Genomic DNA, 72089 nt, shown 5'->3' with positions numbered 1-72089 from the left:
ACTTTCAAAGAAGTGGGTATAAGAACAATAAATGCATATTTCTATTTAGTTGAGGAAGTTGGGGGGTTTGAAAATGTTGGGTTTATAAAAAAAGATTGCTATAATGTGGTGAACAAGCAAAAGTTAATCAATGTTAAGGTTGGAGACGCTCAAAGTTTAGTAGACCACTTTAAACAAAAGCAAGCAGAAGATCCTATGTTTTTTTATGCAATTCAAGTTAATCAAGAAAATCGAATGAAATTTTTTTTGGAGAGATGGCAGATCAAGGATTGATTATAACTCTTTTGGGGATGTTATATGTTTTGACACTACATATCGAACTAACAAGTATAATATGATATGTGCCCCATTTGTAGGTGTCAACAAGTATAATTGGAAGAATGTACTTTTTTGTTGTGCATTTTTATTGGATGAAACAAGTTTCTTTTACTTGGTTATTTGAAACATTCTTAGAATCAATGGGAAATCAAAAACCAAAGACAATTTTTACTGACCAATGTCAAGCAATGAAGAATGCCATAAGAGTTGTGTTTCCTAATACATGTCATCGCTTGTGCTTATGGCATATCTAAAAAAATGTTGCAGGAAATTTACCAATGCATTATGGGATTCCTAAATTCAAGAGTAGATTTAATAAGATTCTTTATAATTGTGAAACTAAATCAGAGTTTGAGTCTTCTTGGGATGTCTTGTCATGCTCCAAACCCCAAAGGGTCCAAAGCATTAGAAAGACGTCTCAAAGTACTATAGATTTTTCTTTTTTGATAATTTAATCCACATAAATCATATCAAGTACCAACATCAAGAATTATCAAAATAATTCTATTGAATATACTTTCAAAGTAAGCCAGAGCTCTAAGCATTAATTACAAGGACCATTAGCCACAAAAGAATAAAGGTTTGAATAAACAATTACATATCAATAGCTTGTCCAATCGGTGGGAATAAAGTCACAACTACTATAACATACAATAGAATGAGTCAAGTCTATTCTAAAGTGTACATCATCTAATGTCTACATTACAAAAGTTCAACCTCCATCAATAGTTAGTCTAACTACTGTTAGCCACCAAAAAGCTATCTCAAAATATTGTTGTCTACTCTGAAAAGTTTATAAAATGATGGAATGAGATAGAGCTCAGTAAGTAACATAATTAATGGGGGTGGAGAAAATGCAAGTTTCATCTTCAATAATAATAATATGATAAGAATGATTAAATAATGAAACACAAAGTTTCTCAAAGTAAATAACTTGAAACTATATACTATAATCTATGAGCACCAACAATATAATTTCCAAAGCCATAATATCTAATATAAGGTAAATTGTCATAAACATGCCTCACTACCACATAGACCGGTCAGAGGATCCACCCATTCACAACTGGCATGATATTGTCATCTCTGGTATGCAGACTCTTGGCCCTATGGACAGCAGCCTTACCCATACCCTCAAGGTTTTTCTCTCCCCCCATGGGCAGCAGAGAGAGCACGTCAAATAGGACCTCTCTTGCATGTGGTCTCTTAGCCCCATGGGCAGCAGCCACACCCACACACAATCAAAGAACCTCTTTCCCCCATAGGCAGCAAGGAAGAACGCATCATCCAAAGTGAAAGGGCACTGACCTAGATCTGATTTCATTGTCACAAAGACTATGGAAACCAAATCGAGCAATCACTGGGAAATCACACATGGCATAGGGTTAAAACAACATAAAGCTCAAAGTTTCATATACTTTTTTGAAACACAAAGTTTATACCCAGGTAGTTTCAGAAAACCTTAAATAATCCAACTTCCACAAAGTTTGTAAGGTTTTCAATTTCATTCTTGTCAAAAAGATTTTCTATATTTTTCTCAAATAACAAGACAAGATAAGCATCTTTAAAATTTTCAATATACCATAAAATCAATAAATTTCTTATCAAAGATTAAATCAAAGATGCTCATATTTTCCATATCAATAATTCATGCATTTCCCCAAATGCAATACCAAAATGATGCACTTTTCATATAAAATAATATATAATAGGGTCACAACACAATACTTTTAAGAAAACATATATCCATATATAATTTTCCAAAATGTGTTTGACCCAAAAAAAAACATTTATGAAATATAGTTATTTTCCAAGAATCTCATTAAAAAGCTATTTACCTCGTAACCACAAAAGCCTAATTCTCCAAGTTTCAAGGAGATTAGCTAGAACCTAAACAATATCAAGTAAACTTTTCACAATAAGTATAAAGTTTGAAATTATATCTAGCTACAATTTAGGAATTGCCAAATAAGCACTTAATTAGACAAGCCTAGTATTTAACCTCATCAATAATAATGTATTCCACTTCTAAAGTTTCTCAACAAATTGATTCACAAGGTATCAACTCCAATTTATAAAGTTAACCCATTTAATATCATCTCCAACATTATGACTAGCTTCTATAAAATTTACACTACATTATTAAGAGATCCATGAAAGCAAAATCAAAATATCCTCCAAGACAAGAAATTTAGAACTTCAACTAACTCCAAATAAACCCAATGGCAATGGAAAAATTAGATTTACCAACCATCACATGTTATAACTCAAAACCCCTAAATTTTCCACCATACATAAACCTTAAGTAGTCATCATTAGCACAAATTATATACCCATTCATCAAATAATTCCACCAATGCAAAACCCATACATAAAAACACATAAATATCACTTAATGCTCATAAATCACATGGGTATCATTATTAAAACTTATATAAAAATAACTTCAAGCAAAAGTGTAAAACTCACAAAAAAAAATTAGAAATTTTTACCTCAAAAAAAGGATGTAAAGGTGCTTATGAGTTCTCAAGAATTTTCTAGTGATCTTGCCGTAAAATGATGGTGAGATGGTGGTTTGGAGTGGAGTCCGGTGGGTGAGTGTGGGAGTGAGTGTGTGTGTTTAGGTAAAGAGAAAAGAAAGAAAATGAAAGGAAGAAAAGAGATGACCGGATATGAGAGGGTGAGATAGATTGAAATGAGTGGTGGGGAGTGGTGTTAGGTGGGGGGGCACGTGGGAACTAAAAAAAAATCTGACTTCCTCTTCTTCTTCTTTTTTGGGGGAAGGGAGGGGGGGTCTGACTGGGACATTACATGCCTTACTTAGAGATTACAATTTGGTGGGCAATAAGTGGCTTAACACTTTATATGAAAATCGGGACAAGTGGTGTTCAGTTTTTAGTCATAACATTTTTTCTGCAAGAATGAAAGCTTCATCAAGGAGTGAGAGTGTAAATAATGTTTTTCAACATATGGCGTGCAAAACAATGAGGCTAACAGAATTTGTACACGTGTATGAGAAAGCTTCAAAAAATATGTTGGTGGAAGAGTTAGAAGAAGATTTTCGTTGCAAACAAGGTACATCTTCTCAAATAGTTAAGAATTGTGGACTTTTGGAACATGCATTATCTGCTTATACTCGTACATTTTTCAAAAGATTTGAGTTAGAAATTGCTTCTACCTTAAGGGTCACACACCAAGATGTGTATTTCGATGGAGTGTCTTTTACCTATGAAGTTATCGAAGGAGGTGGTCGGAGGGTTCGTGTTGTCCAATTTAACTCCTCGAATAATGTTGTTACATGTAGTTGTAAAATGTTGAAACATTGGGGTTACTATGTTATCATGCTTTGCGAATACTTATTGTTAAAAATGTCACAGAGCTGCTCGTTCAGTATATTTTGAAAAAATGGACAACAGATGCAAAAAAAGATAGTGTTTTATGTGATCATGTAAAACCAGCAAGTGCAAATAATGAGTTGTCGATGACTTCACGACGTAACGAATTAATGCACTTGATTTATAAAATTTTCACAAAAAGTGCAGCAACAACTCGACATACTGAAATGTGCAAAAGAAAAGTAAGAGAGATGATAGAATTAGTTGAAAACTATATGAAGTAGTTAAATGTGGCTAGAGATTGTGATGAAAAAGAAAATAGGATTGTTGCTAATAATGTCTTTGATGATGTTGAGAAGACAGATTGCTCTCTCAATAGTTTGCCAATATTAGATCCCCCCTATGTGCGACTGAAAGGAGTCACAAATGCAAGACTCAGAAGCAAGATGGAGAAGTGTAAAAGGAAGTCATTAAAAGATGTTACAAGATCAAGTAAATCTTTCTTCTTTTATTTAAATTTTATATTGAATAAAAAATATGTTAGTAGTGTGATTCAAATATTGGTTTGTTGTGAATAATGCCCATGATTTCCTCTCCTTTTTTTAAGAAAAAATTGTCAACAAGAGGACTTCCAACAGGCTCTAGCCATGCCCCTAAAGGTATTGATTCTTTTTCTAAACAATTTTATATGGAGGACTTTCAAGTATTTTGATTTAAAAATGTGCTTACTCTTTATAAATGATGCACTATATTATACACATTATAAAGTAAATCTTCACTGTGCAAAGCTACAGGAATATAAAATTTTTTTATTGCCCTTTATTGTATGCATTTATCAATTTTTCTAATATGTTACCTTATCTATATTACCTTTGGAATATTTGTCATTCATGTACCATATGCAGCACACAAGTCCAATGAAAATAACAATATTACTAGCTTTATCAATAATAATTGTCCTATAAAACTATATGCCTTTAGAACAATTGTCATTAATTCACAAAACTTAACCTATGCTCCACAATGTACAAGTCTTTGCCAGCCAATGCACCCATCTAGTGTACCCATGGATGAGAATTATAATAATCAAGTATGATCTAAGCCCCTTGCATCCTCTTTTTTTTTTATTTTATGATGCCATATTAATCTCTTATAATATTTGATAGGTATTCATTCCCCCAGGCATGCCAACAACCATTAGTCCAAGTCATTTTCAACATCCAAATCAAGTAGAAGTAAATAAAATAAATAAATAATTGATTTGTAAAATTGAATGTTCATTTAAAAAAATATCTAACATTTAAGCTTGAGTTAATTTGAATGTAGAACCCCTTATCCGATTGGAGCAGTGCTTCTCCAAATTTCAGCTTCACAAGTATGCTTCAAAGTAAAAATTTCTTTTTTTCTTTTTTTTTTAGAATGTTTCAACCTATGACGTCTGCTCTTAATAATAAAGAGTTATCATCAGACCAAGACATCAATTAGTTTTTTGTGTAGACAGGGAGTGAACTCCAAATCTCTTATACAACTATCAGAGATTTTACCAGTTGAGCTAACTGGAACCCACGAAGTAACGATTTCTTGAATCATTTAAATTAGGTTATATTTGCTGTTTCTATTTTTTTATTCTTCATTAGTTATGTTTATTTATTTGCATCAATAGTTATTACCTTGTTATTAATAACTGAAAAATGTTCATCTCTATTTGTGCAGAATTCTTTCTCAAGTGGTTTTACACAACTAAATCAGACAAAAATGATTTGACTAAGAAGTTATCTTATGAGTATGCAACTTGGAAGATTTTGGACAAGTTCTCAAGTTGGAAGATTAATCAAGTAATTATTGATTAGAGGAGTGAAAGCTGCAGTAGTTATTTTTGAATTTTGAAGGCAATTAAAATATGCCTATATATAGGAAACGTTAGATTACATTCCTTTTTGTATATTTTCTTTTGTTATGCCTTCTCATCCTCTAGTAAAAAATTGTATAGTTCAACTTGTTATTTATCCAATTGAATATAAACAATAGCAATGAAAAGTATTTTCAATTCAAATGTTGATTATAAGCAATTTTTGTGAACTTGTGGTGTGGACAATTAGAATATAACCATTGTAAAACAAAAGACTTGATTTATTGAGTAATATCTTTCAGTACAATGGCTAACAAAAAGAAAGAACATTCCTCTAATTCCCTACCAAAGGCTCTTCCTTTTCCTGAGAAAATTTTAAAACTCACTAGCAACATAGTTACAAGTTTTTTTACACTACATGAAAGGAAATTGATTCAAAGTTTAACATGAGTCGCCTAATATCAACCAAAATTAATCCCGCCTCAGCAAAGTAGTTTTTTTCCATTTGTCAATGCATTCACTGATTCAGCATCTTGACAGTTCACACATCTGATACAAACATCTCTACCCTATCGCTTAGTAAATAGTAGCCCAAAAACATGCAAGCTTGAACCCGAATAACATACTCTCTCAGACAAAGCAGCAAACTAAGACACTCTGCATCTCTACCAACAATAACACCAGCAACAAATGTCTCATCTCCAAGATTGTCATTTAGTGTATCCTCATTGGTCCAATTTGTATGCTCCTAAATACAATTTCAAATGTTAGTAATCAAATACAATAAAGCCTCTTTTAGAAACATATTACAGTTTCAAGCAGAAAACAAAAAATGAAACACTAAAGAACAAAATGTAGAAGCACGATAATACTCCAACACATTCTTCCAATTAGTAATACCTTGATATTACAATAACAAAACTTTCTAACATATTAGAATTTAGCATTGTGCATATTTTTTTAAGATGAAGGAGCACCTTACTTTTTTGAAGAGTCAATCCATCAAAACAAGACTTAAACTTCAATAAGAAATTGCCCTCTAATATCATTACCAACAAACTGCCCTGCTATTCAACAAGTAAGTGTCACTTCTCTAAAACAGTTCATGTACTTAGGAACAACAAGCTACCCAACATTACCAAACTGTCTACCAAATGAAATTTTATTATCAAAATGATTAAAATTTACAATGAGATCTAAACAATACAACTATCATTCACAAATACAATAACTAACAACTAACACAATTTCTCACACAAACAAGCTATGTAAGTACCACGGAGCTTCTAAAGCATTTACAACTCCAAATCAAAACATCTATTCCAAAAAACCACACAAGCAATCTAGAGATAAAAACAAGGGCTTATAGTCAGGAAAACTAAATGGAAAGAAAAAAAACATTCATTCTTTCAATACTTTTTTATCTTGGGCTTTTTATCAAACATGTAGAAGGCACTATATTATAAACTACATAGAGACGGAACAGAGCAAGAAAATAATGCTTTGAAGAGTGAAATGAGGCTTTGTAACATACTTTGATCAGTCATGGTTAGTTGCAATGGTGAGCATTGGATTCTGGCAAGCACTCCAGTCATAGGAGAAAAGAGGGAAACAAGCTAGAATAAGTTAGACCCAAGAACAAAGTTAGTTCAAAATCTCATAAAGCTTGTTCATGCAAAGAAAAATTTCTTCAATGATACGAGGGAGAGAGAAGAGAGCTGGGCGGTTTGGAAATTTTTGGGTTTTAGAATTTTTAGTGAAGCGGCTAAAGTAGGATTAGAAGTGAAAGTGTATTTCAATATTTGTTTTTAAAAGGTTGAAGTATTGCAGCAAGCGTGGTCACTAACTCAGTTTTTCATTTAATACATGGATGCTTTCTATTGGTACATATCACCAGGAGGACCACGTCACTCCTCCACCCGGGAGGAGCAAATAATTTCTCCGCTAGTGGCCTCGAGGCGAGTCTATTGTCATCTGGCAGCTCCAACTCCAACTTTGCCTAACTCTCTCTCTCTCTCTCTCCTAAAGAGTATAGCACCGATACAGATTTGTATTATTTTTATTTTAATAGGGTGATGTACAGCTGTATTGCTGTAAAGCTTTGGCTGAGCTTCAATTTGTGGCTGACATGGCTGTCTGCAATTTTCATTAAACAAATAAAAAAAATTGTGGCTGTAAGTTTCCTTACAATTTAAAATTTATTGTGTAACAAATTGAATGAAACTAGAAAGTGAATGTCATATATAGCACAACTTTGTTAAGTTAAAGTTAATTTATAAAAGAATTTGTTTAATCATAATTTTTTTATGCTTAAATTTTTTTTTTTACATTTAGCTGGGCCCCAAGGAACTTGTTAAATTTGTGAGATGTGGTTAGAACGTATCAAATGCAACCAAACTATTACCCTAAGCATAGGTTAATTACTTCAAATTTTGTGACAAATACAACAGACTAGATCAGTGTTTTATTTTTGTGTATGTGACCAGCACATGAGCTTGTTCATGGGCCTTCAACTTTTACAAATGTTCCGACCTCACTCTGTAAAGCCGAAATGCAGATTCATGAATAAGTCCAAATAGGGTCATTCTTTACACTCAAAAAAAAAAAAAAAATCTCCCTCCTTTTCCTCAAAAAAAAAAAAAAAAAATCTCCCTCCTTCAAATGCCCAATTAAATGCATTGGCTTGGGCCATACAAAAATGATTATGAGTTGAAAATAACGGGCACACCAAGAACTTGGGTTTCTCTTCACGTGGGCTTGTTGGGCCTTTAGCAGAAGTGGGCATCAACAACTTCTCACTTAAATTGTGACTTACACTTTTTAAAGCAAGGTTTTGTTAAGGTGTACACAAACACATCTAGACTTTCCAGTTACAAACTCTGAAATCCATACCATCTTCAGCCTTTTCTTCTTCCTTTTTCTCGATGGGTAGATTAGATATCATTCCGTCTTCGTTTAATTAATCTTCATATCCACTTCATTAAGGATGGGTACAAGTGCAAGTTATTGACTTTCACTATAAATGTCATCTCTGATCAATGACACATAAAATTAACACTAGCTTGCTACCTTTGAACTAAAAATAAAGGCCATATAATATAAGTCATTGATGTTGTATTTTGAAGATTACAATTATACGTAATAAATAAAAAGCATAGACGTCAGGATATTTTGGCCTAATAATATATGAGAAATACTAACGAATACACTTAAAGCAAAGGTTAACAATCTATTTAAAAAAAAAATTTATAGGAAAAAAATTAATGTTTTGATAGCCTTTTTCATTTCCCATAAAAGTGGTGTCAAAATTTTCCTAAAATGAATTGTTAACTATTGCCCTAAGGGCACTCATTAGCATGACCCATAATATATTTCGTTGAGAACACACTGGCTTAAATTTTTTTTGCTCTCCTCCTCCTCTTGCAAAAGATCGTGAGAGAGAGATAAAGAAAATAAAATCACACCCTAAACACAAGAATAGTTCCACGTATCTTTACTGTCAAGCAGGTATCTAGTACATAGATTACATGTAAAAATATCTCACAACATATTGGATCTACAAATGTATACAGTCTCCACTGTTTTTTTTTTTTTTAATGGAAACAGGAGATATTATTTATATAAGATAAAGTGTATACATTACTAACACCCGACCGTTGGGCACATAGTCTATTAACCCCAACGCCGGTCATATTAACCCCAACGCCGGTCATATCTCTTACATAGCACAAATATACAAAATTGGGACAAATACTATATACAGACAAAAGGTTCTGTTGGTGAGCTTCCTGCTTCGCCAGAGCATCCACACATTCATTAGTTTTACGGTAAATGTGCTGCACTTGCACCTTCAAATCCTAATCCCTAAGGCTGCTGCAATCACAGATTAAAGGCAACATATTAGATGGGTAATTCACTTTGTTATTTGTTAACCATGTTAGCACCACACTAGAGTCAAGTTCAAGCTGTATAAACTTAAAACCCATATTCCATGCCATTTCCAAACCCTGCCGAATAGCAGCCAACTCAGCCATATTATTTTATGCTAATCCCAAATTAAATTTTCCTATCTTTGAGGAAGAAACCTCAAACATCACCAAAAAAAAAAAAATTTTGAACATTTCACATTCATTGAGAAAGAGATGTACCTACTTGTGGTGGTGTACACAATAAATTGATGACATATTATGACCCATCACCGACTACATCACGGTGACATTCACTACTAGCCACTAGGACATCCCATATCTAATGTTCTGAAAATGAAAGCACTTTCTCCCAACCAATATTTAATCAAGTCATGCACGGCAATATCTTTCTGGGGTCTAATCTACCTAGCTACACAACCAGTCAACCACTAATTTGAGAGGCCTAAATTTTTTTTTTTCGTAGGTATCTAGAACTCCTTAAACACTTGATTATTCTTAGAGTAGACTATGTAGTAGAGTTAGGATTGTAAATAAACTATGTTGTTCATGAACAGCTCAAGTTAGGCTTGGAAAAAAAAGCTTGTATATGTTTGTCTCCATAGTAAACAAAGCTAAGTTCAAGCCCAACTTTAGGCTTGATTATTAAACAAGCCAACTCAAACATAATAATATATTCATAAAAAAACTTATGAACATTAGGGCTCGAATTAACTATATATATGTGTGTGTGTGTGTGTGTGTGTGTGTGTGTGTGTGTGTACACTTGAAATTAGATTATATAAATATTGTAATTATATAGACTTGAAATTTAAATTATATAAGTATGTAAATTGGTTCATATGATAGAAAATTAGTATTTGTAGTTTATTCATAACATATATAATCTATTTGAAGTAAAAATTTATAGATTTGTGAAGGGATAAAACATTTTAGTTATGGTTTTACTATATATAGGAAAACAATAAGTTAATCAAGCAGCAAGTGAACAACCTTGAGCTTGCTGGACAAGTATATGAACCAAACTTGAATATTTAATTTTGTTTGATGATGAGCTCGAGCTCGGCTTGTGTTCAAAATAGAACTATATAAACAAGCTTGAACTTTTATTATTTGGTTCAACTTGACTTGTTTACATCCCTATGTAAAGTTTCCAGTGGCGGCGCCACATGGTGTTTGAACCCCCTGAATTGTGATTTTTTTTTTTTTTTTACATATAACATTTTAAAACATTTTTGTTCTGAGGAAAAAAATAGCAAGTCCAACAACAAAAATTAGTAATTTATTGATCTTAAATCTCAGAAAAAGACAATTAAATGAGTTGTAAAGTGTAAATACTAAAAGAAAATTAAGTATGAGGCAGTGGAAGTGAGGCGTGAGACAATGGAGAATGAAGACATTTTTTTTAATGATTGTATTGTTGTGTTGAATTCTTAATAGAGTAATGTAAAAAAACACAACAAAATTCTTCTTAATGAATTATAAAAACCTGTAAGTTGTCAGAATTGAGTTGAATTGTTAAATAAAAGAATTGAAAAGAGTAAAAACAAAAACTAATAAATAATGAATTAGAGTATTCTAAGTAATAATAATTAAAATTCACTTAACAACAATAATTAATAACTTTATTATAGTAATAGATAATAGATAATTTACAAGATTTAATCTTAGCAATAATAATTAATATCTTCATTATACTAAGAAAACATATGCCCAATGAACTTATAATTTATCTTTAATTCTCTTGCTAATACTGTGAATAAATTTTTAATAAGGAAGTCACATATACCACAAGATTTATCACCTACCTAAGATTTATTATCTAAAAGAACTTGTGTTGACTTAAAAAAATCTTTCTTTGGATCATGGGTTATGAAAGATCTGATCAATATTATCATAATGATCAAAATGAAAAAAAAAAATATATATATATATATATATATATTATTTACAAAGAGGTCCTTATTAACTAGTTCAACACTAATTTGAATGACCCCACTAAAAAACATTCTTGGAGACGCCACTAAGAGTTTCCCATCTTAAACATATCATATAATCAATTACAAGGAGTAATTCCTTATGAATGATCTCAAGATGCTAGTTAGAAGTTTTAAATTAAAAAAACTAGATCTCATAAGATCTTAGGAATCATGAAACCGAATCTTGAGATTGAGAGGTCTAATATCGACTTCCACAACCACAAACTTGAATACATATCTTGCCTTCCACCTAGCATTGTGTAAATCCTCTCCTTATGTTGATAATTCCATTGAAAGATCTCATAATGATCTCATCATAGGTTATGAAAGATCTCATCAATATTATCATAATGATCAAAATGAAAAAAAAAAAATATATATATATATATATATATTATTTACAAAGAGGTCCTTATTAACTAGTTCAACACTAATTTGAATGACCCCACTAAAAAACATTCTTGGAGACGCCACTAAGAGTTTCCCATCTTAAACATATCATATAATCAATTACAAGGAGTAATTCCTTATGAATGATCTCAAGATGCTAGTTAGAAGTTTTAAATTAAAAAAACTAGATCTCATAAGATCTTAGGAATCATGAAACCGAATCTTGAGATTGAGAGGTCTAATATCGAGCTCCACAACCACAAACTTGAATACATATCTTGCCTTCCACCTAGCATTGTGTAAATCCTCTCCTTATATTGATAATTCCATTGAATTTGAGATTGGAAAATGTTAATAAATGCCCTAAGAGTACTTGTTTAAAAAATATTTTTAGAAATTTTTTATGAGAAAAGAGAAAAGTAATTGATTTTTTTGACAACTTTTTATATTTCTCATAAAAGTAGTATTAAAACTTTCATAAAATGTTCTATTAACATTATCCCAAATACACACATAAACACGAGCTTTAAAGGAGTATAAAAAATTTCACAATTCCACCGAAATTTTCACATTATCTCTCACATAGCAATTACGACTCACCTCAATTAAGCCCACCACAACATAAAGACCGGAAGGGTTTGAAAAATTGGTAAAAGTTTCGGTGTCAGTAGATTTATTGTTTAAGATTATAGTGTCCTAGAACTCAAATATTTAGGGGGTGTTTGAGAGAGGAGTTTGAGTTATGTTGTTTGAGTGTTTTTGATATATGTGTGGGTGAAAAAGTATGTGAAAATATGTGTAATATTGTTTAAAATGTAAGTTATTGTGTTAAAACTAGCATGCCAAATAGGGCCTTACATTGCTTGATTCGCAGGAAAAAATTCCACGTCTTCTTAAATCAACAGAAATTCATTTGACTAAGAAAAAAAATCTCATTTAAATTACTCATTTTACTCAGGAAACTCGACAAATATTGTCATTCATTTATTATTATCTGTTTAATCTACTAGAGATCTATTGGATTTATGAACTGAGTTGGAAATCTTCCACTCTCTTCTCTTCCAATATCAATTCAAAAAAAAGAAACATGATAATTCAATAATGAGGGTATTCACCAACTTGCTGTTCCCATTGATATAGGCTAAATTGGGTTTAGTTAACTCAATAACTAATGTTTTGGCCCCAAAAAGGAAAAAAACAAAAAACAAAAATAAAAACAAAAAATCTATTGTAGGGTAGCTATGATAGTTCTGCTAGAGAGTGGTGTTACTAATTAATTTTTAATTTATTTTATAAATTATAGTAGTAGATTTGGTGCCTAGTAATGGAAAGGAAGGCCACCAACTGACAAGTTACGTTTCATTTTCAATCAGTTAAAAAATGTTAGGTAGGTCAATGAAGTAAATGTGGGAAAGAAAAATTAGAGAGTCTGCTCGTTTTGTTTGGCACTGCCGCTATTGCATTGTTTTCTTTTAGTTAATGTGTCGTTTTGTTCTTCCAAATCCCATTTTACCCGCCATATATAGTTGGGGGTCACAGAACTAAGCAAGAATTATTACACGTAACCGCCAATACAAATCGTAATTCTAAGCCTTCCTTAATTGCATTTCCCTAGTATTAGCTTAGGCATAGATTTGAGTATGAAAAAAGTGTCATTTTGATTTATTAATCATGTAAAATATATTAGTACTTTAATTTCTTTTGGGAGGGGTGAGGGGACCATTAATTATTGATGACATACTTAGGGCCTTGTTTAAAGCCAAAATCCAAGCTATCAAGAATTGTGTCCAATTAATATTTTGAGTTCCCAAGATTGAGTCACCCTTCTAGCTAGGGGGCTAGAATAGATTAGTTGCGCGATGCTTCAATAACAAGGGATGATGGAGTTTAGGAACAAGTATAGGAAATTTCTTAAAAGAAAGGAACTAAAATCGAGCAATTTGATTTGTTTTGTTAGGGCAGATAAAGTTAAGGGCAGGTGAAGGGGTCAGTAAGATCTCATTCAATATTGTACCTTTAAATATTGAAGAAAAGTTAGTACACAGTCACGAACTCACGATACTAAAATGAATACTTTGGCTGTCATTATCCTTATCTATCCCACCCTTCCAATTGCCTTGTAAGTCTGTTCTTATGGAAAGAAAATAATAAATGCAAGGTGATTTTTTTTTTCTTTTAAATTTAGATAAAGATTATTCTGATTGACAGTTGGTGTTAAGTTTTAGACCTCAGTTCTTAATTTTCAAGAGAATTAGTCCCAAAAAAAAATTTCTTTTGATGATTTGATAGTTAAAGGAAAATGGATTTTAACTCTGGATGTCTCTGGTTGAGGTACCAAGAAATACCAACCAGTTGAACTACAAGGTTTTTGACAAGAATTAGTCAAGGTTTCTTTTTTTTTCTTTTTTTTTTTTGAGGGGGAAGAATTAGTCAAGTTAATTAGTTAAGCATGTAAACAATTAGATTATATATGGCATGTAAAACAATGTGTCACCAATCACACACAAAATCAATCACAATGGAGATAGCAATATGGTGACTAAGTGGAAAACCAAAGAAAATTATCCAAGGAAACTACAAGGAAAATCTTCCCCAATGAAGCAAATTCACTATGATAAGAGAAGTTTTATAGTCTTAAGAAAAACTTTTTTCTAGACTCTACTGACTCATAGACAACTTGCAAAGAAAGCCTTTCACTAGACCAAAACATTTGAATGCTTCAATCTTACAAATTGCCTCCATGAATGATTCACACGTGATCACGACTGGGACCTCCAATTGACTCCAAGAACTTCTTGAAGCTTTTCTTTAAAGCAACAAGTTTATGTGCTATGGCTTCAATTTCTTCACTAACTAATCTTTAAATCTACTAAGATGTCTCCAGTATAGTAAAATTGAGAGAATCTTGGTTACAAAACCTTAGGCTTACAAACATCGTTTTCTCTCCTCTAAAAAATCCTCTAGGTTAACTTATATTTCAACAAGTAGAGCACAAATGGGTTATTTGGCTTTTTACATATCTAGCATGCATAGTCTCGATAAAACGAGGTTGGTGTCAAGGTCACATGCATAAACTTTGCTTTCTTGAACTGATCTTGGGTTTTTATTTTGATCTTGAATTACACCTTTAAAACACAACAAAACTCATAATTTAACGTGATTTGCCAGCCCCAACACATACAGACCTAACAGTTGGTTTAGTGCTAGTGTGGTATAGTGATTTTTTTTTTTATTAGTTGTGTTGCGCTCAACATCCTTCATCCCTTATTATATGTCGCATTTTCAATCAATTTAGGCTCACAATTAGATTAGGAAATTTACAGATTTGAAGAGATCAACGTGAGAAAGATACTCCTCCACTATTTATGATTAGGATAATCTGATTGGCATAGGAGAAAGCTTGTCTTTTGGGTTAAAATAATCACTTTTCCTCTTCATTTTTATACGTAAAAAAGAAGAAAAATGAATTGATGTGGTTTATACTTTATAGACTCTGGTCCAGACATTCCTTTGCACCTTTTCTTTTGCCAAATAATACACGTACGTCTTTTCAAGGACAGGAAGCACCTTCCTGCAAAACCTTTTTGGCTGGACCATCCGTGAGGAAAAGGAAAGCCAATCCATCACAAAAATTCATGGAAAAAAAAATATGGCATTTACTGGGGCCGCCATATAATTAATTAATAGTATATCACAGAACCCCCGCCATTCACTAGCTAATATGGTAATCAGACCCAAAAATTAATTTATCATATTAGGCCCACAAATATCTGATATCAAGATTGATACGTTTGTCTGAGACCTGTTATCGTGGTAGGTCTATCCGTACGAAGAAGATCCCCTGGACTTAGCTTGAATTTCATGTAATAATGGTAGGAAATATCATGTGAACCTTCTCCATGTAATTATCATAAAATTGTAAATTCACTTTTAGTCTGTATATTTTAACTTTTTTCTATTTTAGTCTCTACATTTTAATTTTATCATTTTTAGTCCTTAAACCAATTAGCGCATGTCATATCAGTCCTAACTGATATGACACATGCTAATTAGTTTAGGGATTAAAAGTGGTAAAATTAAAATGTAGGAAATAGAAAAAAATCAAAATGTAGGAACTAAAAGTGCATTTACGCCTAAAATTAACGCATAAATTTTGAAAGCACGGATAGGAAGGAACACAAACATAAGTACAAGTACAGTACAAATTTTGAAAAAAAAAAGTAATATGAGGTGTTATGTGACATGGGTACGACATCTCAAATGAAGTATTCATATTTCTTAGACATACTCAGAGTCTAGAAATGAATTTCATCTCAAAATAGAAAAAGTTTTTAAATAGAGTTTCCTCCTTTTATATAGGAAATTAAAATTTTGATAAAATTAGTTTGAAGATAAACCTTTCAAACTCTTTTTATATCTTTTTTTTTATTTAAATTTTGACAAATTCATCACTAATTGGATTTTCTTCTTATATCATCACTGCTTGCAAAATTTTCAACAAAAATCAAAGATAAATAACTATGTCATTAATTAAACATCCGATTTGAACAAAATTTGATACGCATATAAGAAAAAAAAAAAAAAAACATGCATTCCAATTATTAGATTTTTAAAATATATAACCATGTTAATTTTTTAGTGAAAATTTGAAGGATTTTTCTCCCAACTTTGTCCTTAAAATTTTACTTGCCCCCACTTTAAGGGACCTCATAAACTTGACTATGTTGTTGGTCGACAAAATTTGAGAGAACACGAGACAGTAAATTGTGCTTGCGAAAATAAAGTAATTTTGAAATCTTTACATGTGAAAAAGAAGTAATTATTTTTTAAAACGACTTTTCTATCATTTTATATTCTATTGTATTCTATTCTACTTCAAGCATCTAAAACAAAATTAAATAGAGGAATAAAAAAAAAAAAAAAGTAAATCAAGATTCTTTTCTCAATCAAATTTCTTAATACTTGGATGGCATTCAAATTCATACCCTTTTGTAATTCGTTTAGAGGACCATATACGGTGTACCTACTCCCTACAAGTTGTATCCTACACATTATTTGTACGAGAAAATCTACAATCACAATTTTTCTTTCCACAGTTATGAAGTTGCAAATTGTAAGTGGAGGAAAAAAAAACAACAAATCCATGAAAAATTAATAAACAATCATTCAAGGTTGTGGCAAAAAAAAGTTATGATCCTATAACATCTTTATCAGTAATTATTTCTCCATCTTTTGTTTGTTTGGTAAGTAGGATATTTGTGCCTTTATCACGTGAAAGAAACCATATATTTTGACCCACCGACAATTCATCTTGACCTCTCTTTTTGATTCAACTGATTTTTATAGTTGAGGAAATACAAACAATAATAAGGGGCTAGTTACTACAAGGGAAAGGTGGCGGACCCCATATCATCTGATTGATGTTGAAGCCGAAGAAGAACCCATCTTGTATAGAACTGCTCGTCACATGTTATTCATGGACAGGGATCGGGGATTCATCAATCATGCTATTGTGCCCTGTCGTTCCTTCAATTTGGACTCACCCCAACTCCAACGATGGTGATAGTTCCAGAGTCCAGACTCGATTTCACCCTCAACCTCAAGTCACTGTTCATTTTTTTTTTTTTTTGGTTATGTTATCTTAATGTGGAACTCTGTCAATATCTAATTCTATATAAATGATAGTTTTGGAGAAAAGAATGGCACCAGGACAATTACAAAAAGGGGACCCAAGCAGCAAGAAAATGGGATAAACAGTTTGAAGATCTAATAACATGTGAAAAAGTAATACAAGAAAAAGATTTAGCGGCCACATTAATGTCCTCAAAGATATTTGATATCACTTTTTTTATTTAGAAGATATTTGATATCACTTTTTTTTAGAAGATATTTTTTTTTAGAGATTTTCAACTTATAGCATTTGATGATAACTCTATAGCATTTGATGATAACTCTTTAGCATCATACCAAAACATCAATCAGTTTTTGGTGTAAGCAGAGATTGAACCAATCAATTTTTGGTGTAAGCGGAGATTGAACCCTAGATCTCTGATACAACCATCAAAGACTTTACTATCAGTTGAGCTAACTGAAACTCAAAAAAAATATTTTTTAGAAGATATTTATATCACTTGATGAGGTGCAATGGCAAAATTTTGAATAAGGGCGATAACATTAATGGGTCACTTTCAAGAAATGTATGTGAATGAAAAGAAAAATATCAAAGAACCGAAAATATCAAGGTATTCTCTTTTATTGTTTAAGGTTTTTCAAGATTGAATGAAAAAAACTAGGATTGATTTTAAAATTTTAAAATTGGATTGATTATTGACTACTAAAATAAGTAAGTTTGTTTGCGGACCCAAAGCTATGGAACTTGGGTGTGGGTCTTTTGTCGAAATGTAATGGCCTTACTTTTTCTTTTTATTTATCGTTAATTTAATGGTGTATTAATTAAATATAGTATGTATACCTGAATCAGCATATTTTTTTGTTTTACGCCCCGTAATTCTTCCTCAGCCGGGCTTGGGCAGAATAGCAGAGCAAGTACAAGTATCAAAAGAGTTTATTAGTAGTTTGAGAATTTGTTTTTAAACATAGTTTTTTTTCATGTTTTCTCACCCCTAAAAAATAGGCACTTGTTTTCTATTTCATTTTTTTTAGTCAATCCTTCATCACTTCCAAGTAGTGCACAATCCAGATCCACCGAACCTAGCCAACCCAAATCCATTTAACCTAGCTAACCCACCACCACAAATGCCCCCTCCAAGCACCACCTTAACCTCCCAAACATCAACTATGTTGCTAGTCCAAGTGTCATGACAAATCACCCCTAAATAAGGTCGAGAGAGAGAGAAATTGCAGAAAAAAAAAATCTCTCAATGACCACTCATTCACTAGTCTCGTGGTAGACTCGATCATGTTTGATAAGAGAGAGAGAGAGAGAGAGAGAGATAAAATTAATATTATAAGTGTAAAATGATTTTGAGAACAAAAAATGGAGAGAAAACACCCTTGGGCTATTTTCTGAAAATTGTTTTGCATGGTGTCTTTTTATAACAAATTTCTAAAAATTGCTTTGTAAAAATAGTATCCAAACAAAACAATATTAGGGGGACCCTTTATTTTTTGTAAGTCCTAAAAACTATTTTGTTAAACCAACTACCAAACAGGCTCTGAGTTTTCTATGTTTAAGTTAAGAATGCTCACAAGTCAATTGAGCTCAAGTTAAGGGTTAATTCATCACTCCATTTGAATCACTAGCATTGATTTCATATTAATTACTCCCTTCATTCTAGTTTGTTTGTCCTCTATTTTATTTCAAAATGTTCCAAAATATTGTCTTGTTTCTAAAAATAAAAGTCATTAATTTACTAATGTTCCTATTACACCCCTACCTTATTTTCAAAACTATTTGAAAAGAAAACTAACAAATATTTAAAAAATCAATCTAATTAGGGCACCTTTTTAGTTGCCTCATTAAGAATAGTTCTTTTCTTAAATAAAAAAAAAACTAATAAATTCATTTAAGGGTAGTTTTGTAAACTTATGCATTTTTATAAGATAGACAAGACAATAAATAATACTCCCTTAAAAAAATTGACTTTTTAAACAGGACAAACAAATTAAGACCTAAGGAATACTCTTTATCATTAAGTTAAAATATCAATAATATTTTTTTTATCTAGGAAAAATTGAATCTCAAGTCTCTTGTTCAACAATAAAAGAGTTTACTAGTTTTTTTTTTTTTTTTTTGAGAAACAAACATGCACACACACATAAGGGAGAGAAAAATGGGTACTAATACAAAAATACATCACAATTTCACTCTAAAGTCATAATAATAATTTACTAGTTGAACTATTAAATACTATATTTTATATTTTTTTTATACTTAAACATACTATATTTCATAATTGCATGAAAAATAATCCATTGACATACTTATTTTATTCTGACACAATTGTATCCCTAAGTCTAACCATACATTTTTAATTTCTATTCAATGAATTAACAATATAAACAAAGAAATATAATGTGACATATAGATGATATAATTGAATCTTCATATATATACAGAAAATCTTCATATATATACAGAAAATCTTCATATTTAATCAAAGAGATATGATCATGATCATAACATAGTATCTTACCTGTAATTTTTTTTATATTATTAAATGAATTAACGCAATAATATATATATATATATAGGAGTTAATGTGACGTGTACATTATGGTGACACAAAGTTTACAAATTTGTAGTCATTTGCGTCACACAGAACACTCCAATGTTCTTCGCTTTTTTTTTTTTGCTGAATCCAATGTACTTCGCATTAAACTTTATTTTTCCCACATTTAAAATCTACTTTAGGAGTAATGCATATAATATAAAATATAATTAGATAGCTTCTAAAAATAAAAATAATAATAATAATATAATATAATTGTTATAGTTTGCGGAAACATTGATTGCCGGAGGTGAGCACGTGGCCGTCAACTTGTGGTTCACGTGTTCTGAGCTAACAGGTGGGGGGCTCACACCAATCAAGTTTGCCACGTGTACAGTTTGCTTGATTGGGAATCACGGGATAACAAATTACACTCATCAACGGCTCCACTGCCAGGAGGAGCGTCGCACATTAAGGTAGGTCACTCTGTGTATTAATTAGCTCTTTCACCGACCATACTTACCTTTCTCACAAATATCTACCCTATCTATATGCTTCTTTTATTAATCAATGGAGCATTTACATTTTACGAAAATTCCCAATTAAAAAAAAAAAAAAAAAACCACCTGAAGCCTGACCTTAACTTGTCGTTGGAGTAATAAATAATCACTCCCGTGAGTGGTTATCATATCCTGTCTAAATAAGAGAAGAGTCAGAAATTTTTGTTTGGAGACTGATTTGTGTTACTAATTTATTCGTTTATACAAACTTCCATACACATGTACATACACATACACACATAAATTCATATAGTGAAATCCTTAAAGTTAAATGTTTTATAGAACTAAATTTATCTTTCACCATCTTCTATGGTAAAATTCTTAAAATTTTCATTTTTAATATAAGTTACCAAATTATCTACCATTGCAAGTAAAAAAATTTCAATTGAACTAATGAGGTTTTCAAAAACATGTATGATCTAAAACTTTAAGAGATACAAGAACACATTTTACAATGAAAACATTTTAAAGTTAAATGTTTTATAGAATTAAATTTATCTTTCACCATCTTCTGTAGTAAAATCCTTAAAATTTTCATTTTTAATATAAGTTACCAAATTATCTACCATTGCAAGTAAAAAAATTTCAATTGAACTAATGAGGTTTTCAAAAACATGTATGATCCAAAACTTTAAGAGATACAAGAACACATTTTACAATTAAAAAAAATGAATTTGAGAAACAGTACATTTTCTATAACTACTAGACCAATTAGACAATTTTTTAAGAACATTATTAGACTAACTAAAATATTTGGAGGGGCAAGGGCCATTTTTGGGGTCTAATTATTAAAACATTAAAAGCTCGTTTGGTACATGTGCTTAAAAACTGAAAATTGTTATTTGAAAATATTTGTGAAAATACATGTGAGTGAAAAAGTGTGTGAAAATACGTGTAATGTTATTTAAAAATTGAAAATTGTTATTTGAAAACACAAACCAAACACCCCTAAATATTTCTATATACTTAATGATATTTTCAAAAAAATTGGGAGGTGTAGCTCCGCCACTGAGTCTAAATTAGAAAATAATTTCGAGGTGGTGATTGAGCTCATTGAACTAAGATGTAACATTACCTGAGTTCAAAATATCTAATGAGCAACGAATTAAATAGTCTAGACAGAGGGTGACACACCACTTCATTTTTTTATGTATATAATTTAGAAAAATAAGTCTGAAAAATATAAATCAAGGTAATTCAAAATTCTATTAAAAAAGAAAATTTTAAAGCATGTATAAACATGAAAAGTACATATAACAAGGATAAATTTATTCGAATAAGCAAATAAATTTTGAACAAGTGTTTTTTTTCTTTCAAAATGTATAATTTATTTGTCTAAATTATAATTTTTTTAGTATACATTAAAACTCTCATTAACAAAACCCAAATAATATTGATCTTATTGTCCAAATTTAAAGGTAAACTATCAATATATCATTAACTTATTGACTTTCCAATATATCCCTGCAATTATCTTGTTCAGGTCGAAATTATTGAAAGTTTGTAAGGATAATTTTAAAAATTGACTTTCCAATATATCCCTGCAATTATCTTGTTCAGGTCGAAATTATTGAAAGTTTGTAAGGATAATTTTAAAAAATTCTAATATATTTTTTGAGAGACAAAATATTAAATATTAAGTAATTTCACTTAGAAGGATTTTTTTAACTGAACAAACAAAAAAGGTACATATATATATATATATATATATATAGAGAGAGAGAGAGAGAGAGAGAGAGAGAGAGAGAGAGAGTACATAACTTAGCTGCATGGTCTGTTGGACTGACCATTGATGTATAAATGTTAACGCAAAAGGAATGATTTGATTCGCCTAATGGTAATGGGCAATAACGCCTAATTAGTAAATATTAGTTAACACTTACTTGTACAACTCAAAATGATGACTACTATAATTATCATTACTCATCGTTCTATGAAACAATAAACAATTAAGTTCGATAACTAACATCATGGTTTGGTTTCTTTTCGTGTCTAACTTCGTGATCGGAAATTTTATTTTTCAATAATTAATTGCTTGTTTAAGATTGAGAATATGATTTATAACACTTAGATGATTGGCCCTATTAGTATTTGATAGATAACGTAATTTATAATCCAAGAGTATTTGGTGTGGACTTATAAAGTGGATGATTATGAGTATTGAATAAAATATTGTTCAATTTTCCACATTTGTTTTCATTTATTATGTAATTTTTATATGCTTTATTCATTAAATGAAACTTTCCAGAAGATTATATCCTACCAGTTTGTCAGTGATGACATAAGGTTACAGTGTACATGTTGCTAGATTAAACTACAAGGAATATTATTAATTTTATGGGAATTTTGTAAACACAGCCCATATACTTTGACATTAAGGTTAATTTGACTATTGAACTTTTGGTTATAAGTTTGAAAAATTAACCTCTGGATATTATAGGTCAATATAAAATCAAACATTTTGTTAATATTTCTTGTTAAAGTCTAGCAAATCTATTACTTAAGTGATGTACACATCATATCTATTGGACTATCAGTAATTTTGAAATGTTATGATTACCATGTATACATCATGTGATTAAATCCATTAGAATTTAACTTAAACAAACAGAAAAAAATTATTTGTCATATCCAATATCTGGAAGTTAATTATTCAAATTGAAAGTACAAAAACTAATTTGACACTTGTATGAAAGTTCAAAGATAATAGTTATAAAAACCTATTTTTAATTGTGACAAGTTAAGATTTTACTTTTAAAAAAAATTATGGAAAAACTTCTAATCCCTAGCATAATGATTTGAACCTCATATCTCCATCGTAACAAAGAAAGAAAATTGCAATAGACCAATGACCATTGGCCAGATTATTTAACTTGGAAAAGCTATATCAAGGTACTAATATAAATGAAAATAGATTCTCAAAAAAAAAATATAGCTGAAAATAAAACATGGGATTGGAAAATTTGAAATTATAAATAATCTTTGGAAGTTACCCATACAATTTTAGTATTTAGCCTTACAATTTAAGTATTTAGCCTTATATCTACATCTAAAGAGAAGGAATGTGTTGCTTCAAAAAAAGAAGAGAAGGAATGTGAAAATTTTGGATTAAATACATAGGCTAAGATTAAAACAGAGGTAAATTTCTAAGAGAAGAATCGCATTAAAGACCTCAACCAAATAGGTTAATGGAACGAGTAAAAATCTCCGTTAGTGAGATCTTGCAAGGATGAACTAACCTACTTCTTAAGCTTTGAACCAACTAGTAGGATTAGTCTTTTCATAGAAAAAAAATTGTAGAATAACAGTATTTTGAGGGTTGATGGAGGATATTTTATTGTATTTATATCTTCTTCTTTTTTTTTTTTTTGAGTGAGATTAATATCCAGTTTCTTATAAAGAATGAAAGCTCCTAACAATGCATCATCCCCCTAAGTCGGCTAAGGGGATATGCTCCTAAGGTGCTCCCCTAATGTCGTAGAGCAATGACTTGTATTATTACATTTAATGCAAAGTGGGGGCAATTGCTAAGAGTAATTAATGTTGACATAATGAGATAAGTGACTTTTCTCAAGCATTTTCTAAGGGGTGTGTGTGTGTGTTTTTTTTTTGGGGGGGGGGGGGGGGGGGTTGCTTGATTATAGAGTTCTAACATCCTCGACCAAGGCTTGGAGCATTGCCCCTCTAGGTGTTAAGCCCTTTGCATCATGTGGTCCTTGTTTGAGAGTACCTTACTCAAATACTGATTAGTGGATGGAGAGATTTCATATTTGACCCAATTGGGTTGAACGCTTGACTAGAAAGCTTGTTTAGGGACCCGTTATGCTTAGGCCTTAAAGGGTTTCTCCTCTTAAGTCAAGCTAATTAGAAGCAACTAATCATACATAATATACTAAAGTAAAAACACAATTAGAGTCAAAATAATCTTTTAAGTATAGTCTAATTTTGTGTCAAATATCTATTTTAATTTTGATGCTAAGTTACTAATTCACAGTACTTGAACTTAAATCATCAGCGCTATTCAGTATTTACGCGATATACATGAGTTATAACCTAGTTAGCATATAAAATTAAAGCCATTAACGATGGACAGATGGAGCAACATAGAGAGAGAAGTTTAGACACAAGAAAATTTTAAAACTAATTAGTATATCCAAGATGGACCAACACTTAGAGTGGTCCAAGGACCAACAATTTAAAATTTTCCGTAAGTAATTGCCAACTTGTAGATATTTAATTGAATGATCAACCAGTACCTACTTTATTCATAGAAATTTCCTTATTGAAAATCTATTAATAGATAAACATTACACATTGAATGATCAACAAGAAGTAGACAAATAATGCGTGCGAGAGCAAACTAGAGGGAAAGGAAGAGAATGACATTCAAAAGTCAAAACAAGCAAATCTTAAACACCCGCGCTACGTAACATAACCAATTAACCATATTGCCTATTGCCTATTATTGTCTATTGGGTGAAAATAAATACTTTCTGATGGGTCCTCCTTCGCTCGTGTGATCTGATCATATCATATGAGATCTCTGTCTTAATTAAACAATCAATTCCATAAATTTAAAAAAAAAAAAAAAGATATAGGTTGCATCTCAAAATAAAAAATAATGAAGAAAGGAAAAAAAAAATCACTTTTATGATCCAGTACACTCATACTTACACTTACTGTGACCCCACATCGTCAGATGGTTCAGATCTAACCTCATACCTAATTGTTCTTTGACAATTTTTTTTTTTCGAAACCCATCAACTCCATTCCATAAACATAATGGTCAAAATTTTACATTCAATATTAATATATATTTTTTGTAATATCAACATTTAAAATATGAAATGAATTTATTAAAAAAAAAAGTAAAATAGATGTCAAGTGATGTGTACTAATCATCTATATTTAAGAATTAATTATCAACAGTCTTGTAACTTAATTGATAACTTTTTATATACAATATTTTTAAAATTCTAATTTATGAGAAAAATGATTTGATCTATGAATTAGCAACGTGGGGGTAACCATTAAAAAAAATTGTCTAAAATCAGCTTTGTATTATTTTTATAATAAATTTGATCTAAAATTCTAGCTTCCACGTCCATTGCAGGTGGGGTACCATGGCCCATTTTTCAATTTTCAACGCAGACCTTGCGTCAAAAACTAATTTACGTTCTTTTTTTTTTTTTTTTTATAAAGGAAAAGCTAAATTACGTTTATTAAAGCTAATCACTAATGATAATAATAATAAAATTGATGATAAGAAATGTTAAAAAAGCATAATCAGAAAGCGATTCAAGGAAGCTAAAAATAGAACTGAGTGTAGTGTAAACATTCCATCCCCCCTATCTCTTTCTATTCTGGTGTCCGAGCTTGAAAAGCAAACCAACTTGACTGTTAAAGCCGAACCCAACTTTCATAATCGCTCTAACTCTAATGCACCACTTTTATTTATTTTTATTTTGTATGTATCTACTATATATATGTCTCATGTGACTGCAATAAACGGCAACAAAACGACGAGGTGGTCGGAAAACGACAGCTTTTGAGTTTGAATAAAAAAAAGAAAAATGCTGCAAAATGGTCTGGCCGGAGAAGCCCAGGCTTTGGGCGAGTCCGGTGGCCGGACGGTGGTGGTGGGGGTGAAGCTAGACTCACCTAGCAGAGAACTTCTGACATGGGCTCTGGTTAAGGTGGCTCAGCCTGGTGACCTTGTTGTTGCTCTTCACGTTCTTGGAAATGATGGTAATGGGAAAAAAAAAAACTAAAAAACTAAAACTTGAACGAAGTCTATGATATAAAGTTTTGTACTTGGTTTTTGTTTTTTGATTATTTTTTAATTTTATTTCTGGGTTTTGATGGGGTTTGTTGTTTTTGTTGTGAAATGGATAAATATGTGTAGAAATTGTGGATCAAGATGGGAAGTCATCTCTGCTTTCGCTTGTCAAAGCATTTGACTCTGTTTTTGACGTCTATGAAGGTTTCTGCAACCTCAAACAGGTTTGGTTTCCTGCAAAATTATTTCTGGGTTTTGTGTGCTATTTATTCATAGAATTTTGCTAGTATATAATTATTGCTTTGCTTTTGATTGGTTTGAAAGAAGAAAACTAAGTTAAACAGAGTGAAACTTGAGTTGCATGTGTATATCTTTTTGTTATATGTATCAAGAATCAAAATTTGTACTTTCAGCGTTTTTGTTTTTAGCTAACAAAATTTTGAAAACTAGAGGATTTGGTTGAAATGTTGCAGGTGGATCTCAAGCTTAAGATTTGCAGAGGTACATCAATTAAGAAAATTTTAGTTCGGGAAGCACAATCCTATTCTGCTACTACTGTTATTGTCGGAACTGCTCGTAACCACCATAAATTGCGGCCATCGACCTCGCTGGCTAAGTACTGTGCTAAAAAATTGCCCAAGGATTGTTGGGTTCTTGCTGTTAATAATGGGAAAATTGTGTTCAAGAGAGAAGGGTCTCCAACAAGTGCAAACGGCTCCAAAGGTTTTGGATTTTTTATAATTGATTTCTTGTTTTTTGGAATGAATTATAGTACATTTTCTTATTTTATGTACTTAATACAGGAACTGAAGATCATCATCGAAATGGGTTGCTTAGAATGATTCAGGGGACACTGAAGAAGAACACGAATAAAGTACTGAACGAAGGCAATGCCAGTGTGAGTTTAAAGGAGAGATTTGATAATGGTACTTACCAAGAATTGGAGGAGGGCTTAGCTAAAGCTGCTCTGGATAGTAGAGAGAGTGCTATGACGGAGAAATGCTCAATTTGTGAGTCGAACTCTGATTTGCCAGATAATTGTGGTGAGCAATCTGCAGAAGACGCTTCCAATGATGGCGTTGAAGACAATTCTTTGGCTATAGTGCCAGCACAGAAGGAAGAAGCAGCGTCTAGTTCAATTTCTGTGTTGATAAAAGAATTACCAGAATCAAAACCTGGCTGGCCATTACTTCGTCGTTCTATTCTGCCAGACAAAAAAGAATCTGAGAGGTCTTTGGTGCGGCAGATCTCTGTGGTTCAATGGGCATTGCGGTTGCCTAGTAGAAAGTATTTGTATATTACTAATTCAGATCACAAACAAAATAATTGTGACCAGTGTGAAGATCAGTCCTCAACTTTAGATAGTGAGAGTGGCGCTATTGTTCCAGTGGATACCAAGACATTGACTGCTCCACCTTCACCTGAACACAATTCCAGCAGCATACCAAAAGAATTGGAGGGTCTTCATGAGAAACACTCATCAAGTTGCAGATTGTTCAAGTACCCAGAACTCCTTTCAGCAACATCGAATTTTTCGTCAGGTTTGTTCTGATCCACATTTAATATTCGAATTAACTTACTTATAGTCCATTGTACGTAAATGTGGGTTTACTTCTTTAACAAGTATGTTGCTCTGTAATTCCAGAAAACTTGATTGGGAAAGGAGGCAGCAGTCAAGTTTATAGAGGCTTCCTTCCTGACGGGAGGGAACTCGCTGTGAAGATCTTAAAGCCATCTGAAGATGCTTTGAGGGAGTTTGTCTTGGAAATAGAAATTATTACTACCTTACATCACAAGAACATTATTTCCCTTGTGGGGTTCTGCTTTGAGGATGGCAATCTTCTCTTGGTTTATGATTTCTTATCAAGAGGAAGCCTTGAAGAGAACCTTCATGGTATAAAATTACATATAATTATTGTGAACACTATGAAAAGTGAAGATTGTTTTGCTACACAGGCTCCGAGTAGTTTCTAATTAATGTTATGTTTTTCTGGTTCTTGCTAACTTAGGGAATAAGAAAGATCCTCTTGCATTTGGTTGGAGTGAGAGATGTAAAGTGGCTGTGGGCGTAGCTGAGGCCTTGGAATATCTGCACAGTGGCAGTGCTCAACCTGTGATTCACAGAGATGTTAAATCATCAAATATACTATTATCTGATGATTTTGAGCCACAGGTGATGTAAAGCTTATGTCTTAATCTAGTGATTTTTTTTTCTCCTTGTTGCGCTGTTGATGCTGATGTTTTGTTACTTGGTTTCTTCAGCTCTCTGATTTTGGACTTGCAGTATGGGCATCAACCTCCTCATCACACATAACTTGCACTGATGTTGCAGGCACCTTTGGGTTTGTAACTTCAACTCCCATAGTTTTAGCATCCATAGCTTATCTGCATGCTTAGCATTCCTTTCAAAGAGAAAATGATGCTTTCATTTTTGAATTGTTTCCTGGATAACAGTGAAACTTGTGTTTTAACCTTTGAATATTATTACATTTTTCTGCAGTTACTTGGCTCCTGAATACTTCATGTATGGCAAGGTAAATGACAAGATAGACGTCTATGCATTTGGTGTTGTACTTCTTGAGCTTCTTTCAGGAAGAAAGCCTATAAGCAGTGAACATCCAAAAGGCCAAGAAAGCCTAGTCATGTGGGTATGTCTTCTTTACTCATGGGGCTATCAGTACTGAACTCACCTCTCAATGTTATATCTTAAAGAAGGATTAAATTATTCAAATTTGCTGTCCAGGCCAAGCCAATTCTAAATGATGGAAAGGTGTCCCAATTATTAGATCCAAGCTTAGGCGATAACTACGATCAGGACCAGATGGAGAGGATGATATTAGCTGCCACACTTTGTATTAGGCGTGCCCCACGAGCTCGGCCTCAAATAAGCATTGTAAGTCATCTCTAGTTCTTCTTCATAGCTTCCCTTCGATTATACTTAATGATTTGCCCACACTGCCCCCATGTCATATTCTAAATGTTATTGGAATTGCTGTACCCTCCACCAAACACTCCTTTTTTTCTTTTGGTGAGTGAAGATGTTGTTTTCTGGACCCTAATCTCACTTTTTATAACTTGCATATCCCTCATCATGTGGTCCCTCAATTATAATAGCTCAACTCCTTAAGTAGATTCTTTAAGATTATACTCTTGTCTAAATAATTGTTTTGCTCCTTTCTATGATTATTTGTTTAAATTTATATCTGTTCTCGTTGGCCACAGGTTTTGAAGCTCCTTCAAGGTGATATTGAGGTCACCAAGTGGGCAAGGCTACAAGTTAATGTTTTAGATGAATCCGACATGCTGGATGGCGAAGCTTGTCCACGTTCTAATCTGCAGTCACATCTTAACCTTGCATTGCTTGATGTGGGGGATGACTCACTCTCCATGAGCAGCATTGAGCAGAGTGTGTCACTAGAGGACTACTTGCAAGGCAGGTGGAGCCGCTCATCAAGCTTCGACTAACCACATTTCTGGCTAATTGCTAGTAAAAATTGGTGTCTCCATTGTGTGATTCTTTTGTACATTCTTTTGTTTTTCCCTGCCATTTCATTGGCTTTTGTGTCTTCACTCGGTTTCATATAGATGGGTTTTGGATGAGAGGTTGTTTGTGGGTGTGCCCTCCTCCTTCCCCAATTAGTTGAGAATCTAGTCCCAATTTATTGGGGCTAGTTTCCTCCGAGAAAGAAAAGGATGGTTAAAAAAATAAAATAAAAGAACAAGTGTCAGTTTTATTCCCAAAAATCTCAATCAAAATGAGAGTGGAATATGTTGTAATTTTAAGAGAGTAATACTATCGTGATCACAAGTAAACATTGCTCATATCCATAACAAGCTGGTTAGTAAGAGCTATGCTGCATTTTGTGCTTGATTTATCCCTCTTTTGATTACATATTTACATCTGTTTACTAACCATTTGATGCAATAGCATTTGTTATTTGCAACTTTATGACTCACAAAGTGCCCTTCATATGTGGACTATACAAGTCTTTATCGTCCTCAACTTGCTACAATTATTGTTGAGCTACGTTCTGTTTGCTTTTTCCCTCCAAACCCACTTTGGTATGGATTCCTCCCCACTTACAATCAACATCTGCTATTGGATCCTCACATTTTTGCCCCCGACGCTCTTGTATCCTCACGTGGAATTATAAAGTCATCAATGTCTCCAACCCCACGAAAGCTACTAGTACCACTCTAGAAATATGTACTATTTTACTTTGTAGTGGTGCTCTAGGCATTAGTCATGGTAAGTCAAACAAGTCTCATGCACCCAAATAATAATCGCCACCGACACTCCATGTTCTGATGTTCATGTTCATCACCCACACGTACATATTGACATCACTCCATAGTCTATATCTTGTACCGAAGTGCTTTGTTTCATTGTACGTGTACAACACTAGTCAAGGTATCATGGGGTTTAAAATGACTTCTAGTACTTTTAAGTTTTAACTCGGCAAACACTGCCTCATTCCCCTTCTCTCCTTCCAATTTCTGATCTCTACGTACTTTTAACTTGTCAAGGTATCATGGGATCAAAAATCACCACTAGAACTTTTAACAAAGTACTACAAGAATAATATCTGTCAAAATTTTGTGCAGCACTTACCGACACTTAAAAACTAATCTTCATCCAGGAATACCTTGTGCATACACAATTAGAGCAACCACGGTCGAGCAACCACAACCGCGGTTGCAAAAATTTGCAAAATACATAAAGTGCTTAATTTTGCACATTTTAACACAAAAAATACAAACACAGTACTTGTAAAAATGGGCAAATATACAAAACATGAATAGTAACCGTGCGCAGTACTTGTAAAAATGTGCAAATATACAAAATATGGACAGTAACCGTGCATACATGTGCAGTCACTTTTCATGTGCAAATGAATTTTTTATTCTTTTTTTCTCTCCCCTTCATCTTACTTTGTCTTCTTCTTAGAGCAAAGAAAGAAAGAGGTGGGTGGGGTCATGTGGGTAGTGATTTGTTTGATATAATAAAAAATTAAAGAAATATTATTATTTAAATAAAATAGATGATAGCATAGATAAACTGATGTGAATATTTTGTAAAAATAGATGTGTAAAATAGAAAAAAGTATATTTTTCTTGCAAAATAAATAAGAATTTTGAAAGGACTAATGTGGTTGCTCTTAACAGGACAAACAAGAACAATTATGATAGATATGCTTGACATGACACTCTAATATGTCCCATTCTAACACAATCACTACTTGCCCCTCCTACAAGGGTAGCAGAAATTAGCTTCTACCCCAAGTATTGGCTTAAAATACTTGTTCCACATGTTGGATTTGAGCAAATATTACATGAACTGAGAATAGCCTTGCACAGGTGTTTGATGCAAGACAAGGTGGAAAAATAAGGAAATAAAGAAGAACAAGATAAATCCTAGGCTTCACCATCTAGAATCTATCTGAAAACCTTAGGCTTCATCGCCTAAGGTTGTTTGGAATCACTACCAAGCCTAGAGAAATATGAAATCTCTCTAATCAGAAAATTGTTATTCAAATTGCAGTACTTAAAGCCATTCCCTAGCTTCAATTTAATAGGTTAGGGATACATCAAGCCACATTATATTCCATAATTGAAAGTGAAATTTAGAAAAATATGAATTTCAAATTTCAAAAAGTGAAATCTAAGATTTCAAATAAGGAACAAAAAATCTGAAATATTGTGGTTTTTATTTTTATTTTTGTTGGGTTAAGATACCAACTAACTAATTCAATTACCCAAGTTGATTAATTAGGTCAAACTACATGCAAATCGTGGAAGCACCAACAAATCACCAAATAAACTATAATGCAGTAGAAAATAAATTAACACTGTGATTTGTTGACAAATGGGGAAAACCTCTCGCAAGGCAAAAAGTCCACCAGGTGAATTTAAGGTCGTCACTCTTAAGAATCCACTAATTAATAATTAAGTGGTTACAAGTATGAGAACTCTTAACACTACTCTGTCATATCCCAAAACACCAACTTACAGTTAAACTTTCACTCCAATACCCAATTGGACTTGATTTTGTAGTAGTCTTCTTTCTTTTGATGCACAAATCTCCAATCTGTGACTAACCCTTTGCATGAATTTCAGTACATGACTAACTCCAGCAACTTGAATGATTGTTGTTAGCTGCAAAGTTTTTCACTTCATAGACTATGAAGATCAGAAAAAACTTGGTTACAGAACCCTATAGCGTATAAACGCAGTAATTTCTCACAGAGAGAATTAAGCTCTTTGTCACTGTGTCCATGTGTAACGGCTCTTAAAATAATCCTTATATATGTCCGTAGGGAAAACTTCTCGCAAGGCAAAAACCACATCGGGTGAATTTAAGATCACCACTCTAAAAAATTCACTAATTAATAATCAAGTGGTTACAAGTATGAAGAATCTTAACACTACCATGCCCTATCTCAAAATACCAACTTACAGTTAAACCTTCACTCCAATACCTAATTGGACTTGATCTTGTAGTAGTCTTCTTTCCTTTGATGCACAAATCTCCAATCTGTGACTAACCATTTGCACAAATCTCAATACGTGACTAACTCCAGCAATTTGAATGATTGTTGTTAGTTACAAAGTTTTTCACTTCATAGACGATGAAAATCAGAAAATACTTGGTTACAAAACCCCATAGAGTACAAACGTAGTAACTTCTCATAGAGAAAATCAAGCTCTTTGTCACTGTGTTTGTGTGTGATGGCTCTTAAAATAATCCTTATATATATCTAAGGTAGTGAGGGAAGAAACACTAAACAAATGCATTAATATGGGCTGAAATTCATATCTAGAATTTCTGAATTCGTAAAGCTCGATAGATCGAGCCGGTGTCGAGCTTGCCCAGTAAATCCGGATAGATGCCTTCTATTGAGCTTCATTAAAAAAGTTTTTCTTCACTTATTTTTTAGATCAATCTTCATGTCTTCAATACAACTACTTGATATGTATCAAACCCAACTTAGATCTACCCAATTTACAAGTAAAGAGTGTTTTGTCGAAGGATTAACCAATTACATAAAAAATATGACCCTAACAATTTTTATAAATAAATATTATGGTTGAATCTGATCAAAATATGGCTATTAACGAGGTTTTCAGCATAGTTTTTGAGGAGTATCCTTATTGGAACCATGTGATGGCATATACCAGGATCTCCTTGATTAGAGTTTGGAACCTAAAATGAAGCTTACTCATCTTCTGCAAAGAAACTTCTGCATGGACTAGTGCTACCTGTAACTCTGTATGACTAAGTGTTGCGCTATGGATAATGCTAACTTTGTAGTAGTAGTAATAATGGTAGTCTAAGTTTTGCAATTTCAGAACGTGATAATCTGACTCCTTCATACCTACAATATGTGCAGAATACACCGATGTCTGACATTTGTGTCAAGAAACTTGAATTTTCTATTTTTACCATCTACCCTTTTCTTTTTCATGGAAACAATGTGAATATGAACTGCTTTTCACACAAACAATATGATTGTGAACTAACAAAGATACAGTTAAGTTATGGTGTCCTGACTTTAACTATTGCCTCTGACAATTTTTTTTTTTTTTTTTTACAAAAGTTAGAAACTGACAGTTTCAATGTTGTAACATCACTTCATAGGATCCTGATCTTCCTTAAATACATTTTGAATCACATTCTCCACTTTCTTTAATCTTACCGTCATTTCCTTTTTCTCTCCTTTTGTTTCGACATGAGTCCAACTTACTATGATGAAAATAGACTTAAGACACATTAGACTTTTTTTTACTCCACTGACAAATTTAGTGATTCGAGGTGACATTTACCTTGCATGTTGGTTGTCTTCGTTTAAATTATTTCGTTGGGAAAGTGATTTTTATATATCAATTAAATGAATCCTGATTGAATGTCACATTCATACATAATGTTATGTCAATCTACTTATGAGACTACTCTTGCATTAGACATTAGATCATCATGTTCCACTGGAGTAATCTTAACAAGCTTGACCAATTTCGCCATTATTTAATAGCTGATGTAATAAACATTTCTTCCAATTTTATGGCAAACCATATTTCTGTCAATTAAGGCATTTCTTAAGGCATTTCAATCTTTTAACAAGTTTCAAATTTATTCAATTAAGACATTTCTGTCAAATATTGTTAAAATTTTTTGAAAAAAAAAATCTTGAAAATACTTTTCAATCATTAATTGAATTTTTTTAATTTATAAAATTTGAAGAAAAATTTTAAAAATTAGAAAATTAACCACAACATATAAAAAAAGTTGATAAAAAAAAAAGTCTTAATTGAATAAACTTGAAAGTGAGAGGGTTGGATTGAACAAAGCAAAATTAAAGGATTAAAATGAATTTAAACATAGGAGGTAAGTTTTTCATTTTAGCCAAAAAAAATTTTATGTATATAGTACTTAAAGTCCCTATTTAAAGCTTCAGCAGGAACAAAAAAGTTCTGGATTTTGAGATTTAACGACTTGTCATAGGGGGATTTGAATTTGGATAAGTAATAGGGTAGTTAGCTTGGAGAATGTGACCCAATCCACAAAAAGCCCATATACTGTGGACTCGTGGAGGCAGGAGGCTCATGGCCGTGTGAGGCCCATTTTAGAGAAAAATCAATAAAGCCTAATTGCTTTCAAACGAAGTGCCAATGCAGTGTTTGGTGGTAAGAAAGATATGACTTCCAAACGTCGATAATAGAGCAATGGGCATGATTTTGTTATTGGTGGTGAATGGTAAGTGTACGTGTAAGTTAGATTTTGGAGATTATCTCATAAAAATCTCTAAAACCTTAAAATCGTGTCTTTGTGTTTGTAAGAAAATGAAGAACATGAGAGTAAAGTTACAAGAGAAACATACATAGGTTTTTTTAACGGGGAAACCCTCTGTGTTGGGAGAGGGAGAAAACCACGGGTACAAGCCAGTTGAATATTCCACTATTTTTTTTTGAAAAATAGTTACAATTGTGGTATTGTGTTACAATGGAGAAAGAGAGAAGGAAACAATGGAGATAATATAGAAAAAAATAGGTGGGAAGAAGACTTCCACCATAGTGTTAAATTGTGTTTGTGTGTCCTCTTCATTGAGTACTTTATTCTTTTATAATTATGGAAATGGGCATATGTCACTTTTCTAATGGATAAGATGTCGTCTTCCCATTAGAGAAGGACAAAGTAGAGACTTGATAAAATGAGACTACATGCAATTGGTGCTCCTTTGACAAGTGTGTTTGGTGCTTGTACTACACGCAATAATGCTTCCTCAACAAGTAGGCCTTCTACCACCACACACCATTGGTGCGATGGTCACGCTATAAATATAAGTGCTCATGGGATATAAGAGGTAAGGACCGAGGTTCAAGTCTCTAGGAGGGAGTTTCAGACACACTTAGATTATGCTAGAGTATAATTTTTATCTTATATAAAATAAAATAAACAAGCTAACCCTCTACTGTAATATTCCCAAAACCTGTAACATGCGGTTGTCATTTGTTGCTGCAACTGTAATGGTCCATGACTGATCTTGCTATCATTTTCATCCACTATTTTGGACACATGGACCACAACTAATGGCTACATGCTTGCTATGCCTTGAATACGTGGTGATGGCAGATTGGCTCATTATGAAGCAAATCCAATATGCCCCACTTTTGGGGTTGGTGATCGTACACTAAATAGCCTGATTGTTTACAATGAGGACCACAACTAATGGCTACATGCTTGCTATGCCTTGGACACATGGTGATGGCAAATTGGCTCATTATGAAGCAAATCCAATATACCCCACTTTTGGTGTCACGACCCAAACCCTATACTCGGATTTGTGACTATGACCGGCATGCTAATATCAAGCTTAAACCTGATATTAACAAGAATCAACTTAACGTTTAACAAAAACTTTTATAAAAGCTTCCCTCTTTCTTTTCATTATTGTTTTTTTACTTAAAAGATATAACTTTTCACTTGACATTCAGAGCATCTACACTGTACTCAAAGAATAACATAATCCACCAGTTACTCAATTTCTGAATTTCACATAATACACCTCTTAATACTTTAAGGTACACAACTTTCATTAAATCCTAAAATACACAGTACTACAAAGCTAAACATCAAAAACTAATTTGGGATCTATACTTTTAAAACTAAAACCAGCTCCTTCCAAAACTCGACTAAGGCTCCTTTTGCTCCAAAATAATACATGTAACTGAAAGGGTGGAAGGGGTGAGCTACACAGCTCAATAAGGGTAAGATACATAAGAATTTAATAAGAATGCATGTAAATCAAATCATTTCATTTTATAAATGTTCAGATAGGAGAACATCTTTTCATGCATAGTATTTTATACTATTCATAATAATAACGTATGCGTTTTTCATAGAAAATAATTATTCTCATTTTTCTTATCAGATTAGTATTACCAAAACCTTTCGGATTGAATTTCTTTCGTTTCTTACAAAGTCAACAAATATAATATTGATTGTTTAAAAATCATCTACATATATTCTTGCTACAAAATAATCATTTTAACTTAAATCAGATAATTGGCAACTTTGTCTTAAACTAGAAACATTTTAACAAATAAAAAGACTTTTCTTTATAAGCTTCTTCTCGTAAAATATTATAACTTTCATAGTAATAAAACTTGACGTTTTATAAAGAGCAGATATCTAATAATTTTTTTTAACGTAAACTTGTACTTTCATTAGAAGCTTTATCTTTACAGGACGCTAAAACCTTTTCATCAGATTCTTTATCTTTAAAACACAACAAAACTTCAGAAACTTTTCTCTTTAAAGAACAGCTTTTCTTTTTATCATAAACTTCTTTTCATGAGAGCTTTTAACTTTACATAATGCATTTAAACAAATCATTCTCTCATGATCAATAAAATAATATAGCTGTTCATAACATATTGGTTAATCTATATCTAATAAATCTGTACTTATTTGGGAGGTTTCTAACATCACTGTGCTAGGCATCCAGCATTCCCCACAATGCTAGGTATTTCCAGGATCACATCATAATACATATCTTTCAACCATGGGGGTAGGTTGACTTCCTCCACAAGTTGACCGTAACCAACAAGGGCGGGTACAGTAGAGCCAGTTCCACTTTTAATGGCCAATCAGAATACATTTTTCACGGAAAACATTTCATACTTATACATCATACTGAAAATTCTTATTTTTCATCACATTTCATAATAATAGCATTTTCATTCTTTTCTTTAAACATCATGTTCGTGGAATTAGTAATGGCATCAATATGCTTAAATCATATACATAAGGTTTTGAAAGCCCACGAACATATCTTTGTCTAAAACATGATTATATGCCATATTTCTAATCAAAAGCCTTTTAATGCATCATATACTTTAAAATAACCTCATGACTTACCAAATGCTCATATAACTTATCCCTTACCTGCAAGCAGAGGAACCGAAACCCTACAGTCGAAGGAGCTTAGACTTGAGTACTGGTAACTCCTAAATCAAATATCAAAACTTATTACTATCAATTATACCTTAAAATAAACTTACACATTCATCTCAAAGTCTATCTCTTAAAATCAAGAAGTCCTAATCCCACATCAAGGAGGTTCCCCAAACACAAGATACATTCATCAACACCATAATGTACTAAACTAAAGAGAAACCCACATTCTCATATTAATATCATATCTCTAGAAGAGCCAACTTCATTTCAAAAGGTTCTTTGAGAATAGGGTAATAAAGCATGCATAAACATCAAATCCTTTAAGCATAGTCATGTAATCATATACACTCACATGGCAATATACAACCCATTGAACAATACAACTTCATAAAAATAACAATCGGATGGTTTAGAACCCCTCCTTTGAGTACCAAACCTTGAACCAAGTTATAAAAAATTTATTTATGATCTAGACATACTAAATGATGAGCATAATAAATTATAACTCAAATCATTCACCCTAACTTTAGAATTAAATCCTCAAAGTTAGGCACGTCCCTTATTGTTCATTGTTTTTATTCCAGCAGCATATGCCTCATTTGTAAAATACAAATGGGCCATCTAAACACATCCAATTCTCATGAAATTTTACAGTGACACTTCTCTGGATGTCTAGTAAAAACTGTATTAATTTCGGAGTTAAAACATAAAACCATAATTTACTAAAAATGGTACAAGGCAACATGCTCAAATCTGTCCTGGCAGAAATTCATGCAACTTAGAAATTAAACCATTAATTTTATGTTGATCCAAATGCTGTGAGACCACTTCCATAACAACCATATGTGTCTTAGCATTCATAGGAATTATCCCTAGCACCCAAATTCACTTTATATGATTTAATACATAATTTACCATGTGTAAACACAGAATCTGTCATAGTGACAGCTTTGAAACGTTTTTCTTATAAATTCACAAACAATTATCAAACGATTGTATTTTCGTATGGAAATTTTTGTACACTCATTAGACATTTTATAAAACACTTATATACAGTCATTTAACCATTTAGAGCAAAATAAAATGCAACAAAAATCCCAGCAGTAACATCAAAAGTACTCATCCCAACTTTTTCTTACTTCCTTACTCATATACAATCATTAATTTGTAAAAACCCTAATTTATCTTCAACAAACCATCAGCACGATTTCAAAGCTTCATAAAACAGCATATAAATATTAATTTACAAGTTCATGATTTCCTAATTTCACAAACCACAAATACCATTACCAAAAATTCCATGAAGAAACTATGGATTCTAAGGTGAGAGTAGCTAGACCCTTATCAATTTTCTGGTTCTTGAGGGAAAAATAGAAGTGAAATCACTCTTGCATGAAAGGATTTTCCTTTCCTAGTGGCTAGAGAGGTAGAGAGCTTGAAAGAGTCTTTGATTTTCTAGTTTCTTTGAGAGAGTGTGAACAAGAAATTACATGAAACTTATCCTTCTTTTTGAGGTGTTGACCGTGGGTTTGAGAGAAAAGACTTAAGAGAGCTTCTAGCTCTTTCTTTAAGAGAAAAGAGAGTAAAGTGAGATGATTTTCTGATTTGTGTGGATCCGTGGGAAATAGAGAAGGCTTCTTGGAAATTCTAGTGTCTTGAGAAAAGTCAAAGAAACTAGGTGGAGCTTGTTGATTGCATGGAAGGCCAAGTCTTGGTCTTTGGGGTTTGTCAATATGCATGATACTTTAGCTTTATGTGTGTTGAATTTCTATTGGTTGCATGTGTGGGTGAAAATTTCCACCATAACAACTCATGCATCACACATAATTAAAACACCAACTATGTATGTAATAACTTAAACCATTTAAAATAATTTTGTACATACTTAGTATATATATATATATATATATATATATATATATATATATATATATATATATATATAATACAATTAGCTATTCAATTATTTATAATCTTTACAATTATTATCCAAAAACATTATAAAATAATATATTTATAAAGTACTCTTATATTAATTATAGAAAGAAAGTGGCTTAAGATAATAATTAACCACTTAAACACATAGTTAACTATAAAATTGGGTCGGGGTGTTACATTTGGGGTTGGTGACCGTACACTAAATAGCCTGATTGTTTACAATGAGGCTTTTGATTTTTGTATTAAGTTTTTAGCTATATTCTCAAACCAGTGAACAAAAATGTTATGTTTGTGTGCTGTAAGTATGCGTGCTTAGAGTGCCTAATATTTGAAAACAAGAAAGTTGTCAAGTTTTGTAATTCACTATCTCAAATTTGTGGCTTCGACAATTTCTGATCCATAAAAAATGTTAGTTAGATCAATCGAAGTGTGGCAAATCTAATTCATGTTCCGACCCATTCTACCCATTCAATCACTAGGGTTTTGGTTCCTTGAGTCTCTAGTGTATAAAGAAAACCCTAGGGAACATGAAAAAGACTTTTGGAGCCTAAGATAGTATGGATCTGAAAGTTTTGTGCATGTCACTTACAAAAGTTTCTACTAATGTCCTAAAGTGATCAAGTTCAAGTTGCAATAATGCACACGTTGCTACTTTAATTAGAAAACAAAGTTGAAGGAATCAAATTTTCAAGAAGTTCTTGGAGTCGGTTAGAGGTTTTGGTTGTGATTGTAGATGCATCATTTGTGAAGCATTCATAGTAGAATAGTTTAGAGGTTATGATACTATAGAACGTTTTTACAGTAAGTTCATCTATTGAGATTTTAGAATCTAGGGACAGAAAGTTTGTACTAGACCTATAAATTTCTCTTTATTATAGTGGAGTGTTTTTTTGGTAAGGTTTCCCTCTGGTGAATTTTACTTTAGAACAAGTTGTTTCATTGGTTTTCTATAGGTTATCATATTGTGTTATGTTATTTTTGTTGCATTTTCTACTAATTTCACATTATTGGAATTGTTTGCCTAACTAAGGACATTGCATAATTGGACTTAAAAATTGCTTAACCTAAAATTTGGTTGATTGATTCTTTTCAGGGTCTAAAAAACCCAACATTTTGAATTGTCATGGACTTAGAAACTCACACCTAGTTTGTGAGCTTCAGAGGTTAGTGAAACTAGAAGTCCCCAAGTCCTATTTGTAATTGAAACATGATTTGAAGATCGAAAGGTGGTAAATTTTTTTTTTTTTTTTTAGAATGTTTCAACCTATGACGTCCATTCTTGATGATAGCTTTTCTTTATTATCAGACCAAGACACCAATCAGTTTTTGATGTAGGCGGGGATTGAACCCCAAATCTCTTATTCAACTATCAGAAACTTTACCAATTGAGCTAAGCTAACTGGAACCCACCGAAAGGTAGTAATGTTGAAGTCCCCCACAGATACAAAATTTTCTAAATACTATTTACAAATTGTTGTCACCAATCCTATGAAATTAATTTCAATGTTAGTTATTATTTTATAATTCTCTATCATATAAGTTTGCATGCCATTTATAATAAAACTGATAATAGTATTATTATATTTCATAACATATTAATATTAAAAATCTTTAGAATAATAATATTGCAAAATGCTATGATGTTAGATCCATTCAAGTTTATTTTTAGGATTTGTATTTTCTTAGGTATGACTTGGAGGAGTCCTTTTTTTTTTTGTGTAAAATCTATTTAGTTTATTTTCGATTGTATTTTATAGATAGAATAAAGATAAAAGTATAGTAGTTTTGACACTTGGGAAAAAAGAAAAAAGAAATGGCATACCTCTGATGCAAAATGTCCTTTTCCAATAAATTATTAGGACATATATATAAGCATAGAAAGGATGGAAAAAAAATATTAGAAAAATAAAAAGATAGACATTAATCCAGGCCAGCCCATAGTATTTGAAGACCTAAGGTGAAATATTTAAATTTGGCATTTATGTTATCACTTAAATAATATTTAACTAACATTTTATATAATTTTTTTTTAAAAAAAAACCCATTCTTTTTACTTTTTAATATGATTTTTGTAGGGATACAAAAATTAGTCCCTGAAGTGCACTCCTCGGGATTTACTATAAGGATCCACACAATCCAGTACAAGCAATTAACAAGGAATAAACGCTCTACAACGAGAAACATAAGCAGTGAGATTCTTTCACCATTAAAATGCTACTATTACTATTTCAAACTCTACAGTGTACTCTTGTGGTGCCACACTTAGTGTTTCTCTCTTTCTCTTTCTTATTTTTCTTTAGTAGGATTTTCCTTTCTCTCCTTTTTCGCATGCCCCTTCTTTTTCCTCTCTCCTCCTTTTTATAGCTTCAGTCCTTAATCATATCATTACAGTTGTTCTGTTCCCATCTAGAGTTTTAGGGATATTTCCTCCTTACTTTATTGATTTCTTCACCTTCTTATCTTGGAACTCTGACTGCCCAAGGGTTACATGTACTGTTCAGGCTGTCTCATGTGCAATTAATATGGCAGATGTTAGGTAAAAACTCCCTCATAAATGTAGAGGTAAAGATATTCTTCTTTCTTGCACCTTCTAGACGTTTCCTGTAGTTATTAGTGTCTTCTAGAGGTCATGCCTTGATTGTCTTCGCTACATGCCTCAAATAATCTAACACCTTCCTTTTCCACAGGAACGAGCTAACCGTGGTATTCAACCTTGTCTTCAACATCATGGACGGTCCAACTTTCAACCCTCTTATGGATTATCATCTTTTGAGCCTTCCTCTCATTGCATTGGTTAGACCCAACTACTTTCCCGTGGCCTAGTAACTTTTTGGGCTTAAGGCCCAAGTAGAGACTACTCCACTCCCCACAACTTTTTTTATAAAGAAAATGCTAGAGTTATAATATATTTTACTACAAACTGATATTGCAATGAGTGTGATCAGTGACATGAGGCTTACAAAGATGCTAGAAATATTATAAAATTTACAATATGAGGATTACAAAGATATATCACCAATCACAAAAATTTATTAAAAAATGCATTAAATAATTTGTTGAAGTCCATTTATCATATTTATTGTCACGTTAAATTATAAAAATTATGTAGTAAAATTTATAGCATTTTTTACATTTTTTTTATTTGAATTACTTGTGATTAGTAACACGTCTATTTGTAAAACCTATTTATTAAATTTTTTTTTATCTCTATCTCTAGCATTACTTATCTTTATCTAATTTTTTTTTAAAATCTCCCAAACATATACATATATATATATTTTTTAAATCAAATTCCCCCCCCCCCCCCCCAATTTGGGGCCTTTCTTTAGTAGGGGGCCTTGATTTTTTATTTTTGATGTGGCCTTGACGTTAATAATAGTAGTAATTATTCTTTTCAATATTACCTCCAAACAAATTTATTAACTTTCCATTAATTACTTTTTTAGTAGCCAAATTAAAGGGTTGCTTTTTCTTTTTTGGTCATAGAAGTTTGATTCCTTTGAAATCGTTTCTATGCAATTACTTATATTTTCTAAAAACAACAACAATCAAAACAACCAAAAGGACTGGACACCAAAAGAAGAAAACAACTCATAAATTCAAAATCTATTAGTAATAGATAGTAGGAATTTTTTTTTTTTTTTTTTTTTTTGCATTTAACATTTTTTTTTAAATATTTTCATTAGTTGTTAAGTTTGCAAATTATATAACAAATTAGCATCTCGAGACTCTAAAACTCGAGTTTCTAACCCTCAAGATTCAAAGAATGGTATGTTTACCTGGACAGAATATCCACTTGCACAGTTCACTTCCCCTTTTTTCTTCTTCTTTGGCATTCTTCATGTTCTCCAGATCCAGATCTTCTTTTCCTTAAATCCAGTTTTGATCTTTTTCAGCGTTCTACATCATCTGCATTCTCCATCTCCAGATTTTCTTCTTCAAATCCAGTTTTCTCCACGTCTTCTTCTTCTTCTTTTGATCCAGATCTTCTTTTCCTTCTATTTTTCTCCTTTTCTCCTTCTCCATCTTCAAATCTACTTCTATGAAACTCAAGTCTCTTTAATTCGAGTTCCACGTGACTAAATTGCTCCATGATAACAGTAGAATTCGAGTTTGAAAGCATTGATTTTTTCATGGATCTCGAGTTTAAAAAACTGGAGATGCTAATTAGCAAAATTCTTTCAAATACATGTTAACTTATTATATTCTTCCTTTTTACTGTGCTGGCATGCACATTACCACTAGAGAGTGGTATCTCAATCCAGCTCCCAACATGTGATGTTTACCCTGTTAGGCCGGCACCGTTTAACAAGTCATGAGTGATGACCCATACATACACGACACGAGGATCATATAACAACCATACAAATCAAGCAAGTCAAATAAGCGCGTGACCCTACTACGCACCAAAGACACCCCCTTCTTTTTACAAAGCAACCACTACCACTCACCAAGACACGTACACAAACACAACACAACAACAACTACACAAAAAGAAGAAAATCAAAACACGAAACGCAACAACATCGACGCGCAATATATCACAACAACAGCAGCCGCCGCAGCCGGCAGATCTGACCTTCAGCCACCATGGAACTCCATCGCTTCCTCCAACAACAACAACAACAACAACACCACCACCACCACCATCATCCTTCTTCTTCTTCTTCTTCAAGGTACGTTCCTATAACTTCTCCTCGTCCTCACTACCCCGAAGCCCCTACTTTTTCTCATCACCACAGCAACAACCAAAGCCACCACTTTCCTCAGCCACAGCGACATCCACCAGCGCCACCACCACCGCACCCCCGCCCTCGTCCTCCTCTATATCACCAACAACCCCTCCCTCCACCACCACTACCTCCACTCCCACAGCATCAACAACAACAACAACGCCATCCTTTCACTCCAACCCAATCCCAATCTTTCTCATTCTCCTCTCCCACAACACCTCCTTTTTTCTCCCACAACCAGATCGACGATCGCAATCGCTTCCGATTACCCGAACCCGACCACTCCCGACCCGAATTCTTCAACCCGCCTCCTAGGGTTTTGACCCATTCCCGACCTTACCACCACCTGGATCTCGATCGAAACGGCGCGCAGCATCATCATAATGAGCGCACGTTCGATAAGTTTAGGCTTGAATCTGAGGGTAATTCTAGTTCTAGGTTTGTTAGACCCGAAACCATTGGTTATACCTTTGGTTCCGATCCAAACCATAGAGATAGAGAAAGGAATGAATTGGTTTGGGGCGGCGATCATCGCCGTCTCAATACATCTTCTCGGGATTTAGGGTTTGTGTCCAATCAGAATCAAACTTTAAGGAAAATTGAGTCGAATTCTAGTGGTTATGATCACCGATTTGGTTCAGTGCGTGAGAATGAGGGATTTAGGGGTGGGAGAATTGATGCAGGTCATGATAGACAAACCTCTAGAGATGGTTTAGGTGATTCTTTGTATGAGATTGGTGATGGTGATGGTGATAATGATGGTGATAGGGCTCGGATTGGTTCCGGGAAACGAGAGTATTTTGGTTCGGAATCGGGGAGATATAACAGTGGTAGGGGAAATAGAGAGGGTAGTTCTGAGTATAATCGCACTCCGAGGAAACAAATACAGAAGAAGAGTGCTCTTTTGAGACTTCAGGTGGTGAAAACTAACCATAGGAATAGAGAGATTGAGCGTGAACCGTCACATTATTCTGGTTACTTTGATAAAACCAACTCTGGTTCTTTTAGAGGTAAAGATCAATTTGGGTATTCGAGTCATGGGATGGAAGAGGAAGAGGAAGAAGAAGAAGTAGAACATGAGGGGAAGGGAAGCCCGGTAGAGCTTGATGTTTCATTCAAATCTAATTCGCTGGTAGCCAAGGCAATTGTGACACCTCCTAGTTCAACAGTTGTTTCAGATACGGATTTGACTCCTCCTAACAGTGAGAAAATTAGGAAAATGTCTGATGGGGATTGTTCCAATTCAAAAATGAGAAAACTCAATGAGGGTATTGTTAAATTGGATAGTTCAACTCATGTTACTAGTAAGGCAAGTTCAACTCATGTTACTAGTAAGGCATCCCCTTCTGGAAAGGACTCAAAACATTCAGGAGAGAAAGCAATGACTTATAATGTTGGGAATGTTTGTGATGGTAGTTCGCAGCCTAGTTCAAGTCGGGCCAGTGTATCACTAGTAAAGAGTAAAGTGGAAAGGTGTAGTAAGGATACAGTTTCAGATAAAGATGGTACTAATGTTGGTTCTGGCAAAAATACTGCTCCCAAGGTTGTAAAGAGGAAAAAAATAGTGAAGAAAATAGTGAGAAGAGTTGTAAATCCACAATCTCGTTTGTCAAGTTCAGAGCAAATGAAAAAGTGTGACCAACCTGTGAAATCAGATAGTTCCACTCATGGTCCACCTGCTGCATCGGGGTCTGATAAGGGTGTGATACCTTCAGAAAAGATAATCACTTCTGATGGTTTGGCTTCAAGGCAAGATGTTGCTTTGCAGCCTGCTACTGCTGAGGTAAACTTGTTGCCTAAAAATGACGTAGTATCAAATGAATGTGGAATTAATGTTGATTGTAATAGAGCATGTGTACCTAAGATCAGGAGAAATTGGAAAGGCTCAACTTCTCCTTTGGGTTCTCCAAGTTGTGAAGAAAATAAAATTGGTAAGAGTCCTGTAAATGCTGATAATTCAACTCATATCTTGGATAGCATCTCAAATACTGACAATGATGTAATTAAACCGCTAAAGGAAATTACTTTTTCTGACATTGATATTGTGGAAGATGTCAGCAAGCAGATTTGTCATAATGGAGTCTCTTTATCACGTAGACATGGTGCAGAAAAGGATTCCACTGGGGCCATGCTCTCTTTAGAAAATAATTTTAATTCTGGTTTGTTAAGTTCAGAGGAAATCAAAACTCAAGAGGAAATTACGAATACATACTCTTCACACAATGGTACCGATAAAAATTTGGGTTTTGAAATTGGCATGGTCAAATCACAAGAGAATATTACAGTTTGTGATGTTGGCATCATGGATGCCATTAGAAAACAGCCTTGTGCAAATCAGTTTACCACATCACTTGAGAATAGTATTGCAGAGGAAATTCCTGGGACACAGGTAGGAAGCAGTGCAATTGTTGGTTTGTCAAGTTCGGAGGAAACCAAAATTCACCGGGGTCTTGTTCATGGACAATGCTCCAAACGGGGTAGTGATATTACATGGGATTCTGACAATGGTTTTACTAGTTTGGAAGAGAAAATTACTGTTTTAAATGGCAGGACCGTGAATAATACTGGCAAGTACCCATCTACAGTTAAGAATTGTGCAATTGAAAGATCTCCAAGTGGCGTTTCGGTCAGAGCTAGTGGGGGTAACACACAGAAGATTAAGAAGAGGAGAAAAACAAGGACTCAGTTAGACTTCTCAAATTCAACTGACATACATGTAGAGCCTGTTAATGATTTAGTTAGCCCTGCAAATGCTGTGAATTCAACCTTATGTTTATCTGTAAAGGGTCCAAGTCCTGCAGAAGTTACATTTTCTGGGGTTGGAAGTTCAAATGTTGGTTTACTACCTGGTCAAGATGGTATGAGTGGGATCCATACAAAAAGTTTGACAGATGGGCTTTCTGAGGTTAAGTTTACAAATAATGTTGATGTTAATGGTTATCTGTATGGGACTTCACTTAGATGTGAAAACAGGAGAGAAGTTTCTGCCTCTGATTTGGTGTTTAGGCAAACGGCATATGAGACCAATGAGGGACCCACAGGCACCTCCACATCTTGTGCACAAGTGCCCTTATCTAATAATGATGATATAACACAACCAGACAAGGAAGTTGCAGTGTCTAGCATAAATAATCTGTGTACAAGTGGTTTGATTCCTTGTCCAAATGGGCTCACAGTGTTGCCTAAGGATACTTTGGACAAAGGTTCTTCGAAAGCTGTAAGGGCAAGTAGGGATGTCTTGACAGAAGATGGTCTGAAACTTCTGCAACATGGTGTTGAATCTTGTATAATTGCTGAGGACAAGGCTATTCCAAATGCAGAGTCCCCTTGTATATCAGGGTTGGGAAGTGAGCCAAAAGAAATGAGTACACTTATGGCCTGTAATATTAATCAAAATGACATTATGGATATAGAGAGAAGTGGTAATGAAAAAATGGATGCACAGGCCGCAGAAGATCGAGTTCTAATTGATGGTGAGAGTCGGTGCAAAATTACTTCAGAACCTCAGCCTGCAGACTTAGATCAAAGATTTTCCATTACAGATAAGGAATATGATTATCCACTTGTAAAGGAGGATTTGCCTTCTGTTTCAAACAAGCCATCTTTATTTGCTGATGGTTGTAGAATTTTTTCTTCTAACACTACTGATGAAGTTATGGAGTCCATGTCTGGAACACATCCGACTTTGGTTTCTCCAGATACCTTGTCCGAAGTCCAGAACATACACATGTTGAATGCCAGGAAATCACTCAGCCAAATTTCCATTGAGAAAGTTTGTGGGGATGACCAAAAACTAGATCAGAAGTCCATTGTAGAAGGTGGTTCCAATTTATCTACTCATACATCATTTGCCCAGTGTATCAAGCCGGTTCCTGTGACTGAAATTAACCACTCAACCATGGGGAAGACAGTACTATTGCCGTCACAAGATTCCAAAATTACATCTCACAGTCTGAGTGTCAAGACTGCTGAATTAATGGGGAGGAAGACACAACTGGGTCATGCCATTCCTAGGACATATCCAGGTCATTCATCTTTTGTTTCGACCAATTCAAAGAACACAGCCTCTTCTACCCAAACTGCAAAGCCCCGAACTTGGCATCGAACTGGTAATTCTTCTGCTCCTTTACCAGGAAATAAGCCTTTCTCACAAAGTGTTCCTCCTCAAAGGCAGTTGGTCAAAAATAATGTGAAGCCTCAGAATACTTCTTACATTCGTAAAGGCAACAGTCTTGTAAGAAAAACTGCCCCTGTTCCTGCTCAACGCCAGGGCTCTCATGGTTTGAGTTCATCTGTTTATCGGGCAAACTCTTCAGGCATAGACGAATTGCAGAAGAGCACAGGGTCTGACATTAGGGTTGATGTTACTGATGCACAGAATCTTTTAAAAACAGGAACAAATACTCCTTTTGAGAAGCCCGGGACACCCCCATTACCCAATGACACCAAATTATTTACTCAAACTGCTGTCTCTTCTGGGGATAATACACCTTCCCCATTTGCAGAGCGTTCTGTAAGTGATTGCTTTGAAAGTACATCAGATCCCATGAAATTTACAGAAACTAAAAATGGGCCAAAGACTTCTGAAGATGCTTTGAAGATTTCTGAAATTTCTGAAAACGTAATTGGTTCATCAAACAATTTGGAAAGCCAGGCTGAACTAAATGGTGCCAATCTGGCATCTTCTAACATGAAGAGGATAGTATATGTAAAGCGCAAATCAAATCAGCTGGTCGCAACTTCAAACCCTAGTGATCTGTCTGGACACAATGGCAATAAGATTCAAGCTGCTTCTGATGGCTACTACAAGAGGAGCAAAAATCAGCTTATTAGGGCTTCATTGGAAAATCAAAGTAAGCAGTCAGTTACCATACCCGATGACCTTTTCAACTCAGAGGGGCAACGGGCTCCTACCATTGTTTCCAGCAGAAAATACAGTAAGAAACGACTGCATAAGGGTATGTATGAAGAACTTATTCATCTGATGTTGTCTATTTTATCCCTCATAAGGAACAATCTTCTGACCCATAGCAGTTAGTCTGTATGCATTAACACAAACAACATATTTGAAGTTAATGTTTCTGTGGTAAAGGATCCATTCATATAAAGTATGGCTGTGCTGAATGAGATTATCACGTATATTCTGTGATTTATTTTGTAAATGAGGCATATTTTTAAATCTTATATTATGACCTAGAAAGCACCGACGCGGGGTGCGGCGGGCGACACCACTGCCCGTGCATCAGTGCCGCATCGGATTTTTTTTTTTCGTTTTCGGATTCGCGCTGAATCGGATTGTATCGGCCGGAAAAAGGAAATCCAAAAGAAAAAAAAGACTTAAACCGAAAATAGCCTTAACCCCTTTCTTCTTCTTCTTCTTCTTCTTTGCTTCTTCCCCCCCTTCCTTTTTTTTTCGCGAGCCCAGCGTTCTGTACAGACTGTACGTCTGTTCTGTTTTTTTTTTTTAATAAGTTTTTTTTTTTTTAAATTTTAAGAAGGGGTCAGAGAGGCTTTATTTTGTTATTTTTTTTTGTGCCTCTCTGACCAAACACATGAGCCACTGAGGCCTCCCCCCCCCCCCTCTTTTTTTCCTCTTTTTTAATGAAAAGCTAACTGCCACGTATGACCAAATACTTGAGCCACTAAACCGCATCATTTTTTTATATTATATTATATTATTTATTTATGGGAAGCCTCTTCTATTTTAATATCTTTGTCAATAATTCAGGTGTCAAAAAATTTTGTGTACTTATTACTATCTATTTTATTATTTTTATTTTTTTATTATTATTATATGAGTTTTCTATTATTATAATATAAAAAAGCATGCTTAGCAATATATAAAATATATATAAAAATATTTTTAATAATTTTTTAATCGCCTCACCTTGCCGCACCTACACCCTATTTTTTTCAAAAATTGCCAAGTCTCGCACTCGCACCCGCACCCGCACCCACACCCACACCCACACCCGAATCTGGAAACGCGTCGGTGCTTCATAGATTATGACTCATGTTTATCTAACTCTATGTTTTTCTACATTCATATTTTCTTCCTCCTCCCTTGGTTATTGCATATAGTGGCATATAGCAATGTCTGAAGAAAAAAAAAAAAAAAAATTCTTTTCTCCTTAATCTTTTAGTTATATGATGCTAGCTGGTAGGATTTTAATTGGTACTAGCCATCTTTTCTAATTGACTGTTAATTCTGGTAATGAACATTCTCTTAATGAAGTGTTGAGCTACACTTTGGTGAAATTCGTTGTTTTAGATGAAGAGATGAATATGCAGGTTGATTCCATAGATTTTCACAATAGAAGTTGTATGACGTCATGTAATTTGATGCCAAGATAGAAATTATTGTAGTTGGAAGTTTATTTTTCATGTCATGTACAAAATATCTTATCATAATTTTCTACTATAAAGGACATATTTTTGTTCTGGAATGCCGTGTAGTATCTGGACCATTGTGCAAATGTATTCCATTTTACATCATCTAACTCCTCTCTTTCGTGGCATTTGGTTTGTTGATATATTTTTGATAATGTGTTCTGGAATAGCTATGTTTCCAGATTTGATGCATGAATTATGTTTTTTTAACTAAAAATCATAATGTAGATGATTTTACATTCGAAACTGTAGTTATGATGATGGTCATTTGACAAAGTTCACTGCATGTATCTCATGGCCACCATTCCTAAGTATTCTAAACTTTGAACTTACTACCAATGGACGAATTTGGAGATATAGGTGTAGTGATGTGGATTAGTTTGTTTTTGCATGATCAGTAATTACTGAGAAGCTAAAGTTCGATTTTTATTTGCAGTTGTAGCAAAGACACGTGAACCTATGAAATCCTCTTTGGTATGGACATTACGTGGTACACAGTCCTCAAAAAATGATCAGAAGGTCTTGCCTCAGCTCTTTCCATGGAAAAGAGCAACATACTGTAGAAACTTCATGCAAAATACTGCTTCTATTTCCAGTAATAGTTCCTTGTCTATGATCAGGTACCTAGTGTATGAATATATGTTAATTAATTCAGAAAAAAGCAAAAAGTGAACATGCATTATATGTCTTCTTTCAGTAAGAAATTGCTACTGTTGAGAAGAAGAGACACTGTTTATACAAGGTCAAGCAATGGATTTTCACTTCGAAAATTCAAGGTTTTAAGTGTTGGCGGTTCCAGTCTAAAATGGTCAAAATCCATTGAAAAGCACTCGAAGAAAGCTAATGAGGTTAGTTTGGCTGCAGCCTGCAGATAATTGTTTCTTCCCTTCAAAGTTAGCTAAAGTAAAGTAATGGTTGATTTCAAGAAATAGAGCATTTTTATCATTTTCTAAATAATTTATTATCATCTTTTCTTTAGGAAGCTACACTAGCAGTTGCTGCAGTTGAGAAGAAGAAGAGAGAACAGTATCGTGCTGCATGCAGTAGTTCTCGGACAAAGAATAGAAATAATTCTTCCAGTAAGTCCTTTCATAGTATAGAGTTAGATCCACAGGCCATTTGTTAATGCTGTTGTGCTTATGCATTCACAGTACTTGCACTCTATGATATGTCTGTTGTATTGGATATATGATCAGTATGTTGTCTTAGAATGGACACTTCAATAATTATTTCATTTTAGTGTAATAAATTGATATTTAATGTATCCAATGATTTTATAGGAGAGCGTATATTCCGCGTTGGGTCAGTTCGCTACAAGATGGATTCTACAAAACGCACACTACAGAGAATTTCAGGTGGCCCATTCTTGTTGTCTTTGCTGAATGATGACCTTTAATTTTTCTATTTTCTCTGTTTTGTTTCATGTTGTATAATACGTTATGTTATTTAATCACGAAATTGCTTTTATGTGTTTTCACTTATGTTTTGTGTAGATGAGGAATCAACATGCTCTACTGCTCCGCAATCAGAAAAGGATGTCAAGAAATCTTACATTCCTAGGAGATTAGTGATTGGCAATGATGAGTATGTTTCCCTCTGTTTGCCTTAAACTGTAGATTACTGCAGTTAATGCAAGTAAATGTCAACATTTATAACTGATGTCCTAGGCACCCCCCAAAATAAAAAAAGTGAACTTTAGTGTGTTACTTATTTTGAATGCATTAGTGATTTGGATAAATGTGTTCCAAATTTCCAATGTTGGCAGATATGTTCGGATTGGCAATGGTAACCAGCTTATCAGAGATCCAAAGAAACGAGCACGTGTATTGGCAAGTGAGAAAGTTAGATGGAGTTTGCATACTGCCAGGCTTCGGTTGGCAAGAAAGCGGAAGTACTGTCAGTTTTTTACAAGATTTGGGAAATGCAATAAAGATGACGGAAAATGTCCCTATATCCATGACCCCTCCAAGATTGCTGTCTGCACAAAGTTTCTGAAGGGTTTATGTTCCAATCCCAACTGCAAATTGACTCATAAGGTTTGTCATGTATTCAGTTACTGAACTTGATGTTGTCGATCACAATGCATCTGTAAGTGTTTGTTGACTGTGTATATTGATGCATTTCTCATGCACAGGTCATTCCAGAAAGAATGCCGGATTGCTCTTACTTTTTGCAAGGTGATTTTGTACCACATTGTGCTCTTGTTCAAGGTATTGAAAGGACAGAGTTCTTAGATATTTGATATTTCCTGGCAGGTTTATGCACCAATAGAAATTGTCCTTACAGACACGTAAATGTGAACCCAAAGGCCTCTACTTGTGAAGGATTTCTTAGGGGCTATTGTGCCGATGGGGACGAGGTATTACCTTATCATAACTCTTCTATTGTTTTGGTTATATTCAGTGATATGTTCTTTTGACATTAATGTTTTACAATATGAATGTTGAACTGGTCTCCTTTCCTACTTATACAGTGGTAAGTAAGTCTGGGTGGGTGAGTGCACATTTGCACATGCTTGTTTGTTTTACGGGGTCCTGAGTATTCATTTTGACATACCATATGATAACAGCCTTTTCAAACCATAGTTTTTATTTCTGCCCAAGATCATTGTGTAAACCTCTTCCATTTAATGATTGGGTAGATTCATGCTGGTCATCATTCTGTATCTGGTCCGACCTGACTGAAGCCAATTGACCTCTTAGGGATGAGCCGTATATTTTTCTCTCACCTTGTTCAAAGTTTTCCTTTCAGCCCCCACTCCACAGCTGCAGCTTCCCCTCGATTTTTATTCTGGGATGCTGTGTAGTGCTTGAACTTTTAAGTCTTGGATTTCTGTTGGATGCTTGAAAACCCTCTCTCTCTCTCTCTCTCTCTCTCTCTCTCACGCACACAATTGCACACTAACTTTGAAAAAGTGAAATGGAATATATCTCTCTGCTCTCACAGTGTCGGAAGAAGCACAGCTATGTATGCCCCGTTTTTGAAGCGACTGGAACATGTCCTCAAGGGTCCAAATGCAAGCTTCATCACCCAAAGAACCGAAGCAAGGGAAGTAAGGGAAAGAAAAGGAAACGAGTGGGACAGCAGAGGAAGGCCCAAGGGCGTTACTTTGGTTCTACACATGTCGATGTCTCTGAGCCCAGAACTGCAGTGAATGAAAAGCACTCTACACAAAACAATGATGACATTTTCATTGAGGGGAAATATGCTGATTACATTAGCCTTGAATTTAGTGATGAAGAAGTTGGTGAAACTAATGATCTAACAAGTGAGCGAATGTTTTATGATAGTGATTCATCAGATCTACAATTAGATGACCTTGATGAGCTAATAAAACCATTTCGAATAATGAATAGGAATACAGCTTAATTTTCTTAAGGCATGCTTCGAATGCCAAGAAGGAATTGTATATGTAGGAAATGAGGTATAGCATTTTTATTTCTTTTCTTTTTCTTACGAGGGAATAGTCAAGTGCTCAAAGAGTTCTGGACATTCTCAATTTCTAAAAAATAGAAAGATGTATTCTGCCTTTGTTTCTTTTTTCTTTTTTATTCTTCTTTCTAGGAATGTTTTATTTCTTTTTCAAATTTTTTTTTTTTTGTAATCTACATTGTACATGAAACCATGAATTAGGAAATTAAATGATTTTCAGAGATCTTATTGAATGGTCACACTTTTTTACGATTCTAATATTCTATTCTGCCAAAGTTGCTTAATTGACATGCTAGATGATCTAGTATTTCTGTGAAAGCTATCATCAATCACAATACAGTCATGCACTCTTCAGCCAAAACAAGAGAGAGAGATAGGGAGATGATTTGAAATGATATCCCAAGCTGTCTTCTACGTATTCCCTTAAGATAATTAAAAGCCCTGACAAAGTTGCAAAGGTTTTAACAGGTTATGGTTTAGTTGGTCATTTAGCACAAAAACCCAGTGATGTAGTAAAAGGTTAAAAGTCTTATTCAGAGGTCGGGCTACTTCTTAGTAACTCATAATAATTGGAGCCGAACAGAAAACGAAAGAAATGAGATGTGCTCATGTGCCTTGGATGTGAAGGGACTGCCATAAGTGAAGCTACCAAGTCAAATTATTCAAATTTAAATGAATTAATTCACTTATTACAAAGATTAATGATTATAAAAAATAGTGTAGGTATACATGCAAAATTTTATTTTGAAAACTTGATTTCAATTAAATTGTGAAATCATGTTTCATAAACACGATTTCACAAGCTATGTGTACAGCTGTGTAATTAAATGCGTGCAACAAAACTTAACCCTGTACAAAAATCAACAGCAAAGATTATTGAGATAAACAAGTGGATTATACAAGGCCAACACTTAGTAGTGATTTGATAGCAGCCAAAATTCTTTGCACCTTCACCACAAACTCACTTCCACTCCAATAAAGACAAGATAACTTATCCACAAAATATATGGATCTAAACGTATTAGCACAATTACAATTTCTCAAATTTGGAGCAATCACCAAACAAAACTGCAAAGAAAAAGTTTGATAGACTTCTACACTAGAAGGTATAATACAACATTCAGACATGGCAGCAATTTCCTCTTACATGGCTTGCACAAAAGTCCCCATGTTGGGTAGGATTGGAGGGAAAAGAGAAATGAGAAAGAGAAGCACATTTACCATTTCAGCTCAACAGCAGCAGCAGCAAGCTGAAGTAGAAGAACCACAAGAAGTGAAGGTACAAGAAGAACAAGAACTACAGCAAGAGAAAACGAAGCAACAAGGAACTACACCATTAAGGCCAGTGGAAGCACAAGTGAATGTAAAGAGCAAGAATATGGGCAGAGAGTATGGAGGGCAGTGGCTCAGCAGTGCCACGCGGCATGTTAGGATTTATGCAGCCTACATTGATCCTGAAACCTGTGCGTTTGATCAAACCCAGATGGACAAGCTTACGCTTATTCTTGATCCAACAGATGAGTTTCTCTGGAATCCTGAGACTTGCAATAAGGTTTACTCTTACTTCCAGGAGCTTGTGGATCACTATGAGGTAATTATTTCCGGAACACTGTTGAGCAGCCATCAATTTCTTTGTTATAAATCATGCCTCGTAGTTGAAGTAGCAACTAATAATCATTGCTTAGCTTGAGTTCACATTTACCTGTGCCTTATTTTTCGAAACCAATAAATCTAACATCATAGTTGAGGCGACTTAAAAATCTTCAGTAAGCAAAACCTTATTAGGAATTGGCGAATTGCGAGACAATGAATTTAGTTGATTGAAATGGAGTATATAACTGGTTGCCCCAAAGGAGATAAGCAAAATCAAACACCGCACTTCATCACATCAATGATCCTCATGCTTGTCTAGTAAATGGCGGCACATGTGGAACCATATTTTCTCATCAATGACGTTCCATCTTTAATGCTTTTGGACAAAATGTGAAGACTTCATATTAGTACACACTACACACTAATAGAGAAGAAAAAGAATTCTACACCATAATACTCTAATATCGTTACCACTATATACATTCCCAACGTTCTATCCATCAATATTGAAGGGTTGTGCAACTAAATATAAATGTTCCCTTATTTACCAGGCTTGTAAAATTTGTACGGGTTTGAGGGTTACTCAATGATTCCAACAATTTTTGGGATGCCTAAGCATTGGGTTAGAGCCCCCATTAACCCCATCCCCCTATTTACCTAGCATAAGAACAAATATCTAAAGAATTGTAAATTTGTACTTTTTTTTTAGGGTCATAAATCTATTATAAAAGAAAGGAAATTTGTTCAAGATTGTACAATCCAACTCTATGGTGTGAATGAAATTTTGAACCATAAATCTATCAGCAATTACACATTTAGGTCCACTTTACTTTTATTTTTTGAGAAGACGCCTACTACACTTAATAGAAAATTTCATAAAATGCATATTTTAAACCATAAATTTATAAGCAATTACACGTTTAGGTCCACTTTACTTTTATTTTTTGATAAACTAGGCCCGCTGCACTTAATAGAAAATTATCTAAATTTTAAGCATAATCTTTCCTTCCACTTTATAGTACACATACTTTTTTTTAAGTGTACCAAACTTATCCAATCTTAACCATTAACAGAAGATATTACCTAATTTAACAATCTATCTATTTTTTTGTTAAACAGTTAAGATACTTAGTCATCTATCCATTTTATAATAATAGACAAAAAGTTAATACCTAAGTCTTTTCTTATGGTATGCCAAGCACTTTTCAATTTTTGACAAGGTTTGTGACTTTGTTCCACTATATTCTTTTAAGCCAATTTTGCCTGGTTGAGACCCTAACATTTCATGTGGAATCAGGGTTCCCCTCTGACTGAATACACGCTTCGTCTGATTGGTTCAGACATTGAGCACTACATAAGGAAGCTGCTCTTTGATGGGGAAATTAAATACAACATGGACGCACAGTGTCTCAACTTCAGCATGGGAAAGCCACGAGTTCAATTCAACCACGACGGCCAACCTCAAGATGTACAACCACAATGATTTGATTTTGTCAAAATGGCTGGGAAAGTAACTGGAGTCAGTGTCTTATAGGTTGTGGTGACAAGCTATTAGAAAAGCTAACCTTCTTCACACATCCATTACGTAAATTACACCCAAGTCCAAGATAATTTGTCAATGCAATAAGACGCAAAATTTATTGAACAGCTCTATTTCATGTAGGGAAGAATAGTTAAAATTTTGTATAAATTATTAACCTATTTCATATTAATAGAGGTAAAGAGACGAGACCATTATATCAGCAGTTTAGATTATCCCCTACCATTCAGACAAACGGGTTATTGACTTACTACAGAACTTCAAAAATGGACTTTCATGGTTGAAATCTAAAATTGTTAAAACCCGTCTTTGTATTGTTGCTAGTTTATCTCAGCTAGATTACAACCCCTATATGCTGTTTTGCTTCAGTAAAGAAGAGAATATTTGGATTTTTTTTTTTTGATAGATAATGTAAAAAATACTATTATTAATAATAATAAAAAGTGTCAAACTAAGTACATTGAGGATGTACTATGTGGACACAAATCAAGAACCAAAATTACAACGATCAAGAAAGACAAGAAAGGAAGAACAAGAAAAATGAGAAAAATACCCCATTCCAATCATAGAGAGTGCGCTAGAAAAAAGACTTAGGCCCCGTTTGGTAGAGTTGTTAAACAACTCATTTTCAGTTTTTAAATAACATTACACACTTTTTCACCCACACGTATTTTAAAAAATTATAAACAACATTATTCAAACACCTCTACCAAACGGACCCTTAATTTCTAGCAAATAATGTTCACAACCCTTAAAACTTTAAGCATTCATTTCACGCCAAATGCACTATATCAAACAATGAGGTACTAGTCTCCAACTATCTAAGTTATGATGTTGCCCAAACTTTTCCTGCCAAGACTCAAACAACTTAATAATTGTATGAGGCATAACCCAGTGAATACCAAACAAATAGAAAACCAAAGACCACAACTCCCAAGCTATGGGGCAATAAAGAAGAAGGTGAGCCACTGACTCTCCACATCTCTTACACATATAGCACCAATCAAGCACAAGTACACGTCTTTTACAAAGGTGGTCTGTTGTTAAGATCTTGCCTAAGGAAGTAGACCAAGATAAGAAAGCTATCCTTAGAGGAACCTTTGATTGTCATATCAGTTTCCAAGAGAAGGATACAAAAGTAGGAGGGCAGAAAGAACGATAAAATCCTCTAACCTCCAAACCTTTGCTCCATCTAGCTTCCAACAAACCTTATCAAGACCAAACTTCAGCACAATCAAATAATAGACTAACCCCATAAACCGATCAAAGGCTTATTGTTCCCAATCTTGTGGTGGACGACAAAATTGTACATTCCAATGAAATCCTTCCAGCAGATCAACCCATAACTTCAGCCACCAAGGAGTCTTTTGACCTAATAAGACAATAAAACTCCAGGAAAGCCTCTAAAAAAGTACAATCTCCACACCACACATACTTCCAAAACTTCACTCTTGTACCATCCCTCACATTATACACAAGGAGTTTTAAAAAGTTCAGCTAGCCACTTCTATTGAATCTCCACAGGTTGACCCCCTAACAACTTGTCACCTTATTCGTACACCATCCACCACAAATATTACCATACTTTGCCTCTAAAATTGAGGAGGCTTTAATATTAATGAGATGGAGATGAAATAAAAAGGGAGGGATAATCATAAGAGTGCTAAAAAAATAGAGAAAACAAGTGTTTTAAGGAGGGTAATAGAATATGTACAACAAAAGATTACAAAAAAGATTAGATTATATATATAAATAATTGAAATATATTAAAACATATATATATATATATATATATATATATATATATATATATATATATATATATATATAGTTATATACACAAATTCACATTCAAACTTGGACCCTGTTAAACAGTCATTTGACATTACGTTACCGTTATTGTAACAGGCTTGAAACAAAATCATTTTTAGGGTAATTTCACAACATGATAAGATTGGTAGAGAGGCAGACATACAAACCTTATGTTTAGATGAGAGGAGAGGAGAGAACGGAAGGGAAGGTGACTGGAATGTAAAAATAATAGTACATTTTGGTCACCTCTTCTACTCTCCGCCTTTCATCTCCCTCCATTCCAAAAATACCCTACATCATAGGCAGCTTCCAAATAGACAACACTGTATCTGCCACAATATTTTCACACTAGGTCTTATACTATACAAAACATGGAGTCTTGCTAGCTACAATGGCACTCTGTCATGCACTTGCGATCTTGAGTGACTACCATCTGAATCAGAGGAAAATTCCTGGTTTACCCTTGGGGCAAAACTCCCAAACAAGATTTGTCCTTCCAAGGCTGAAATGCTCCTTCATGAGACAAATTCTGACAAAATATGACAATCATCAATGCCACAACATGTCATTTGCAATAACCAGTATATATATATATATATATATATATATATATGTTACCGCAGGCAGCCACAAATACACATGCACACGCCACACACACATGCATGCACACAATTTGCCACAAAGTACGTTCAGAGTTAAAACAAACAGATAGTGATGAAGTGCATTTAGAGCCTGTATTGAAACAAATTTCAGTTTCTGTTTAAAGGAAGTAACAAGTTCATTTAAAGTGCATATTGAAACAAATTGCAATTTCTGTCCAAAATTAGTCTGACAAACACATACAAATTGGATTCTCCAAAGAAGGTTTTCTAACCCAAGAGGTGCAATAAGTGCACATATTGTACGTAACAAATCACAATTTATGTTCAAAAGTAATTATTATTATTTTTATTAGTTTAATGTAAATATCATGGCAGGTATGTAGAACATACTCCCAACAGTGCTTTACTTATGGTTAGTTACATTAATTGTTTTCCAGCAGCCTGCTTTTTCCAGGATAATTTTTTGAGTAAAATGCACAAGCCATCATATATTTTCTAAGACTCTAAAACCACAATTATTCTGGCCTCCATCATCCTTTTGCTGATCCCTATATCACTCCTTGATGGAGTGAATGGTCTTCACTGCACATTTGTGCTACCTCTTAACTTTTGGTTAATTCATCCATTCCTTATTTATTCAATTCATGTCTTTCTACTCATCCATAACAACATTCCATTTCAGCAATTTTCTTTAAAACTATGTATTCTAACTCTCCATCATTCTATGAAAAAAAACTTCGTTTAATATATACATATATGATGAGGAGAAATCAGAAAAAGATTAGATTTGTACAGAGCTTGAACAAACCAACCTGTTGGAGATAAGCTGGAGACAGAAGTCTAGAGTTCTTTGGCTAAGGGAGGGGCATAGAAATATTATAAAAAAAAAAAAATTCCAAAGTATTGCTAATTCTCAGAAATGTTATAATACTATAACCAATTTGCAGGTGGAGGGAGAGATGACTACTAATCCAGCAGTCATTTCCAATTGTATCTTGCAGTTTTATCGTCGTTTGTATTCTGAAGATGGCTTTCAACACCCATCTTTGGATGTTGTGGAATTTTCTAGGATCTTTGAGGAGACTGTTGAGTGGTTGGAAAGACTCTGAGGAAGAGGAAGTTTTTGCGTGATACAGCATTTTAATAGCAATAAGGCAACGGGGCCAGATGGTTATTCCATCGCTTTTTCCAACTTGGTGGAGTATCAACAAGTCTGACATAATGGAGGTATTTCAGAATCAGAATTTTCATGCCCGTGGTAAGTTTGAAAAAAGCCTTAACGCTACTTTCATCTCCCTTATTCCTAAAATACCTAGCCACTGTGGATGTGAAGGATTTTTGGCCCATCAGTTTAATAGGTGGAGTGTATAAGATTATTGCCAATGTCATGGCCAACAGATTGAGGGTGGTGCTACAGGAAATTATTTCTGATTTTCAAAATGCTTTTGTGAAGGACAGGCAGATTTGGGACTCAGTACTCATTGCGAATGAATGATTGGATAGTAGAATAAAGTTAGGAGTTCCAGGAGTGTTATGTAAACTGGATGTGGAAAAGGCTATGGTCACGTTAATTGGGATTTTCTCATCTATATGCTTAGGAGATGTGGGTTTTCGGAGAAATGGGGGGAGTGGATTTGATATTGTCTGCAGTGTGATTTTCTATTCTGATCAATGGTAGCCCAAGAGGTCTCTTTGAAAGCATTGCAGTTAGAGATTGTCTTGTGAAGAGAGGTATTAATGTTCAGGTTGTTTGCCCTCTTTGCCTAAGGGGTAATAAGACTATCCGCATCCAGACCAAAACATCACATTATGTTTTATGATTGTTGTCTAAATTAAACAACATATAACAATAATGGAAATCAAATTGTGGTTAATTTATGTCTAGTAATTTTTTTTTTGAGAAATAGCTCATACAGGTCATCCATAAAATTATAAGTTGGCCCATGAAAGAAGGTACTCACCTGCAACCAAAAGAAAAATCCACGTACAAGATTCAAAACTCTATGGTGATCAGATTGGACTGATTTGATCTTTCTTTTAAAGCCTGCAACATTATAAGACAAATCTCTAAAATTTACATTACAATCAGTAAGAATACAGAAGACAATGTATATGAAAATCAAGTCTACAAATCCTTCAACCCTAGAAGAGCTATGCTTCACCAATACTTAAATTGCAGTTTTAAGTATATAAAAGTGTAATACATAAGATTACGCACAAAGGAAAGGTCCTCGCATAAACAAGGCCAAGAACCAGCACACAAACACTAATGAAGTAAATTCCTGAGTTTTAAATTAGATTCATCTGCTTCTCAAAGCTACAGGGGTAAGATCTTTTTCCTTATAACGCCAATCCAGGCCGCCAATGAGCTCTAGCTCAACTGGTACCTTCTCCCCTTATAAGTAGATGGAGGATGAGGTCAGGGGTTCAAGGCCCATTGGGTACGTGTAACTTATTAATAAAAAAATAAAAAAATCCAGGCCCCACAAAATGAAAAACCAATTTAGCTGTTGTAATAATGATTACCACCATCATCATGATTGATATTCTGAAATGCATTACCATCAACAAGTCAAGATTATAATAATGCATATTCTAAGTGTAGCTTTCTTTTCTTTGTCTGCTTCCTTAGATGTGATCCTCGCTACAAACAACCTTTGGAAGAGACAAATTTAGTAATTGATTGGTGTTATATGTGCAAAAGGTGTGGGAAATTTATGGATCATTTACTTCTTCGCTGCCCTATAGCATCTGAGCTATGGTCAATAGTTTTTGGTTTGTTTGGCATTCATTAAGTTATGTGGCATAGAGTCATTGAGATGTTCGGGTAAGTTCAGTCAACACCGAAATTTCACCCTCTGGAGGTTTTGGCCACATTGTCTGTGTTGGTGTACTTGGCAGGAACAGAATGCTAGATGCTTTGAGGATTGTGAACGGTCTATTCTTGGTATTAAGTCTCTCTTCTTCCTTACTCTCCTTGAGTGGAGTCTAGCTTTGCCCATTTTTTCTTGTATTCCCTTCCTGTTTTAATTGATTATTGTAATTTGGGCTCTTGAATTTTCCCCTGTAGTACATTCCCAGTGTACTTGGGTGGCCTTTCATTTTAATAAAAGTTTTCTAGTTACTTATCCAAAAAAATAAAAAAACCTAGTAATAATATACATACTCTGGTCAAAATAGAAGCTGTCAAGCATAGGGAGGAAAATCAATTCAAGAATCATCTAGCACTAGCAAATAAAAAGAATCCTGGATATATTTGAATTGCTTATAATGTTTGGGAAATATTAAGGGGTATCAATTACACATTTGTTATATTTGAATGGTCAAATAACCTTTAAAGTGGACTGACCAGAGATAAATAGGTTACATTATTAGGTGAGACAATGCCTATACTACAAAGATGACAAAATTCCCATTAAATAAAACTAACATCCAGGCACCAAAGCAGTAAAAATGGAAGGAAGGCATGCCTATCCTCTGATGGCATGTAGATGTTAACAGTCCAACAACCTTAGTAGTGAGCTAGCCAGACAAAAATATACTCCACCAAATGACAGCTCATAACACAGACAAAACTGGTCTATATACAATGTAATGATCTTGAAAGTTTGTTTGCTTGTGTTTCAGGATAAGCTTTCTATTTCATGCAATGCAAATAATCACAAGTTCATACTATAGTTGTAAACTTGGAATTGTTCTTGATATGAGACTCATCTATCATAAATATAACATTCAAAATGTATGAAAACATGGCATATGTCAGAATGAACTTACCACTGTACTGATCAAGATATGATTTACTGCAAGACTTCATTGAATATGATTTTGTCCCACTACGCAACTCTCTGTCTCTTTTCTTTGGCCTTCTGTAAGATACTTCATGCATAAGTTTGTTGTACTCCATTTCATTGTAAGGCCTTCTAAGAATTTCCATAAGGTTTTTCCTAAACTGAGAATGTCTACTGCTACCAGGACTTCCATTGCGTGCCCTGTCTATATCAACATTTACCTATGAACAGTGCACACAAACAAAACAGAATAGATTTCATAACTAAGAAGCATACAATATCAGAAAGACCATTCTAGAAATAAAGAAAACAGGCCAAAGGGGTAGCAGGAAGAAATAGAGATATACATACAATTGCATCCGATCTTGAAGCTACAAAAGGGCTGCAAATTCTATCACTGAATGGATCTTTGTCTGTTGCATATATTTCCAAATCATCTGAACTCTCTACATCCCCCTCATACGTCACTGGTTTACCATGTTCAGGTTTAAATACGAGATTTCCACCGTTACTCTCAAGACAATTCAAAAATCTTTTGTAGCATTCATCTATCATATCAGATTCCACTCTATGGTTGCAGTCGTGCTTAGCTGGATGAAGAACTTTTGCATTGGCCATACTAGACCGTTTGCTCAAATGTACATTTGTTCCACCAAAAAAGGGATCTTCATTTTCCTCATTTACATCCATCATCAAATTCTTACTTTTCTTTCTTGTAACACCACTTAAATTTTCCAGAGTTTCCATGCTTTCTCTCCTCACAAAATTCATATTAGTTATTTGCTTCTCAGTCTTTTCAAGACTTGAAACACCAAAGAAAACATTTGGGCTCTCCGTCTTTTCTCTCCTTGAAGCATCATTCAAAGTTCTCCCAGTTTCAGCCATGCCACTCCTCTCAACACTCAAAACATTGCCTAAATTATTCGGGCTCTCAAACTTCTCTTTCTTCAAAGATCTAGCAGTTTTGGTATTCACTCCCCTCAGACAGCTCTTCAAAGTTTCTGAAGTATCTAACTTGAGCCCATCACACAACCCCTCTTCTCTTTCATACCTTGAAGCATCATTCAAAATTCTCACAGCTTCAGTCTTGCCACTCCTCTTAACGCCCGAAACATTACCTAAATTATTCAGGCTCTCAATCTTCTCTCTCTTCACAGCTCTTGCTGTTTTGGTATTCACTCCCCTCAGGCAGCTCTTCAAAGTTTCATGAGTGTCCAACTTGAGCCCATCACACAACCCCTCTTCTCTTTCATACCTTACAACCACTGGAGTCTCATTGTTTACAACAACTAGTACATACGATTTTCCATCATGTCTCAAATTTTCCATGAACATCTTATACTGAGGATCCCAAACGTCATCATTATCATCCAAACACATCTTATGCCCAAAATCTGCATCTTGGTCGTTGTTCTCCAAAACTTTGACATTGTCATGTCCATCAAGCACATACTTAGCATTAACACCAGTATCATTATCATCATCAAGATCATTATCATCCAAGCACATATTATGCCAAAAATCTGCATCTTGGTCATCATTCTCCAAAATTTTAAACTTGTCATGTCCATCAAACACAGACTTACCATTACAATCAGTACCATTATCACCGTCATAGTCATTCTTGAAAAGATAATTGACATAATATACATAATCCTCATCATACAGAGGTGTGGCTTCCAATTTAACACTATTGTTTCTAGTTTTCTTTGCAGAGTTATCACAAACTTTGGCATTGAAACTACCATTGGTAATGCACCTTCTCTTCCACCGCCTCATTAACCTCACATCACACTCATCATCACCATCTTCCCCTTTAACTCTCACATTCCCCATTCTAGCTCACAATTACAAAACCCTAACCTTGATATTTTCCCTCCATTTTCTCAGTAACTGAAACTAACCAAACAAAAAAAAATTTTAATTTTTTGCATGGAGTTAGTAAAATACAAATGATTTTTAAGAAAACATAATCAAAAAAGAAAAAAAAATTGAAAAGTGAACGAAAATTAGAACATGCATTATGCTTAACTGACTCCATTAGTGTCAGCTAAAGCCTTAAGTTTTGTTTGGTTGCCGAGAAAGTGCAGAAAAAAAATCCACTTTTGTAAAATATCAGACCTTTACAAAGCTTAAAATTTTTGATAGACTAGGAAGCAAAAGACAAAATCTTTAACTTTCAGTCACATTTTCGCGGGAAACAAACGGAGAGAAAAGAAAAAGATGAAGGGGGGTGGAATTGCTTACCTGAATGCAGGTGACGATTCCGAGAGCGAAAATCTAAGCCATGGGTGAGAAAAATGAAAACCAAAAGGGTGAAAATGAAGCGCTTTTGAAATCAATGAAATGTGAGAGAGAGAGAGAGAGAGAGAGAGAGAGAGAGTCAGAGAGACTTCTTGAGTTTGTGAAACGAAATCGAAGCACAGGGTACGAGGGAAGGAGAGTAAATGAGTTAAAAGCCAAATAGAGAAGAAAGCCTCTACCTTTTCAACTTCAAAAAAAACATCTAGTAAAAAAAAGGGTGGCGCTTGTACAGTGTCAGTTCTACTAGCCATGTTGTAGTGTTTTTATTTAAACGTGTCGAATGAAATTCGCCATTAGATATAAGTCGTTCAAAAAAAAAATAATTGCACATCATAACTCTCTGTCTTGCGGACTATATGTGGTAAAGAAAAAAAAAATTTGTAAATCTAAGTGAAAGTCACTAATCACAGCCTCTCACAAGGAAAAGTTGTAACAAAAATTATGAGTTTATTAACGGGAGTAGAAGAACTCTTTCATCTTTTATGACTTGTTTTATATAAGTTTTGGAAGGAGATAAGAGAATTAAAAAACTTGTGAGTTTTCTAAAAAAAAAATGTAGGCTAGCAATATTTGACATGACATGCAAACAAGGTAGGAACTGATACCATTTTTGTTAGGTTAGTATTTAGCATAAATAGGTTCGTGTCAAAGTGGTACAGCATGTTTTAATAGGATTATACATGAGTCAATTTGTGCTGTTCTGCTTAACTCATAATCAACTCAAAATGATCCAATTCTATATAAATTAATGTGCTTTCTATCTAAATATAATTGAGTAAATTAAAAAAAAAAATCTAATGTTTATATTGATAAATTATTCATTGAAATTTAAAGGTCCTTAACCTTTTTAGTTTTAACAAAGAAAGAAAAAAAATAAACTTTAAACTTTCTTTTCACTTTATTTTTTAAAATTATCTATTAAATAAGTTGTCAGGTCAATCTACTTAATAAATGAGTTGTGTTAATGTTGAGGAATTTGAACGCAATTATTAAATGGGTCAAGTTAGGTTGAGCTATGTATTATATTACCCTTACATCGATATAGCATGAATACAACTTGCTAATACGAATCACCACCACTAACCTTGCAATACCTCTCAATGGATGAGATTCAAAGTTAAAATTTTAAATTTCAATCAAAAGATTTTGGATAGGAGGATTTTTTTTTTTCTCTTTTTAAAATTTTTACCTTTATAAATTTTTTGATTCAAGGGATGAAATTGAAATATAATTTTGTAACTCTCAATCTTAGCCATTGAAATGATGTAAACACACCAATTTACAACTTATATTTAACCTCACCTAGAGGGCAAAAGAGTAATTTTACACCCCTAAAACATTTTTATTCTAATTGTTGGATCCTCAATCACTTGTTATAAAACATATCTTAATGTCATAACAATCAAAACGACTAATCATGGGCTTCAACCGAACCATCAAATTATAATAATTGAAAATTCAAGTTTCAACAATAAAGGTGCACCCACATTGTTGAGCATAATCACATGTGATTATGAACAATTGATTTTAATTAGGCCCATTTAGGGTCAAATTAAAATCACTGATGTGTCATGGTTCTAGGCTAACACTAATGGTAAGCATGCACACACATAATTAATCCTCTCATCATTTCATTAATAAATCCTTAGTTTTTATCTAAATTAATTCTTAATTTGAATTAATTTAACAATAATTGAGGCTCCATAATGTTTGACTATGATTTTTTTTTTTTTTCATTTGAGATAGAATTTTACTTTAACACAATCTAAGTGTATGTGTGTGAAACTACTTCTTAAAGACTTGAATCTCGGCTATTGCATCTCATACCCCATAAGCACTTATATTTATGAAATGATCATTACATCAAAGGTGTGCGGTGATTATGTCTAACTACGATTGATTAAGTGGAAAAACATTATCAAAAAAAAAAAAAAAGGAGAATTGATTGCCAATTGAAGCTTAAAAAAGGAAGTTGATGGGCTATCACTGGGTCTAAGTGTTGATTGGCACCGGAGGAAGCTGACACCCCAAAAACCTTCCAATCCAGTTTTTTCTACCAACCCCAACTTTAATGCTCTCAAGTCTCAACCATCTAGGATTTTCATCCTCCGCTATAAGTAAAGGATAGCGATTCAAGACTTTTGTTTATAAACATGATTAGTCTTAGATTTTTTTTTGAATAATTTTATAGTTATAACAAGGGGGAATTTGAATGCTGATTTTTTTTTTAGAAGAAATTTGAACGCTGCTGGTTCTATCGTTAGAAGAGAATAGATAATGCCACTAGAAGGTTTATTAGATATTCATATATCCCATAAATAAATAAATTTAAAGAGTTGAAAGCCAATACTATAATGGACTACATTAGTCTAGAGCTTTACTTTATGTCTATATGTACTTTGTAGTTTGTAGGATTCCAGGAAAGAATTTCCCTCATGTTCATGAATTTGGATTTCATTAGCATTCTCTGTTTGGAGGATCAGAAACCTAAATACACACAAGTAAATCTTTTTTTCACAAATAGCATGAGAAAGGTCATCGGGCTAGAGGGGCTATATATTCAATTAAGTAGGGCCTCATCGCCACAGCAGCTATTAGTATATATAATTTGCCATATGTATTTATCCTTGATTTTAGCCCAAATCAAGGATTCTTACCTATGTAAGATGCCAACTCTAGAGGTCTATATACAGAAACTAGAGTATAAATATACAATATACAGTTAATATACATCAGTTCATAGTTCATACATTGTTTCTGTCATTTTCATTCTTGTAATTATCTTTAACAGCAGCAACAAGAGTATAAATATAGCAAACACAAAGTGGTCAGCTTACAATTATACACTATCGGGTGCTCAGCAATCCCATAGGTCAATTGGGACAAAAATTTCATCCAAATAATCTGGCCGACCGTTGCTCCACTCCAATGCTTCCCACCAACTCCTCTCACCCTTTATCTTCTTCAAATCATGACTAGATACTTCATTGATTAATGGATTTGAAAGACTTGGGCAATTATAAAAACTCAACCATTCTAACTTCGGAGCAATGCGTAAACCACTAGAGATGCTAACTAATCCAAGCATGTAATGAAGTGAAATCTTCTTCAAATTTGGGAGAAAATAAGAGGTTCTATGCTCAGCAGGGATTTTGCAGCTTACTATGCTTTTGATGGAGGGACAGTCTTCAACTTTAAGCTCTTCTAAGCTGCATAAGTTAGCAAGCAACTCTTGGGTGAAAATAGTGGTCAACTGGGGACAAGTGCGCAATGTCAAGGACTTTAGAAGATATAAAGAATTTTGCGGTACTGGCCCCTCCCATATGCTCCTTAAACTCTTCATATAATATATATACAGGTATTCAAGTGATCCAAGGACAATTCTTTCAGCATCATGTGATTCAGATACTATTTCACTGATACCATTTTCTCCATAAGCATCTGCTGTATCTATAATCATTTGAACCTCATTACATTCCCCCACAACACAGCATTTTATTTGCTTCATATTTCTAGTCCCAAAATCAGACAGCTTCTTAACAGTTGCATGCCTGTCCAAGAAAAATGCAGTTGCATGTTGGAGTACATTCTTAATATCTCTAGGGACACCCACACCATTTATATATTTCAAGCATCTCTCCCATCGTTCCAGCTCAAACTCAACATCAAGAGGGACTCGGGACATAATGCGCTTGACATGGTGTCCAACAGTAAATCTGAAATGAGATAGCGATAGGCTATTCCACTGAAAGTGCCTCAAAAGTTCCACCCTTGGAAAATAGAATTTGAAAGTTTCCAACCTCTTGAAGTTACATACTTCATGAACAATATCTTCCACACATGTATCCCACCGCTCATCATCTGGATTCACATCAATATTCAACTCCTCTAACTGAGACAATGAACAAATTACCCCACATGGAACCACTGCATTTGATTGCATAGGGCTCCTACCATTACCCGTATATCCATAAAATGAAACTTCCAAGCATGTCAGATTAGTTAATTTCTTAATCTCCTTAGGTAAATTCATAATCTTTGCTCCTTCAAGATCAAGAACCTCAAGCTTCTCAAGATCTCCAACTTTTGGAGACAATATCATAAGACGATGGCAATTATTAAGAAAAAGTCTTTTGAGGCTTACCAATTGGAAAAGGGAATCAGGCAAAGACTTGATACCAGTCCTGGATAAGTTTAGGATTTGAAGGGTTGGCATGTAATCAAAAAATGATGGAGGAATCACTCTCAATTTGTAGTTTCTAGGAAGGAACAAAGCTGATAGATTGAGGCACCTTGGATTTTCAGGCAAAACGGACAACTCATTGTCCATCAAGTAAATCTCTTTGGCGTGCTTCCAATCCTCATCCTTTGTTGGCTTAGTAAATACCAAACCACCCTGCTTGATAAATAATCCATGTTGCTCACTTGCTTCAGGTTCCATGTCATTGTCTTCATTCTGAAATGCCATCTGCCCACTAGGTTTAAGGATCTTAACTGCTTCATCATCAAACACCACTCCTTGAGGTTTCAAAGTACTCAATGCTTGCGGTTTCATTTCCTCAACCTGTATAACCTCTGGTTGTCTTGTATGTGAAGAAACATTCCCAATTTCTTCAATTTCAGATTTGTTTTGTTCACCTGAATCATTCATCTTAACTTCTTCGACATCAAACACCATTCCATGAGGCTCGGACGCTAATTGTTTTTCACTTTTTTCTTCTGAAAAAGAAATGAGAAAAAAAGGTTTCAAGTAAATTTATACTTTTCCTGTGCAAAAATGACTCCCTTCCCCCCCCCCCCCCCAAAAAAAAAACTACAATGTGTTATGGCCAACAAAAAAAAAAATCATTAGTAATTTTTTAAAGAACCATATTAACACTCTCATAAACCAACGTTGGAAATTGCCTCAAAATTTTATTTTGACTTGGTTACCTATTTGAGTTTTATTTTGTGTGTAAATAAAGTTTTTATCTCCTAGAAAGTAATTGCCATTATTTATCAAAAGACACTTTTGTAATTTTTGCCCACCAAGGAATTGGTCACGAGGCCTTGTATATAGACAAAACTGCAACACGTTTTGTGTTAAAATGTTTTAATTGTGTTCATATATCTGTGTCTGTGTGGTGTGAAATCCTGGTTAAACTGAATATTTTCGGTTGACTTGGAAAACATAGTTAGGAGAGGCGAAAAATGTTTCTCACACAAAACATTTTTAAGGAAGCAAACACCCTCGACCCCCAAGAAAGTAGCCAACCCCCTCCCCCAAGCCAACCACACCAAACCACCAAAGAAACCATCTCACATGCCCTCCAATGGAAAAAATATCTCCTGAGACGGGCTCACGAGACACAAGTCTCACTGAGTGAGACATGAGACCCCTGTCTCACTGACATGTGAGTCCCACTCAGTGAGACATGTGTCTCATGAGCCCATCTCATACAAAGATTTTTTTCCCCAATGACACTCCTTTGACATAGGCGATTAGACAAGTAATCTTCTGATTTTAGCCAAAGTTTCCCACCATGAACACTATTTTTAAAAAATATTCTCGTTGTTTTTCATTCCCAATTTATTGACTCACCTTCATCCCCCACAGTGAACAACCATCATCCTGCCCATCCCACTGTCACCACCACCCCACATGATCCCTCTCTCTCTCTCTCTCTCTCTCAAAATCTCAAATTTATTCTTATTTTTGTATACTTTCTCATGAAATGTGTATTGGCATAATATATGTGTGATATCCATCTCTATGTGCAAAATTTGTGATATCCAAGTGGATGCTTGAGTTGTAATTGATACTTGCTTGAGAATTCTAAAATATGAATGCTTGTCTAGAAGGGGCGATGATGTAGAAAAACTTATGATTTTTTGTACAAGACAAATGTCAAAAATTATTTTTGGTAACATTCTTAGAAACAAAATTAAATGTCGAAAAATAAACAATATCCCAGTTGAAACATTTTTTAATGGTAGACATGTAATGTCAAACAAACAGAACCTGAACGTTGAAAATTTGCCCAAACCATCAAACACCTACTACAGAATCACATCGCTGAACCAACTTTCTATACTAAAATGTTTAATGTAATTCGTTAGCACTAGCTAGATTTTAGAAGCCTTTTATGGTTCATTTCTCCACACAAAGATGAGACTTTCTTGGGATGTGTTTTAGAACTTTTCAAAATAATAACG

At 33.8% G+C, this 72089-nt stretch overlaps 4 protein-coding genes, 2 long non-coding RNA genes and 1 pseudogene across 7 annotated transcripts; 3 read left to right on the top strand and 4 right to left on the bottom strand.

Annotated features, from left to right (window-relative positions):
- Positions 1-1143: 1143 nt before the first annotated feature.
- LOC142621312 (uncharacterized) lies at positions 1144-2963 on the bottom strand. The gene is made up of 2 exons (XR_012841745.1): positions 2811-2963; positions 1144-1678 (listed from the first exon to the last, which is right to left on the bottom strand). It is a non-coding gene; the product is annotated as an uncharacterized LOC142621312 (long non-coding RNA).
- A 2799-nt stretch (positions 2964-5762) lies between these two features.
- Positions 5763-7535, bottom strand: LOC142621033 (uncharacterized). Its single transcript, XR_012841686.1, has 2 exons — positions 7037-7535; positions 5763-6250 (listed from the first exon to the last, which is right to left on the bottom strand). It is a non-coding gene; the product is annotated as an uncharacterized LOC142621033 (long non-coding RNA).
- Positions 7536-25936: 18401 nt separating this feature from the next.
- On the top strand, positions 25937-30041 carry LOC142619901 (protein kinase STUNTED-like; annotated as a pseudogene).
- Positions 30042-44154: 14113 nt separating this feature from the next.
- LOC142618683 (uncharacterized) lies at positions 44155-54488 on the top strand. The gene is made up of 10 exons (XM_075791669.1): positions 44155-49391; positions 51260-51443; positions 51521-51671; positions 51803-51902; positions 52104-52178; positions 52317-52407; positions 52589-52859; positions 52958-53000; positions 53079-53182; positions 53770-54488. The coding sequence occupies exons 1-10, from the start codon at positions 44291-44293 to the stop codon at positions 54190-54192; spliced, it is 6543 nt and encodes a 2180-aa protein (XP_075647784.1). The 5' UTR covers positions 44155-44290; the 3' UTR covers positions 54193-54488.
- Positions 54489-55271: 783 nt separating this feature from the next.
- Positions 55272-57593, top strand: LOC142619027 (NAD(P)H-quinone oxidoreductase subunit M, chloroplastic). The gene is made up of 2 exons (XM_075792099.1): positions 55272-55846; positions 57146-57593. Exons 1-2 carry the CDS (start codon positions 55382-55384, stop codon positions 57329-57331), a joined length of 651 nt encoding a protein of 216 aa, XP_075648214.1. The 5' UTR covers positions 55272-55381; the 3' UTR covers positions 57332-57593.
- Positions 57594-59246: 1653 nt separating this feature from the next.
- On the bottom strand, positions 59247-66015 carry LOC142619011 (uncharacterized). Of its 2 annotated transcripts, none has more exons than XM_075792084.1 (5): positions 65838-66015; positions 63942-65489; positions 63577-63811; positions 61764-61846; positions 59247-59729 (listed from the first exon to the last, which is right to left on the bottom strand). In XM_075792084.1, exons 2-5 carry the CDS (start codon positions 65424-65426, stop codon positions 59658-59660), a joined length of 1875 nt encoding a protein of 624 aa, XP_075648199.1. In that variant the 5' UTR covers positions 65427-65489; positions 65838-66015; the 3' UTR covers positions 59247-59657. The 2 variants fall into 2 exon arrangements, with proteins under 2 accessions (XP_075648199.1, XP_075648201.1); XM_075792086.1 differs by having other exon boundaries at positions 63942-65483; positions 65838-65949.
- Positions 66016-68751: 2736 nt separating this feature from the next.
- Positions 68752-70572, bottom strand: LOC142620461 (disease resistance protein At4g27190-like). Its single transcript, XM_075793825.1, has one exon. The coding sequence runs from the start codon at positions 70570-70572 to the stop codon at positions 68752-68754; it is 1821 nt and encodes a 606-aa protein (XP_075649940.1).
- Positions 70573-72089: the final 1517 nt, after the last annotated feature.

This window comes from Castanea sativa, chromosome 12, assembly GCF_040712315.1.
Source record: "Castanea sativa cultivar Marrone di Chiusa Pesio chromosome 12, ASM4071231v1".
NCBI classification, from domain to species: domain Eukaryota; kingdom Viridiplantae; phylum Streptophyta; class Magnoliopsida; order Fagales; family Fagaceae; genus Castanea; species Castanea sativa.
Note: the sequence above shows the minus strand (reverse complement) of the source record. Positions and strands in the feature narration are given on the sequence as shown.

Bases quoted from the DNA above. Each gene is read 5' to 3' on its own strand.
- LOC142618683 (XM_075791669.1), top strand. From the start codon at position 44,291: ATGGAACTCCATCGCTTCCTCCAACAACAACAACAACAACAACACCAC. The intron at 49,392-51,259 runs GTATGTATGAAG...TTTTATTTGCAG, and splicing joins TAAGAAACGACTGCATAAGG to TTGTAGCAAAGACACGTGAA. The intron at 51,903-52,103 runs GTAAGTCCTTTC...ATGATTTTATAG, and splicing joins GAATAGAAATAATTCTTCCA to GAGAGCGTATATTCCGCGTT.
- LOC142619027 (XM_075792099.1), top strand. From the start codon at position 55,382: ATGGCAGCAATTTCCTCTTACATGGCTTGCACAAAAGTCCCCATGTTG. The intron at 55,847-57,145 runs GTAATTATTTCC...ATGTGGAATCAG, and splicing joins AGCTTGTGGATCACTATGAG to GGTTCCCCTCTGACTGAATA.
- LOC142619011 (XM_075792084.1), bottom strand. From the start codon at position 65,426: ATGGGGAATGTGAGAGTTAAAGGGGAAGATGGTGATGATGAGTGTGAT. The intron at 61,847-63,576 runs GTAAGTTCATTC...ATAATGTTGCAG, and splicing joins ATATCTTGATCAGTACAGTG to GCTTTAAAAGAAAGATCAAA. The intron at 59,730-61,763 runs GTGAGTACCTTC...ATATTTTGTCAG, and splicing joins GATTTTTCTTTTGGTTGCAG to AATTTGTCTCATGAAGGAGC.
- LOC142620461 (XM_075793825.1), bottom strand. From the start codon at position 70,572: ATGGTGTTTGATGTCGAAGAAGTTAAGATGAATGATTCAGGTGAACAA.